The sequence below is a fragment of the Motacilla alba genome, chromosome 3, assembly GCF_015832195.1.
Source record: "Motacilla alba alba isolate MOTALB_02 chromosome 3, Motacilla_alba_V1.0_pri, whole genome shotgun sequence".
NCBI classification, from domain to species: Eukaryota; Metazoa; Chordata; class Aves; order Passeriformes; family Motacillidae; genus Motacilla; species Motacilla alba.
The window spans coordinates 15,545,496-15,615,535 of record NC_052018.1 but is presented as its reverse complement, the minus strand read 5'-3'; the positions used below and the strand labels follow the sequence as shown (position 1 = coordinate 15,615,535).

The following is a 70,040-nucleotide window of genomic DNA, read 5'->3' as shown; positions in this document are numbered from 1 at the left end:
ACAAGCTTTCTTAGGCATTGTGGGTTTTTGGAGAATGCACATTCCAAATTACAATCTGATTGTCAGCCTTCTCTGTCAAGTGACCCAGAAGAAGAATGATTTCAAATGGGGCCCTGAACAACAACAAGCCTTTGAACAAATTAAACAGGAGATAATTCATGCAGAAAATTAACTCTGCCCCAGCCCTTGGGCCAGTCCAGGCAGGACAAGATACAAAAAATGTTCTCTATGCTGCACAGCCAAAGGAAATGGCCCTACCTGGAACCTCTGGTAGAAGGCACAGGGGAGAATTGGGTCAGCCTCTAGGGCGTTGGAGTCAAGGGTACAAAGGATCTGAAGCCCACTGTATTCCAGCTGTGAAAGAGATATTGGCAGCTTACAAAGAGGTTCCAGCTGCTTTGGAAGTGATTGGTACTGAAGCGCAGCACTCCCTGGCATCCTGATTCCTGGTGCTGGGCTGGATGTGCAAAGGATGGGTTTCCTACACATCATGTAGCTGATGCTATGTGGAATAAGTGGCTCTTGGTGGTCACACTGGCTGCTCAAATAGGAAGCCTCAGTCATCGTGATTACTTTCAAGACTCCTGGATGCCACCTGAGGAGATGACATGTGCTGAAGAGACTCTATTGTATAATAAGTTACCCAAAAATGAGAAACAGTTTGCTGTGTTTGATTCCTGCTGTGTTGTAGGAAGCATTGAAGATGGAAGTGGCTGTATGGTGTATCCTACAAAAAATTACAGAAACTGCTGAAGGAGAAGGTGAATTGAGTTACTTTGCAGAGGTGAACATTGGCTTTAGACACTGCTGAACAAGAACAGCCAGTGCTTTATCTCTGTACTGATTCACGGGTGGTGGCAAATGCCCTGTGATGGTGGTTGCAGTGATGGAAGCAGAGCAGAGGTAAACCCATCTGGGCTGCTCCCTTGTGGCAAGATACTGCTGCCTGGGTGGAGACCCTGGTTGCAAAGGTACGTCACGTGGATGCTCATGTACCCAAGACTTGGGCCACCAAGGAACATCAAAACAACCAACAGGTGGATCAGGCTTCTAAGACTGAAGTGGCCCAGGTGGATTTGGATTGGCAAGATTCACTAGAGTGAATTATTTATTGCTTGGTGAGCCCATGACATCTGAGGCCATCAAGGAAGAAATGCAACATGTAGATCGTGTGATGATCAAGGGGTGGACTTGACCATGGACACTCTTGTAGGGCTATCCATAATTGTAAACATACACTTCAGTTAATCAAGACGAGCAGTTAAAGCCTCTTTAGTGTGGAGGACAATGGCTGAAATACAAATATGGGAACACCTGGCAGATGGACTCTATCAGACTCCCACAAACCCACCAAGGCAAGCACCAATTTCTTACCATGGTGGAAGCAACCACCAGATAACTGGGAACCTATTCCGTGCCCCATGCCACTGTCTGGAACACTGTCCTGGGCCTTGGAGAGCAAGTCTTACGGCAACATGGCATCCCAGAAAGAATTGAGCCAGACAGGGGAACTCATTTTCAACACAACCTCACAGACACCTGGGTTGCAGACCATGGCATTGTGTGGGTTTATCACATACCCTATCATGTGCCAGTCTCCAGGAAAATTGAATGATAGAACAGACTGACTGAGAGCAATGGGTGGTGGGACCTTCAAACAACGGGATACACATTTAGCAAAGGCTACATGGGCAGTCAGCACTAGAGGATCTGCCAGCTGGGCCAGCCGTGCTCAAGCAAAACTTCTACATAGTGTAGAAGGGATAAAATCCCTGTAGTGCACACAAAAAAGCTGCTGGAGAAAACAATTGGAGTTATTCCTGCATCAGGAAATGACAGCCCCATCCATGGGATTGCTTTTGCTCAAGGACCTGGGTGCAGTTGGTGGGTAATGTGGGAGGATAGGGAAGTCCAAAGTTTTGTTCCAGGGGATCTGGTTCTGTGTGAGATTTGGATGGTATGATGTTGATTGCCATGTAACACTCATGTCACCACTGCTGAGCTGGCTACATGCAACATCAGGGGTATTACAGTAGGAATCACCCAGATTAATGAAGGACAAACTTTGATGAATCTGGACAAACACAGCAGTGATGGAATGAGAATTAACTTCAGTAGGCAGCAATCCAACGTAACACACCATCTTTCCTGCCCTGAAGAGTTGCTGTAAATTGGAGCCCAAAGTGATGCATGAATGAGCTCAACAGATGTTTTAGAGGAATGGCCCACAGACTAAGAGAAGGATGCCTGTTTCAAAAGACAAGAAAAATAATGGTGATTAATTGGGATGTACTGAAAAGTGTGGTCATGATGTAAATGGCATAGAATAAGGGGTGGATATTGTCCTGTTTTCAGCTGGGATAGAGTTAATTTTCATCCTCATAGCTGGCACAGTACTGTGCTTGGGATTTAAGGTGAGAATAACGTTGATATCACACTGATGTTTTAGAGTAAGCACTGCTCAGCAGCAGTTAAACCAAGGACTTCTCATTGTCTCCTGCTCTGCCAGTGAGGATAAGCCTTGTGAGAGAGCATGGCTAGGACACTACTGACCAAACTGGCCAAAGGGATAGTCCATACCATAGAGCATTGTGTTCAGTGTATAAACTGGGGGGAGTTGGCCAAGAGGAGCCAGTCACTGCTTGGGATCAGGCCACGTGGGTGGTGAGCAGTTGTACTGTGCATCATTTGTTTCTCTTGAGCTTTATTTCTCTCTCTCTCTTTTTATCTGCATTCTTTCTATTTTTTTATTATTGTATTTTCCTGTATTTGCATTATTAACTTGTTCTCATCTCAACCCATAGGTTTTACCTTTTTCTGATTCTCCTTCCCATCCATCTGGGGGTGGAGGATGAGTGAGCTTCACGGGAGTTGGTTGCCATCTGGGATTAAACCACAGCAGCATACTTTATTCAGTTTGTCCTAAGAGACACATTCTGATACGCTGGGAGAGGGCATGTAATTTTATTTTTCAGAGTAAAAATAGGGGAAAACTGTGCTATGGAATTACACTGATCCACTGGTGTGGGTTTTTTTTGCAGTGCATGACCCCTCCACACAGCCCTGACTTCGTTGAGATGTCAGCAGCTACGCTCCTGTCCTCACAAGTGACTTACTCCAAACCAAGGACTGTCATGGCAAATACAGCTGCCTGCTCAGTCACGTCAGCGACCGGTGCCTCTCCCATAACCAAGCCATCTGTTCCCAGCGTGGGGCGACCGAGCAGCCAGAAGCCAGTGATCTCTGAATTCTCTGCTCCTCAGCCCTGCAGGGCCATGGCCACAAGTGTCATACGTCACACAGGTGATAGTTCTGCTTACCATCACATTCCTGCTGTGCAAGAGAAAACAAAGGTAACTTCGGGCTACAGCACTTCCAGAGACTGGTGTGGAGCGGATGACCGAAAACATTCCAGACTGCCACAGGACACGTGGGCTGCAGATGATTTAATCAACAAAACCTCTCCGGTACATCAGCCTTATGCACATGACTCCAGTGATATTGTGACCAATAAAGGGCAGCTACCAGTCCGGCCTGTTTCACCACAAACCCGCTTACCAAAGAATTGCGAAAATGACTTGCAAAAAAGAGCTACCCCAGTGACACCTGCCCCCGTCTCGAGTCCCCAGGTTCTCTGTCAAATGATCCCTTTAAATGGACAAAGCAGCATGATTAATGCCTATGTCAAGCCTTCAACTCCAGCCCTCTCGACTCCCATGAAACCTATTTTACCGCAGACAGCCCCGCTCTCCCAGCCTGTGCTCATGGGACCTTCTGTGCCTCAGGGGACTGTCATGTTGGTTCTTCCGCAGCCCGCTGTCACGCAGACGCCGCCGTGCCCGCCGGCCGTGGTGACTGTTGGCAGCACCAAGTTACTGCCCCTCGCCCCTGCTCCTGTGTTCATCGCTTCTGGTCAGACCTGTGCCCCCCAGATGGACTTCTCCAGACGGAGGAATTACGTGTGTGACTTCCCCGGATGCAAGAAAACCTATTTCAAAAGTTCCCACCTCAAAGCCCACCTTCGCACCCACACTGGTACGAGAGGGCTCTGGCTCCTGTTGGGGCGCTGAAATGCACGCTTTTTGCACCATGGAGAGGGGTGGGAAAGGGAAGGAGCAGGTGATGGGGATGCTTTTGCTCATCTCAGGGATGGAAGGAATGTTCATTCTCCATGGACAAGCAAAACAAGACATACTTTGTTCTGAGACCTCAGCTGACCCTGTAGCGTTAGTTGAATTTCACAGGCTTTAGTTGGAGGGAAGCTTTGCTGTCTGTGTGCATGTGTTTAGATCTAAGTGGAATCCTGCCATCTGGACTAGATTGAAATGAATTGTGCAAGTCCCTTGTTTTGGAGCATGGGGAGGTCTGGTGTAAGCAAAACACAGGACAGGTAGTTGGTCTTAATTGTTACGTGAGTAAAAGAAAAAAGAAACTCAGAAACTGCCTTTTTTTTGTTTCCTTGAGGGTTTTTGTGCCCCCAGAGTTTTGTGTAGGATAAATGGGAATGCATTGAGATTTTGGGCTGCTGTGTTAGGAAGCAGAGCTCCTTCAGGAATGTAACAGTTTATTCGGTTGCAGAAGGGGAATTTTAGAGGTAAATGAAAATTAATTGTAATTAATATGAAGTGATTTGCTCCATAAATTGAGTCAGTGGGAAAACAGTCTATATGTGTTTTACTTACCCTTTTTCCGCTTCCAGGATCTTGTTAAATTAAAACTAACTTTGAGTTCTCAGGGATTATTTTTGATGTTGAAGGATAGGCATAGGGAGATTGGTATAGAATAGTTCTGTCTATTTTTAGTTTTCCTTGACTTTTTCCCCTACCTGCTGTTATCCCATAGTCACTGGTTTATTGGATGTCAGCTTGCATGGCGGGATTTGCATTAGTTTGGCAGCTTAACTTTACAGTTCCTCTGGGGAAAGAGCTTAACCTCTATGTGAAGCTGATAATTCTTGTAAACCGTAGTTCAGAGGTAGAATGATGCTTCTGCTCCTGGCTTGAGAGGCTGCTGAATTAAAACAGTGCTCCAGGATAAACAGACTATCAGCAAGTGCCTCGCTTTGTGCACGTGGCTGCTGATCCATAGGGAGCCTGTGTGTGTCCCTGTATGGTGGTTAAGACATCAATGGCAGGTGGAACACACTGACCCCTCACTAGCCAGTTCCCATTTCAGGATGAGGAGGAAGAGTAAGTAGTTCAGCTTTCTTTTTCTGTCTTGTCTCTGCACACTGACTAGCTAGATCCTAGCACATGCAGAAGACACAGACTTTACTCTCAATACCTGAAGTGAGAACACTCCTGTGGGGCTTCCTTTCTGTGGGCCCCTTGTCTTCTGCTCCAAAGTGTCTCTGTAATCTTGGGCCACGTGGTTGATGTTTATCTGGAGCCCGGAGGGAGTTGCAGGCAGTGGTTGCAGCTGTGGTTGCTCAGGACAGGTGGGATGTTCAGCAGTGGCCCAGGATGAGCAGCAGCTAATGTGGGCAGCCTCGCTGACTGCTGCCATTCCTGGTCTCTGGGGGGCTGCCAGGTCAGGCTTTGCTCAGCAGTGCTCACTGGTGTGTGTTTGTGCAGGACTGGATCACTGGAGCAGCAGGACCCTGAGGCTCCATTCCAGGCTTCCTGTTTGCCCGCAGTATTTGTGGATGACATGCTGCAGCCAGAGAGATACCGATACATGGGGATGGGTTCAGGAGCTTGCTTCTTGTTCTGTCAGCAGATAAGGCAGCTTTATGAAGGCTCTATTTCTTTAAACTGGGATTTTGGACAACTGAAAAAACAGACTTGATTAAAGGATACTTAAAGAGAGAGATACAAGGAAATAAGTAGAAATGATAGTTACTATTTTTCTCCGGAACAGAACTTTAGCTTAACCTTAGGATGACTGCACAGATGAGTAGTTCTGTGGAGTTCACTGGTTTCTGCAAGGCAGATTTTAAGTTACTCCTTTGATAAGACTGCAACACAGCTTCTCAAAAGTAACAAACGCTTCCTTTATGTCCTGCAGGAGAAAAACCTTTCAGCTGCAACTGGGACGGCTGTGACAAGAAGTTTGCCCGCTCGGATGAACTGTCGCGGCACCGCAGGACGCACACGGGCGAGAAGAAGTTCTCGTGCCCGGTGTGCGAGCGCCGCTTCATGCGCAGCGATCACCTGACGAAGCACACCCGCCGCCACATGACCACCAAGAAGACCCCCAGCTGGCAGACAGAGGTTGGCAAACTCAGCAGAATCGCCACGGCAGAGAAACCCAAGAGCGGCAGCGCTCTGAGTATGCTCATCCCCGTGCCATCACCCGTCTGCCAGGGCTAGAGTGAAGAAGCTCCTTCTGCAGACTTTCTGAAGATCAGGAAGAGCTCCGATGGCAACAGCAGAATGGGCAATGGCTTTTGTTTTCCCCGTGTTTGTGTGTACTTTACTTTCCTGCGGTTTAGGTCCTCTGTTGATAGTGCTATGTGAGAAATCTATTGTATTTCCTCATTCCTTCCCTGTTGGTTTTTTTCAGTACTTGGGCAATTGCAATCACCAGCACTTCAGGAAAGTAGAACTCCTTGGAAATTATTTTGGCAATAGGTTAAAAAAAATTGTAATGCTTGCTGTTAATATTTTGATGGACAGTAAAACAGGGTGGTTTTTAATTTTTATAGTACTATTTTCTATACCAAATATATTTTGTATTTGTTCATTTTGGTCTTGTTATGCAGGCAAATTACTTACCTTAGTAGGGCTGTGCTGGATGAGACCCAGAGTTTTGGAAACTCCTTTTCAGTAAACCTAAACTATTGCATTCAGAGTGTTTTATAAACAACATTTGATAACATACTGGTTGGTTTTCACACTTGCAAATCCTGATCCTGCCATGGGCTAGTGCTCTTACACCCTCCTTATGCAGGTAGATTGAAGATCAAAGTGAGTCAGTAATTTTGAAAACAAACCAAACCAGAATGACCTTATTTGAGAAATACTAGTGCTGAAATCCTCAACATTTTAGGAAATCATACCCTTTGCAAGTCGAAGCCGATGTGGCTGTTGGTAGAACCATTCTTGAGTCCACATTCCACTGAAGCAAAGTTTGGAGGAGCTAGACTGCTCTGATGGAGGTAGAAGCACAAACACTGTTTGGAAATTTTGACACTAAAAATTATGCTTTATTTTTGGTCCTACTAAACCAACATATCAAAATAAACTGAGAAATGTGAAAATGGCAAGATAGCCCATGAAAAAATTAGTGGGTCTCTCTTTATACTTTTTTGAGTAGAGGAGAAATAAAAAATTAAAGGGTTTTTTTGTATTGTGGATGCTTGTGCACCTTATAGTTCAAGGCTTTCTTTTACCTGTATCAATGCACCAGAGGAAATACTAATTGTGTCTTGAGTTAAGAAATAGCCACTATGTCAACTTTATGATGCTCTTCATGTGGCCTTATACTTCTCCACAGTACTTTGTATAAAATCACCCTTTTCTATTAAACAATACACTCTCCCTGTTGAATGGATTTTCTTTTACACTAAGTGTAATGATAGTTAAGAAATGGAACCAATGGCTGCAGGAGTGCTGTGTTGTAATAGCACGGTGTGAGTAACAAAATGCCCGTGGCACAATCGGACCGCTCTGTTCCCGAGGTGCAGAAGGAGTGTGTGTGTACTGGAGCAGAGCTGACAGTACAGCAAAGCCCCAGGTGTTTTGCTGGGAGACAGCTTCCCCCCAGAATGAAATATTTCTGGAGTGCTTATTCCTTCTGGACTCTTCTCCCTTCGGCCACTCCTGCACTGAAGCTTAGTTGTGCACCGAGGAGGATTGTTCTTCCTATATGCATCAACTGTGGATAACTAGGAATGCACTCTCTCTTTTACTGCTTTGTTCTGAAATCCTGGTCTTGCTTCCCAGTATGGGCAAAGCGTGGATCTCATCTATGGAAGTGCTGACTTGCCATCCTCAACTGGCACTCCCCTGAAACTGGCAGAGACCTGTTTCAGTTAAAGCAGATTATGTCATTATTTTTTACACTAAAATCTGTAGTTATAATTAACAGTAGTAAGTTTTCAAACTGCACTAATTTGGAGTATTGTGCTAAGTGTACTGAAGTTGTTGTGCCTGACCTTGTAAAGGCCCACACCCCGTTCCCTGGCACGTGCTGTAATCCCCCTGACCCCGGCGCACGTGCCAGCGAGCGTGTGTGTGCACCTTGCTTTGGACTCTCCAAAGGGCTCAGCTGGAACCTCTTTGCCTGGTGAAGTGGATCCTTGTGGTGTTGCTGTTCTCTGTTGCTACCTAGTTTTCCAAGTTCGTGTGGTGGACAAAGATATTGCTGCTCTTACTTTTTTTTTTTTTTTTTTTCCTCAGAAATCCCTTAGAACAAGAAGTCTGGCTTTTGGATGCTGTTTTTGCATGCTTTTAACCAGGGGAAGCATGTCCTGTCTCAGTTTAGTAGCCAGTTTAGCACTTCATTTTTTTTTACAGACTGACTATTTATGGTGCTCACCTGAGAAAACAATTTGGAAACTCTTGTCATAATTATATAAATTGTCATGTTTTTTTGCATTACGGGGAGGGGGGGGAAACGGTGGACTTGGAGAATACAGACTTTTAAAAGTGTGTCATGTATGTGTGTCACCATGTGGAAAAGCAACTGCTGCCTCCTTGTTTGGGTGTAGCTGGCCTGCCATTGCTGGCAGCCCGCTCTGGGATGTGTGGATCGTTCTCTCGTGGCTGTGCGTGAATAGCTGTGCCGCCGTGTGGCTGTGGCTGCTCTGCCTGTTCCTTCCTGCTGTGTAAGGGTTATTTATGGATTAAGCATGACTGGCATAGCTGCTGTCTTTGCACTTTACTGCCTGAACTCTACTGTTCAGTCTTTTTATTTTGAGCCTATATTTTACGGAAATGGAACTGCATTTTTGTACGTGTTTTTAACTTTTATTAAATAAAATGTATGTAACGTGACTGGTTTTAAGTCATAAAAAAATAATGGATTTTCAGGTTTCATAGGCGTCCATTCCAGAACTATGTAAGTTCTTCAGGATTAGGTTGTGTGCCTAGGCCAGTGGAAGACTTAGGGGCTTGCTAATTCACTTCCCTGTAAAGGCAGGATTTTTTGGATCCTGTTGTAAATTGACCAGTGCTCACTCATTTCTGATTTTACACCACTCATCTCGTGTTTTTGGTAGAAGGTTCACACCCCCAGCAGGCCTTGGGGCTTCTCTCTGCTCTCTGGGAATAAGAGTTCCCAGCTCCACACCACTCCCAGCCCGGCCTCCAGTAGCTGGAAGGGAAGTGCTGGATGCTGCTCTGTAGGTGTCACACGCTGTGCATGGAGTGAGTGCTGGAAATAAGGCAGAGATGACAATTTAACTCAGAAGGTGGCTGGGCTAGCCTCAGTTCTTCCTGCTCGGGTGGGGACGTGGCTGTGGCAGGCTGACTGGTACTTTGCAGTCTCAGCTGGGACAGAGGTGTCCAGTGATGGTGACAGCAGCAGCAACTGCCTACATTCTTATGCTGTTTCCCTCTGACCAGTTCCTGAACTGCAGAAATGTTTATTTCCAGCAGAAGGGGAGAAGGTGTAATGATTCCAGCTTTTTGTCACAGCCTTTCTCTGCAAGGTGGCTCAGTTTGTGCAGCCCTCAGCTGCTCAGCCTCAGGGAGTGACCTGGGAGCAGTGACTCAAGGCTTTGTCCACAGAAGAGCACATTGTTCTTGCAAGTGAGAAGAAGGTGAAATGAGATCTCATGGATGGTTCTGCTTCCCCCTCAGGAAGCACTGGAAGGGAAAGCTTAGTTGCAGGTTTAATGCTGTGGCTGAACAACACAAACTTCAGCCCCTGGGCTCTGCAGTTTGTCACTGCTTTTGTCTCCCAGGGGAAGATGTCTTACCTGTCCCTACTGTTTTTCAAGGAAGATTTTTCTGAGCATCCAATTATATCTCTAAGAATACCTGTTTTGGGGTTTGTTTTTTTTCCCCCTGATTTTTATTTTATTTCCCTGGCTTTGTTTATGAGAAACATGGCAATTGATTTCAGTCTCTGCTCACCTTTCTGCTTTTCCCTAGACCCAAGATGTGGTCTGAGCTGTCCCATGCAGCCAGGAGGTGCACTCAGTCCACATCCTAATGGGGCTGGAGTCTGGAACAGCTTCATCCAGTGAGAGAAAACAGCCTGTATACAAGGAAGCCTTCCCAGCTACCCCTTTGCTGATACAAACATTGTTGGGGGCAACTCTTTCTATCTTGAAGCCATTCTAAATCCATGAAAAGGAATCATTTTCTGAAGGACAATGGATTTGTGCCCAAACATGTCTACTGGTTTAATGCTTCATCTTGCAGTCAGTGGCATTGCTTGTTACACACACCACCCTGTGTGGTTGTACAGCCAAGCCCTGGGCTGAGCAGCAGCTTGAGCTGTCTTGCAAACCAATGAGCACTGATCCTCTTGAAGTCTGGCCACTGGAAGAGTGAATCCACTGTGATGCTGCAGAGGTGGCAGAGGTGGCCCGTGCTGCGGGGTGCTTGCACGCTTGCTGTGCTCCTCCAGCTGAGGCCGCAGCTCTGGCTGATTTTCCCTTTCCAGCTGGGAAAGCTGTACCCAACATCCTTCATCTGTCATCTCATGAGCTGAGTCCTGCCCCAGAGCTGCCTGTGGCTTGAGTTCATCTGCAGGGATAAATCTTCAGACTGGAATGGAAGTTTAACCTGTGAGCCCATCTCTCTGTTTACCTTCCACTCACGTCTGGCAAGGCAGCTTGAGGCAGGCAGGCTCTGGCTGTGAGAAGGCAAATTGCTTCCATGTCTGCAGCAAGAGTAAATCATGACTCAAAACCCAGCAACCTGCAGGCTGAGGAAATGGTGAGCAGTCCAGAGGAAGCTGTAAAGCCTCAACCACATCTCAGTCCAGGCTGTCCTGGGATCCTCTGTCGAATGCAGCCTTCCTCTTCTTCTGCTTCAGACCTCAGGAGTAGAAGGAAATTGGTGACTTATGTGCTGATGTATGCAGAAGGCAACAGACACATCTTAAAACATGCAGAAAGCTTGAGGAAGCTGGAGCATACCCTTTCCTGGAGAGTTTGTCCCAGATGGGAAGAATACCTTAGGTTTAATTGTTTCTCTTGTAGCATCTCTTGAGTTCAGAGTGACTTCTCTGTTGGTTATCACTGCCCAGATAAATCCACTTCACCCTGTGCAAATAATTGCCATGTCCTGTGTCCAGAGTGAGGTGAAGGGGAATCCTGCTGTGGATGTGGTTTGTGCCAGGCAGCTGGAAAATGTGGTGGGCAGTTCCATGAGGTTTCTGTGGCACAGCTGCAGGCCCCTGTGCCTCCTTTGCTGGGGCAGAGGCTCTGTTTCAGCAAGGCTCTCTTGCTCCTTTTGGGCTGATGCAAAATGCAGCATGTAGCATTTGTCTTTATTGGATGACTAACGTAGTGATTTGGTTAAAAATAATAGCATTTTGCTGGTTTATTAATGGAGATTAATAGTGTCAGCTCAAAAGCCATTGTCAGCTACCCTGTCTTATGCTGCGGGTATTGAACAGGAGGGTACTTTCCAAAATGATGAGCAAGAGACTCTCCAGAGCCTGCTTAATCCCAGCAAACTGTTTTAGGGGCAGGAAGTACTGACAAGCTGAATAATTTCTTGTCCTTGTGATTTGATGGTGGCTATAGAGAAACACCATGAAAAGAAAACAAACTTTCCAATAATTCAGCTGGTTGGATATCAGCATTCACTCCCTGAGATGTGGCAGTGATCTCTATAGTGCAATTGTCCTTTTTTGGAAAAACCCATTAATTCAAGAAATTTCTCTTGAAATATGTCGTGGGTACAGCTGATGCTTCCATACTCTTGTTTACCTTCAAATGCTCTAGTGTCCTATTTTCTGTGAGCAAAGGATGGACCAAAAGCAGAGTTACACTGACACCAGGTAATTAAACTGTAGTTGTGGCTTCCTGGGCACCAGCCCCACTGCCACTGTCCCTTTTGGGTGTGGAGCTGGGCGCAGGTTTGACACAGAGGGAGGAGCACAGTCCCCATCAGTTCTTGGGCAGCCTGGGAACCTGGCTGGGTACCACCATCGTGTTCTGCGTGGTGTGAGAAGAGAGATGGCTGTGAGCTGTCTGGGCTGGCTGGCTCTGGGCTCTGAGCTCAGTGCTGAGCACACATCATTTTATGGCACAGAGAAAGCCTGCAAGACCATGCCACAGTTTGAGGTCCCTCCTCATGTCCCCAAAGTTCTTTCTTGCACCTTTTCCCTGGTGCAGTGACCGTCCCAGCTGCATCACTCCTTTCTGGGCCTTCCTTTCTTTCTGCAGCTCCTCCTTTTCTGTTGGTGATGCTGAAAAGGTTATCTGTGAAACCCACTGCACCCTTGTTCCAGTTACAGAAATGTGCTTGTCTCTTGGTTATTTTAGGAGCTCATTTTATAAAGCAGCTCAGTGCTTTGCTGTATTCAGTAGAGATTTTTTTTTTTTTTTGCAGCCTAACAGTATGTTCTGCTTAGGTGCTCTTTTTAATTAGTCGGTTTCTGTAATTGTGAATACTTAGGCTTTCCTGTAGGAGAGTCTGAAATGGGTTACGTAGAGCTGTTACCTGGCCCAGTCACCAAATGCAGCCCCAGAAAGAGCAGCTCTGTAAGGGCAGGCAGGGCACATGCAGAGTGACCCGGGGGAGGCAGAGCCCTGGTCCCTGCCTGCTCCTGTCACAGCACGGTCTGACAGCAGCGTGGCTTTCCTCTGTTTGCTGTGTCATTGGAGGCCATCCAAAAAGGCAGCAATCCACTGGCCCTGTGCTCACGAAGGGGGAGCTGTGACTGAGCTCAGTGAAATATCTCCCCACATGTGCCAGAGACTCTGGGGACCTTGACAGAGGGAAGGTCTTAGTTGAAAGAATGAAATCCAAGTTCAAAGTAAATCTAAACCACTACTGTGATTACAAAAGAATGTAGAGTACTGTGGTCCCCTGTGGTGCTGGGGTCACCGTGTTTTTTCTGCTCTCCACAGGCAGATTCTGTTCCTCCCAGTAGGTCTTTGAGAGCTGCTGAAAACTAACACAAGCTCTGGGAGATCTGGTGAGTGGGCTCTTGATAAACTGCAGAGAAACTGTATTCCTGCCACAGATCAGTGACATTAATAGGTCTAAAAATGACTGTTCCTGTGAAAGAACTGCTATTGTTCAAAACTGGATTTTTTCCAGGAGGGTTAGAGAGCCATTGCTCCAGAGGGCCCACCCACCTTCTCCCAACAATGCAGGGACATCTGCTCTCTACTCCAGCTATTTCTGGGCCACCAAGGTATCACAGAATCATAGAATAGCCTGGGTTGGAAGGGTCCTTAAAGTCTAGTCCCATCCCCCTGCCACGGGCAGGGACACCTTCCACTAGACCAGGTTGCTCAGAGCACTACCCACCCTGGCTTTGAACACTTCCAGGGATGGGGCACTCACAACCTGTTCCAGTGCCTCAACACCCCCACAGTGAACAATTTCTTCCTTATGTTCAACCCAAATCTAGCGTCTTCCAGTTTAAAGCCATCAACACGCCCCAGCTGGTGTGCTGGGAGCTGCTGCCTCCAAGCAAGCACAGCTTTGTGGGAGCTTGGCTCCCTTCCACTGCCCACCCCGGGCTGCCTGGGGGCTCCCCAGCTCCCAGGCAGAGCACAGTGTCCAGCCTTGCTGAAGACAGCTGCAGGGAAGAAACTGGGGTGTGAGTCTGTGTGCCAGGGGTGTGATCTAGTGCACCCCTCAAGGCATCCCACCTGCCATCCTCCAGGGATGCATCCTGCAGGAATCCCACCTGCCATCCTCCAGGGATGCATCCTGCAGGCATCCCACCTGCCATCCTCCAGGGATGCATCCTGCAGGAATCCCACCTGCCATCCTCCAGGGATGCATCCTGCAGGAATCCCACCTGCCATCCTCCAGGGATGCATCCTGCAGGAATCCCACTTGCCATCCTCCAGGGATGCATCCTGCAGGAATCTCACCTGCTGTCTTCCAGGGATATATCCAGCTTAGTCTCTGCTGGTACCAGAGCACGATTTTTCATGTAAGCCAGAGAGCCTTTTTCAGAACATTTGATGCCTTCACTGAGGGCTTCAGAGTATAGATGCATTTATTTGTGTTTCACAGGTCCCAGGAATCATAAAGTACTTAAAATACAGCATCTTAAGAGGTGTCCAGCAGTTTTTCCTTGCATTTACACGTAGTGAAAATTCCATCTGATGCCTTTTATGCTTCAGCAGAAGATAGAAATAAAGTATTTTTCTACCTCTGATAATAAGCAGATACTCATAATATGTTAACATGCAGATATAATAAAAGCAGAAACCCAAAATACCAGGCTTCCCTGTCTGGGAGCACTGAAAATACTATTTCCTTAGGAGAGAGAACTTTGTGGTTTACTTTGCAGTCAGCTAATGATAAAATGCAGTGATTTTTCTTGTAGAACAAGAAATATTAGGGAAGGGCCAGGAGTAGCAATTCTGAAAACTGATCCCAAACAGCTGCTCCACAAGAGCATGCAAGTACCTCTTGAGGAGGATGACTGAAATGGGGATGTGCCTCCTGCTTTCACTCCCATCACTGGGATGGATCCACACCCAGGTAGGACACCTATGCTGGGACACTGCCCGAAAGGGATCATACAAATCCTGTGGTCCCTGATGGCTCCCAGGAGCCTAATTTGCCAATGTGGTGGGATTTGAACTCTGGGATTACACTGCCTAGGCACTAGATGGTGGGCTCAATGCCCTTTTCCTCTTATCTCCCATACTGGGGACCAGATTGAAAGAGACAGTACCAAACTCAGACCTGGATCTGGGGCTTGCACAAGCGCAATTTGGCACATTTTAAGTGGCAGAAACATGAATTTCATTCAACGTCCCCTTAAGTTCTGGATCAGATGATATTGCTGCAATTACTAGGATCAAAACAAGATCTTCCTTCAAAGCACCACATTTCAACCCCTCTAGTATGACATTAATTCTAGTACATGTTCATTTAAAAATAGCATTTAGAAATGAGCTTCTAAATATTGATTCTTAAGATGAATTGGTCCCTCTTCCAGTGGCACCAATCAGAAATCAGCAGCCGGTGAGGATCTTCCTGCTCTCACTGGGAGCTGATCAGGTGAACTTTCTCCTCTGTGCTTTCCAAGCAGCCACTCATGCTCCAGTCCCCTCCAGCAGCCACCTCTCCCGTGCAGTTGTGGTGTCAGCAGCAGCTCTGCTCGGCTGGGCTGCCGGGATGGAGCTGACGTTCCCGTGGTGGGCTCAGCGGCAGTACTCCCGCTCGATGCTGGCCATCAGCTCCTCCTCCGAGTAATCATACAATATTGTGGACTGCCCCAATGGCTTCTTGCTGCTTTCTGGGTCCCTAACATGGAAGGGCATGAATTATTGGTGTTATGAGAGAGAATCAGGCTCTGAAGAGACAAGAAGATCCTTGCTTCATTTTTTTTGTGAATGGAAAGACTGAGCTGCATGTGGCTCGCTGAGACACAGATACTCTGTCACGTCTAGTTCCCATACCCCACTGGCACATTGCCTGCTGACATTTGCTATCACTTGGCACCAGCTCAGTCTATGAGTTCATTACAGTACAACCCTTACAGTGCTCCAGGATCAAGCTCCCAGAACTTTCGAGTTCGGCTCCAGGCGCAGCTGAAGGACAGTGTAATCTGTATGCTACTTTTAAGGTTTTATGCAAAAAGAGATTATTTTGTTCGTATTCATAAGGAATCTCAGTTTCAACAAAAATATGAATGCAGCTCCCTCCAACTGCTCTTAAGGCTTTTGTTTCCTCATCAGCACAGCCCTCCCATGAGTGGGAACTGATGTATGACTCAAAGGGAACTGGTATGGGGTTATCAGAGGTGGTTTTTGTGGGCTACAAGACAAATCTGCCCCTACCTGCATAAGGAAAAACAGTGACAAGTCTTCTGCAGGCTTTGACCACTGTACCTCATGCTACCAATTAAGCCTACTTGATCTTACCCTCCAGGACTCAAGAGAGGAGCCAGCAGCTGACAAGTGAGTGCTCCTCCTTGGCCTTGTAGAGATCTGGGAGGTGAGCAAGCCGGGCTGTCAGGCTTGGAACACACGGTTCCTTGGAATGGAGGTCATGGTGAGGTGCAGAGCTAAGTGGAGAATTGAGCTAGTAAATCCAAACTGTAAAGTGCTCTGCCACGCCATGTCAACCAAGACTTTGTGACCACACACTAGTGAAGAACAAGTAAACAAGAAATAAATGTTTTGGTTTTGTGTGTCAGTTAGTTTGTTGCCAAAGAGGAGAGACTTTCATATCCACTAGCATGGCTCCAGATCTGTCCCAGACTTGTTATCTGTTGAACTCCTCTAAGGAGGAAGTCCTCCAAGGATGAGATCTATCCCAACCATTGCTCTTGCAGCTGGGATGAATAAAATTCATCCACTAGCATCCTTTAATGAAAAAAACTGAGGACTGTTTACTAGACAAAATCACAGAAACTGCCCCAAAGCAGGTATAGAAATGTAGAATCAGAATTGAAGAAAAGAACCCTGAAATGCTTTCCTAAGGACACTTTCTCCTATAGAGGAGGTGCTTTCATACTGCTCTCCTTGGGCCAGGCAGCATCCTCAGGCTCCTGCCCAGCCCAGCTGCTCTGTCCAAGCTGTGTTTGCCATGCCCCCTGTGTGTCAGAAATAGCCTGGTGTTTTTCCTGGAGTCACCTGATGGCCAGCTGGTGACACTGGGTAGTGTAGGTCTTCTACAGTTACTTACACTGCACTGTGCCCTTGATGGCAAGTTCTACTAGCAGCAAGCAGGATTTAGCAACTGGACTCTTCTGCTTATTCCATTTATTCATTTTCCTGCTGAGGGCTGCAGGGTATCTGATTTCCACTGCACTAGGACCTGAGAGGAAAGCTACAGGTCCAAGAGCTTCAACCCTACAGCAGCATTTACAAAGCAATAATGGGGAAAGGAAATGCAGAAATCTGAGTTAAAACACACAATTTACTGATTTAAACTCTGCATTGTGACAATCCTCTAACTAATTTTATGTTATGTGATGAATAAGAGGCAGAGCTCCTGGCAGCTTGCGTGCAGGCCCACAGAAGAGCCATTGTTTCTCTTAGCAGTTACATAATTTCCCACTGTTAATTATTCTCCGTGCTTTGGTTTGCATGGAGAAAATCTCCAGGTAAAACTCGTTGAGACACAGATGTGCTTTTGAAAAAACAAAAGCAGACTCCACTTCCTATGCACACCCAAGAAATGAGAGGAAAAGGGAGGGCTGCATTTCTTTTAAGAGCAAAGGAAAAGCAAGCTGCTGTTTATACCATTTCTATATTTGCGGCAAAGTTCTGTATCATTTAATACAGGAAAATTGAAATAAAGTAAAAAATGAGAGCTTTAATCTGGATAAAAGGAGAAACTTCTGCACTCTGAGGACAGTAAGCAGAGGAACAGGCAGTGTGGTTGCGCAGGCTCCATCCTTGGAGGCTTTCAACACCTGAAGGGACAAAGCCTGGAGCATCCTGCTCTGACTTCACAGCTGATCCAGCTTGGAGCCAGAGCTAGGAGATTGGACTAGAGACCTCCTGAGGCCATCCCAACCTAAACCTCCATCTCAACGTTGGTGCAGCTATTTCTGCTGATCCTAGAATTCAGTGAGCAGCTGAGGCAGGGAAATCCCAAGCTCATGATGTGCACAGGACAAAAGCTGGTGGACCACAGGCCTGTTCCTGTGCTCCTCCAGCTGCTTCAGCAGCAGAGGAGGCACCTTGCTCCTCTTGTCACCTCGTGCCAGGGCTGCAGAGCCTGGCTTTAAACACACTGAGTCCACCTGAGGGCTGTTAGACCTTTCAGCCAGGAAAATAACAGGTCAGTACCTTGAGTGGAAAGATTTTCAAACCCTAGATGTTCTGGGGAAGGAGAGAAATCTGTGAAGGAGCCAAGCTGAGAGAGAAGGAGTCAGATAAAAAGCATACAAGAGGGGAATTTGCAGTGTGATAGGACAGCAAGGAAAAAGAGGGCTAGTGCAGCTCCATCAGGATTACTGGGCAGGCTGCTGGGCGCCTCACTACTAAAATGTTCTTAACAGCTTGGAGGGAGTGTAGAAAGCAGCAATAAAAGTGATTTAAGAGGCTGGAGCAAAGCAATTTAGGAAAGAGGAAAGCACGAAATGTGCTCCACTTCAGCTGCAGGCTTCTTGGCGTTTGGAGTTTCTTAAGGGAAGCAGGAGTTATGGGTGGGTTTTTTGTTAAGTGTAAAGACAATGAACTATGCAATGTGGAGAAGGAAATGCAAAGGACAAAATTAGGCCAACAGTGAGCAAAACTACCTTTGAGCAAGATCCCAGCCATGGGAATGGCTGTCAGTGCCACATCCCCGTGTCAGGCAGGTGCCTGGTGAGGGGGAGAGCTGCCTGCAGGCTTCTGTGACAATGGCCCTGATGGGTGACTCGGGTGACAAGCTACCCGGCACAAACCTGAGTTAAGTGGCTGAAAAGTAGGTTGGGGTGAATCTAGGCCAGTGTTTTTATCATTTTGCTGAGGATGGGCAAGTCCAGGGTTAATCATTAAAATGCCTTCTGCAAGGCCTAGCAGCTGAAAAATGGGTCAGAACAACGCCCTGGTAACTCTGCCAGTGACACGAGCCTTGGCAGCAATTATAAAATCATTCCCTGTGCCTGGGCTGTGTCATCCACCCGTGAACTACCAGACGCTGGAGAGCAGTTCCCAAAAGATTTTGGGGGAGGGAGGATGAGAGGTAACACAGCCCAAGCAGGAGCACATCCAAAGTATTTTCCAGGGGCTGGTTCACGTGCTCATGTGGTGTCACACAGGCACGTTCTAGGACAGGAGTGCACGCCCACCTCTGTCTCGCGTGACTGCGTATCTAGTTCTTCTTCTCCTTTCTTCACATTTGCTTCTCCTTTAATTGGCTTTATGGGAATTCCTTCAGTCAGCAACTCTATCAAGACAAGGCTGACTTTTGCTGTTTGTAAAGTGTTTACCTAGAATGATTCCAGCCACAGAAATGTGAAGGATGAGACACCTACACATGCACATTAACCTCTGTTTCTGTGGCTTGGTTTGATTTTAATTGATTTGATGTCTTCAAAAATGTGTTGGGTGCTGGGCCATTTCCAAAAAAATGTTTGCATAGTTCCTGCCAGCAGAAATTGCAATTCTGCTTATCTCAGGCAGTACAGGCACTTCACACATGAGCAGCGCTATGGGACTCTGCAGTGGGTATTAAGTAAATGTTATCAAAATGAAAATAATCTCCTGCTCTGTCATCCCAGATCAGAAAACATTTTCTGCTGTCTCAAACCTTCCCCTTGCACGTCAAAGAGGGTGGGAGAAGGAAAGCCTTGGCAGGGTGTGAGGGGCCAGGGGGTCCCTGGGGCCAGGGAGCTGCAAAAGGGCCTGGCAGGGCTGGCTGTGCACCCCAGGAGGAGAATGCTCAGCTGCCACCACAGCCCAAAGCCCACTGAGGATGCTGGGAAGCACAGGAGAGATCCAAGTCCCTGCAAGAGCACCTGTACAAGCCTTGCCAGGTGAGCTCCCTGCCAGCTGGGAGGGAGGGCAGGAGTAGGAGGGGGAGCAGCAGCAGTGCCTGGGCTCTGCTGACACATCCAGCAGCCCTGCTGGGCATTAGTAGGCAACACAGCCCATGACCAGGATCTGCAGATTAGTCTGCTCTCGAGTGCTGCAGGAGCAGAGGGGCTGGATGAGAATCAGAGCTCAACGCTGAAGAGAGTAGCTCTTTAATGGAAGGAGGTGTTATTTTAAGATGGTTTTTCAAGCCTGTTCATTTCACCTGTTTTTTTTAGCATGTGTTAAACTCTCCCCATTCCTGGTGCAGGCAGACTTGGAGGCTCACTCTGCTGGGCAGCTTTTGCTTGTGGAAAATTTCAGATTTTTTTTGTTTGGCACCTAGAGCAGCAGGTCCCCATCATTCCCCCGTCCCCGAGGGACATTCTTGTCTCTAACTGGTGTAGCATTGGAGCACCTGATGGGCTTTCTCTTTAGACTCCTGGGGAGCAAAGAGACATTATTCTCCTTTTCTACATGCTGCAAAGCCCACAGGTGAATCAGGGCCTGAGCTCCTTGTTGGAGCAATTCTCCACAGCTTTGCACTAACTACTCCAAGGTGCCTCTCTGATATGTGGACATCCTAAGTTCTGACTGTTCACGACCTCTATACTACACTTGAGTTGGAGCCTGAATCTTTTCAAGCAGCACCTGATTGTTTTCTCAATTTGCAAATAAGTAAAAGGGCAGAATATTTAGGGCTATTAACCCTTTCACACCATTTCCAGCTCTTTTGCACAGTGTGAGGAATGCAGAAATAGCATAAAGGCCTCTTGTTTCCATGTGCTTTTTCCCCCTGAAGATACCATGAAAGCAGGAGATACTCACTGCTGGTCAAGGTTGTTGTTCTCTGAGCCTGGTGGGCTTCTGGTTGACACAGCCTAGGATAGAAGACAAGACAATTACAACACTTCAAAGTCAAGGAAGGTGATTCTCCACCTCTACTCTGCTCATGTGCGACCCCACCTGCAGTGCTGTATCCAGCTCCGGCATTCTCAGCACAGGAAGGACATGGACCTGTTGGAATGAGTCCAGAGGGGGTCCATGAAAATGATCAGAGACATGGAGCACCTTTCCTCTGAGGACAGGCTGAGGTAGTTGGGGTTGATCAGCCTGGAGGAGGGAAGGCTCTGGGGACACCTTACTGCAACCTTTCAGAACTTAAAGGAGGTCTACGAGAAGCATGGAAAGGGGCTGTTTACAAGACTTTTGGTGACAGGACAAGGGACAATGGTTTCAAACTGAAAGGGCAGATTTAGATTAGATCATAGGAAGAAATTTTTACCGTGAGAGTTGTGAGGCACTGGAACAGGTTGCCCAGAAAAGCTGTGGCTGCCCCATCCCTGGCAGTGTGAAGGCCAGGCTGAATGGAGCTTTGAGCAATCTGGTCTAGTTGAAGATGCCCTTGCCCATGATAGGGGAGTTGAAACTAGTTAATCTTAAAGGCTCCCTTTCAACCCAAACCATTATTTCTTTCTATGAAACCAATCTGTGTCTACAGTGGGCAACATGTCCTGGTTTAAACCCCCTGGTTTGGTTTAAACCTCCAACAAGTTCTGTGGAGACAAAAGAGGTACAAGAGACTCTCCCAGCCCTGTTCTGCCGGTTCTGTTTCAGCACTCAGGACAGCTGGGTGGCTGCTGGCTACAGAACCAAAATCCCTGAACGCTGACCTGTTAAACCTCACAGTTTTCCATGAATGCCCACTGTGCCACCAGCTGCAGGTAACTGTACGAAAATACCTGCTAAGAGAGGAAGTCACAGCAACATCAACCCAATCTTCACCTGACAAAGATGTTTCCTGGAAAAATTATCCATCTAGGGTGAAACATCCATCTTCCCTATGCTGGAATCCCCAGGCTTTTAATAGGATAGCTGGGGAGCAACCAAAGTTGAACCTAAAGGTATTTAAAATGGGGGCAGGGATGGGACTGTTTGTCTCCTGTTGGACCAGTAATAAAATTAACCCTCTGATGCCAGGTACTACTGAGAATAATGTATCTTATAATCTTTTTCTACTTTTTCACTATATTCTCACAGGGGAAGGGAGTGGGACAGGGACATGGCTTTGCATCCTGGCTTGTCATTGTCTTTTCTGAGGTGCAGTCCTGAAGCTGGTGGGCCTCCTTCACATAAACTACCCTGAATCCCACAATATCACTAACAACTTAAACAGGTGGCACCAAACCAGGGCCTTCCAAAAAACAGAAATGAAAAGCTGTTCCATCAGTGTGGAAAAGAAGAAAATATTTTCTGAACAAGAAAAAAGGGACGTGTCTTGGTTTGAGAGACAGGTGTCTGCTAAGGAAGGCAGAAGCCTCCCTTGGAATGGAAAATGTAAACCCCTCCTCTCTGAATTACTATAATTTTAAAATTAAGGGGCTCTCAGGCAAAGATACGAGAACAGGAATAACAGTTCTTTACTAGTATGTGTGATAAAGCAGACAAACAAACACCGAGCAGACACAAGGCCGGCCCCAGCCGCCTCACCGCGGCGCTGTCCCCGCGGGCGCAGTTCCGGGCGCGGCCAGCAGGGGCGCTGCTGGCTGCCGGCGGGCGGGGCGGGTGCGGTGACTCCCCCGCGCTGCAGGGGGCGCTGTGGCGCGGCCCGGGCAGCAGCAGCAATGGCGGCTCCATGCCGACGGGAAGGGAGGCAGGAGAGGCCTCACAAACCCCTGGGGCGGCCGGTCCCGGTGCCCCAGCAGGACTCTGGGAAGCAGCAGGCTGGGCCAGCAGGATGTCTCAGCAGGCAGGGGGTGCGGGGCTACAGTGCAGCGGAAGCTCGGAGCAGTGCCGAAGAGACAGCAGGGGCAGGGCAGAGGCGGCCTGGCTCCCAGCAGGGCAGGGAGAGGCGAGCTCAGGATCCTGGGCACACGAGCAGATGGTGACAGTCCCTCTTTTAGTGAGGTGGGTGCTCATAAGGTCCCAGTGCAGTGGCTGCTCTCACGAGCAGAGGCTCACCCCACGGCAGAAGAGGCAGCTCTGGGCTGGGCTCTGGCGACAGCAGCGAGTTCCCTTACCCAGGCAGCAGCTCCAACCGTGCTCCTCTGAAGCTGAGACAGAGCCAGCACCTGCCCCAGCCTCGTCCTTTGCCTGCCCCATTCTCACAGTATCTCTGCCCTCAGAGAGAAACTCCCACGTCAGAGAAGTGCAGCCAGATGCCCTTCTCCCCTGAGCTTGGCCACTTTCTTTGTTTTTCTCAAGTACCCAGTTGTTAGTGTTTTGCAGCAACTTATGGGGAAGAAAAAAAAAAAAAAAACCTAAGTAAAAAGGAACAAAAGGAAAGAAACCTAATCGCCAACAGGAGGCAAAGGAACCAGGGAGAAGTGTGGAAAAGCTTGCGATGCAGAGCCATTGCCTGTTGCTCTGCTGTTTCTGCAGGTCTGGATGGGATCAAGTGATTCCTCAGCAGGATCATGTATACGCTCTTAGAATAGGTCAAACCTGTGCTGCCTCAAGGTCATCCATGGGACTGGTGCTGGGAAGTGTGGGAGCTATGGAGGGGCAATGCCCCACTATGGGCACTGCTGGTACAACAGCGATGGCTTCACACACAGCTTTGTGCCAATTAAAATCTTGGTATTGGTCAGGCTTGTGTGTGCCATCCACTGGGTAGCAATGTCCACCTGGGTGTCTGCAGGTATTGCATGACACTGATTTTAATGTGCAAGGCTATTTTTTCACTACACTCCTTCCTCAGCTGCTTCTCATGGGGGATGGACAGGAGGTGAGGTTTAAACACCGTGGTCTCAGACACTGCGAGGCAGACAGAGAGGTGCTTGGCTCAGTTCTTCCCTGACTCTTGCAAGGGCTTTGTGCTGTTGTGGTCAGCTGTGGCTCCCATGCTTCATTCAGCAGGTGAGGAGAGCTGCAGCAAGCACACCTCTCCTATGGCTCTGGTTGAACATCTCTTCCAGGTGAGCTCTTAGTAGCTTCTGTTTCAGGAGCCAGGAAAGGTATCTGTTATACACTGTATTTCACATCCTAGCTGCTTTTGTCAAAAAATGACAAAAGATGTTGCCAGGCTTTCATAAGTTTTAGTGTAATACCTGTCAAAAGGCATTCCGCATCCTTTCGGAAGAGTCCCTACTCTTTGGCAACACTTTGTTTTCTCTGGAAGAGGCTGAACTACTCTAGAAAGAGCTTCTGGGTCCAAGCGGAGACAAAGGTATGTGAGAAAGCCGACAGTGAGGTAAGACAGTTCTCTCCTGGTTATTTACGATTGTTTCTTGGCAATTTCCCACATGCAACAAGAGCAAGAAGCAGTGCCAGGAGAACAGCACGCTGAGCTCTGATGGCTGACTTCTCCTGGGATTGCATCCCACAATGCAGCTCCTCATCCATCATCCTCTGGACTACTGTTGCAGCCCAAGTTTCCTTCCACTGGGTGAAGAACATTACTCATCCTCAGCACTAAGGGAAATACAGTTCTTTAGGAGTGCTTTGATGATGTTTTTCCCACAGTAAGAACCCATCTTCCAATACTTCTGTGCAAAGGATGGGTTTGGATCATTCTAGGGAGGGGTTTGGATTTTACAGTAGGTTGTCTGTTTTTTCTTCCCTTGTGGCTGACTCCTCCATATTACGAGCTGTACGTGTTGTGTGGGTGGAAGACAGAATTAATTCGTCATCAGGATAGTGCAGCTCTGGTTAGCAAAATCTGCTTCTCTGTGCAAAACCTGCTCCCACCTTTTCCAAGGATCTGTCAGCAGCAATACTTATTTCCCAAGAGAATTTGGAACTGGCACATGTAGATGTCTACCAACATTTCATCCAGTGCACGAATCAAAAATGGTGTCAAGTGAAAACAAAAGGCACCTCCAGCCTCTGCCTTTTCCCTGCCACGAGAGTCTCCACGGTTTGGGAGCTGCTCCCAATCCCTGCAGGCAAAGGCCACCTGGCTCGGCGGTGCCCGGGTGACACCGTGTGCTGGGCAGCAGGCAGGGTGTGCAGCACCGGCTGCCGTGGGCTGTGAGACACAATAAAAACTGACCCCACCCAGCCGGCTGAGGATTGCTGTAATGGGTGTCTTGCAAGTTCAGCAGATAATTAGTATTAGCCCTTTATGTGGGTTAGGATGATGTGCATGTCAGGACACTTTAATATTATGGGTTCCTATCCTACAGCTAAGTAAGTAATTGCTGGCCTGGTTGGCCTGTGTCCTGGTAAGAGTTAAATGAAGTCAGCTTCTCCTTTCTGCAGCTTGCAGTCATCTTTTTATTACTCATCTAGACCGTGGCATGTCTCCTCGTTTTCCACCCCATTCTCAGCACAGGCATCCTGTGCTGACGTCTGCTGTGCCACAAAGCTCCACACCACCCCCTCCTCTGAGTTTAAAGGCTTGGATATTAAGCTCGCCCAGCATGTATCCACATTTAATTTAATGTCATGACATGTGGGGTGGAAGGGTTTGACAGTCATTGCTCACACAGTTCAGCCATCCTTTAGGGCAGCAGCTCCTGGGAGCAAGGCAGAGCTGCGAGTTGGAAGCAAGAGCTATTTCTCCCTGCTGCATGCATAAACCAGCACTCTTGGGGTGCAGCTTTCACTCCCCCCAGTCCAGTGCAAGTTCCTCATGGCCCTGCCAGTCCTTAACCCCCTACCTCCTCCGTTAGCTCCAGCAGCTGTGAATAAGCTGGGTGAGAACACCCTTTCCCGGAACCTTCCACAGGATGATCTGGAGCCGTGTACCTCTGGAGGCTCTAGAGCTGCTCCCAAGCTGCAGTGAAACCAGCCAGCTGCAGTACTGACTACTAACACTGTCTCCAACACTGAGAGGCCAAATTTAGGCTCTCTTTGAGATGGTTCCTGTGCTGGTGCCTAAGCAACACCCGGACATTATTTGAGAGACTAAAAGCTGGTCCTAACCAAAAATTACGCCAGCTCAGTGGGGGAGACCATCATGGTCCAGTGCCAGGCAGCTGCTATGGTACAGTTTACCAGTATGAATACAGACCTGAGATGCAGCAGAAATACAGACTCTGAGTACAGTTCAGGTGCAACTCATGTCCAAGGAGTGACTGAGCCACGTTAAATATCTACACGGAGCAGTGTGGTCTCTGCCAGTGCTGGTCCAACGGGTGTGATTTAATAGTGCAGCGTTTCTGAAAAATGTATGCCAGTGCCTCTTTCCCTGCCTCGGCTCCTCCCAAATCCCTCTTCACAAACACTCCATGAACTGGACCAGCAGATTAGTCTGAGCTGAAATGCCAACCCACTGCCATGGCAGGAGGGAGGGTATCAGCTGGAGAGCCCTGCAGGTGCAGTCTGCAGCAGAGCGCGGAGGGCTGAGCTGTACCGCAGCAGGGCAGCACCCTCCTGCAACGCCAGCACAGGACTTGGGCTGAGACAGGCAGCACTGCTGCAATCAGCCTCTCCGACCCACAGCCACTTACTGCTGGCTAAAAAGCGGCTTACCTAGGGTGCCAGTAGGTACCAAATGTGACAAGGCCCCAGCTGCACCCCAGGCAAAGCACTCCCAGGCAAAGCATTTCCAGCTTTGCTTTGGTCTGCAGCAACATCCTCTGGCCAGTGAAGGAATTGGGAGCAGGCAGTCGACAGGAAGTGGGCAGGGATGCAAGGAGTTCCCACGCGTCTCCTCGCCTGCCAACTAAAACAGCAGCTCCCAGCTATTCTGCACATGCCCTGGGTGTACTTTTTAGATCACAAATAGTTTCCAGGGCAAAAGCCACCCATGCTCTGCCAAGTGAAAGGGGGGAGTTGTGGAAAATACCTAGTCAGCAGTTTTCCAAGTCCAGGTGCAACACAGCTGTGCTGGGAGGGTGATGCTGGCTGAGGGGACAGCATAGCTCACTGTTTCTGGGCTCTGGTGAAGTTTCAGGTGCTTTGAACAAGACAAGAAATATAATGGGGTAGAGAGGGAGACCTTTAACTCAGCAACCACCAGATCTACAACTGGACATTAACTGCAGAATCTGAAATAATCTGACTTGGGGAAGTTCAGGGAGTCCCAGATATTCAGCTGGAGATGAAATTTTCTCAAGGTCTCCTGCTCCCTATGAAAGTGTGGCACAATGTCTTGATTCGACGGCATTTTTGACTATTAACACAACCAGGAAGAAAATGTTGAAATAAACTGCTAACAGCGTGGAATCAGAAAGATCAAATTTCTGTTTGAGGGAAGCACATTTTAACAAAAGTAGAAAAATAAACCTGAGATCCTGTAAGAAGCTAATGGGGCATGACATTTAATGTCCCTTCAGGACCCTTTTGTGTTTGCAGCTGGGGATCAGCCAGCCACGAGGTGACGCTGTGCCACATCAGTCTGCAGAAAAAACATCTGGCTGAAAAAATCAGGCAAAGCTTTGAACACTTGGGTGTTTTAAAATTATATTACAGTCCCTCTAGAACTTGGTGAATACACCCTATAGCTGTGTTACTCCTGTGCTGCAGCTGGGGTGATTTGCTTCATGGAACCGCATCCTGTCTCCAGTCAGGAGGAGAGATGGTGCCATGGAAAAAGCTGTTAAAACTGAAACCCTAACATGTCTGTATTATTCCTCCATTTCAGGAAACCAATGGGGAAATGCCTGAGGCCACGACCTCTGCCCTGGCTTCCACCAAGAGCTGCCACCCCTGCTCTGTGCTGCAGCAGCACCTGCAAAACCTCAACTACATTTTTTCTGTCTTGAGTAAAGAAACAAGGAATAGCACATACAACCATCTGGAATTGAGAGCAAAGCTGAAAATGGATGTTTGATGCTGACAAGAGGTGTTGGGGTCTGCTTTGAGGCATGTGAAGGTTTCCAGTCAGGATTTGGCTCCCAGCCTGCTGCTGTAATACGCTTTCACCCTTTTTCCTCCCAAGCACTATTTGAATATAATAAAGGTGGCTCAAGTCTTTAAAGGCAGCTGCATGCTCCACCAGCCCTTGTCACCCACCCTGACTGCCCATCAGTGCTGCCAGCTTGCTGCTGGATGGCAAACTGTGCCAGAGTTCAGCTATGAAACACAACACTGATGCACATCACACCCAGGAGAAACCCAGCTGTGACAGCAGAATGATGAGTCCTGTTAGTAATTCTGCTCTCTTCTGACTGGTGTCAAAGGTCTCTTCTACTCCCACTGGCCAGAATCTGCTCCTCCAGGGGCTATTTCTCATCAGACTTTCTTACTGTGATACCTCCTTGTTGCCTTTCCTCTTCTTGCCTCACCTTTCCCCCATTAACTCTGTTGAATTAACTCATCCTTTCTTCTCTGAAATTTCTTTGCTTATCCTCAAATTTGGACAATTGAACAGGGCAAAGCAAGCTAGTTCCTCCCACAAGACAGAAACTACAAATTACTTTAGAAGCTGGCAAGACTGAGAGAAATTGCCCTAAAATTACTAGCAATGAAGATGATATCCCGTTCCAGACACCTCCTCCCCTAGCCTCCTGGGAAGGGTGGGACTGCAGTTTGCACAACAACCTAAAAAACTAAATTGCACCCAGTAAACAACCAAAACCTGGTGCTGCAAATAGTTTCCTCCTTCCTTTTCACAGGCATGTGACTTTTTAGGCCTCAAGGAGTCAGAACAGTAAGCCCATAACTGCTGTCTCAGCCATCTCAGGTTCAGGAAAATAAAGTGCTACCAAGAAAAGCTTCAAGTTTGCCTTGAAACTACCCGAGACTTCTCTTAGATGTCTTTTGTATCTTTGAAAAATACTGGTAGCTCTTTGCTGTCTTTGTCTGGGTGCAACCAGAGCTGTGAGCTTCCTCCTAAAAAAGGGCAGCAGCAACAGCTGGGATGAGGAGACACGCAAGATGCTCAGCATCACTGCTGCCTCACTGCTGTGTGCCGCACACACTTGGCCTCACTGGATGACCAAAGCCCCACATGCCTGCTCCAGGCTGAGTTTTAAGGACCCTCATGGACATCTCTGTGCTGCAGAGCTTGACATCATTCCCACCCTGGGTCTGCACCACAACCTGGGGTGGCCGAGGTGATGCTACAGGTTCCTCACCACCATTTCTGCCAAAGAGGGAAGTCTGAAGCAGGGAGTGGGGCATAGTGACCCCCACACTACCCCAAGGGCCACATCTTAAACTCCTCATCCTCTAGAGTTTGCTCCTTGTCATCAGTTCACTGGTATCTACTGTCGTAGTGAAATGTCTCTACTGGCATTAGGGAAGAAAGATGAGGGCAGCTCCATTGCCTTTCTGATATGTTACTACCCAGCATATACATCACTTCAGAACAGGGCTAAGATACTGCATAGGAAAACTCACAGCTTATCAGAATTATTAAAGATACAGCCATGATATTCACATGTGGAAAAAGAAGGAAAATGAATACCAGCAGCCTCTATTCCCATAAGTCAAGATAAATGAGAGAAGTCAGGAGGATTACTCCTAAATGGGAGGCCCCCAGAGGAGAAAGTAGTGTTGGCGTAAGCACCATTCATTCTGCAAGAAGGTTTGGAGTTTAAAGAGCGAGGAAAAAAATATCAGTACAAGAGCTCTATTTTTTTTCCTTCAATTTCCAAACCTTACTTCGAGGTTTTTCTTTAAAACTTGTCTAAATAAAGGGATCTCATATAGCACCCTGCCAAGTTTCCTAATGGAAAATTTAGTTTGTATTAAAGTAATCCTTAACCCATGGATGTACAGTTCAGCGATGGAAATGATACCCTTCTAAAGAGCAAAACTGAGGCATGCAATGCAGACTGTTCCTGGGTCCTAAACATTTCTTTCAATTTTTGAATTTATTACTTTATTCTGACAACTTTTGTGTATCTGTGGAGAGCAGTGTTTATCTAACAAAAACCACACAGCTTCCAAAGCCAAGCTAAGATGAAAGATGTCGGTGATTTTTGACCTCATCACCAGTTGATATATACACCGCTGTTATTCTTGGATTGGAAAAAAAGGCAAAAGATAAATCTCAACTCCCTCGGAAGCAAATCCATTATTTGTTAAAGAGACTGTAATGTGCCGTCAAGAAGAGCCAGACTGCGGTTGCAGGGGATTGGCAAACATTAAAGGGCAGCTTTATGTTCACATTTTAAACCTTCTGTTTACAAGCCCGACCCAGGAAAAAGCATAAGCCGAATTTTAAAAAGACCTATTTTTACAAGTCGTGAAAAGAAACTTCCAGTAGCTCAGGGAGACCGAAAACCGGGATGGCCCCTCTCGGGACCGTGTTTCCCTTGCACCGGAGACTGAAAACGCAAAGAGAGCAGCAAAGAGAAAACGCAAAGAGAGCATCGAGCCTGCCTCGCAGCGAAGATCAAAAGAATTTAACGCCGCTGATGTTCGGAGGAAGCCACGGCCGCGGCGGGTGGCCCCGGCTGCGGCAGGGCTGCCCCGGGCGGCGGGGACACCCGGGCTGGGCTGGGCTGCGCTGGGCCACCCGGGGCCACCGCCGGGAGGGTCGGGGGTCCCGTTCGGGGCCGGCGGGCACTTACCGCCTGCTGGAGCGGGGCCCCGCCGCCGCCTCCCGCCGCCTCCGCGCTGCTCCCGCCGGGCCGGGGCTCGGCGCTGCCGCCGGCGGCCGGGGCTCGGCGGCCGGGGCCGGGCGGTGCCGCCGCCCCCTCGCCGTCGGCCGGCGCGGTCCCCGGCAGGTCCCGGCTCTGCCCCGCTCTGCCCGCGGGCCCCCGCCGCCGGCTGCTGCCGCTGCCCATGGCCGGACCCGGCGGGCAGCGCTCCGGGCCGCCGCCTCTCCCGGCCGGGGAGGGAGCGGCGCTCGGCGGTCCGGGAGCCTTTCGGGGGGAGAATCCCACCCCGGAGCGCCCCGGGGCCGGGCGAGGGAGCCGGCGGCGCAGGGGAGGGTGCGCGGCCGTCTCTGATCGAGGTTTTGGGCAGGCTGCCGCGCTCCCGTGTCCCTTCCAAAACTTTCCAGCCCAGCCCGTTAGCTCGGGCCTCCCAAGCACCAGATCATTACATACATCTCCCCGAGCTGCGGGGAGGACATTGTCGTCTCCGGGGACCATGCAGCAGGAGCGGCACTCCTGGGCTACTACACTTCAGCACAGCTCTCACAGACGGGTCTTGCAGACACCCGTGTGTTCTTGTGGAGAACAGCCCAGCCCGGCAGATGCCCCGCGGGGCGGCTTTGCGGCACTGAGTGCGGCTCCGGCCGTGTGCCCGGAGTTACAGGGAAGCCCCCGGGCAAAGGATGGGCCAGCCGGGCACGCCTTCTGCCGATGCCCACAGACAAAGTCACTCTGCTTCCCGACAGCCTGTCAAGCCTGTGGACCTGATCCCCCAGCCATCCTCGGCTGCTCCTTGCTTCCAGCAGTTCAATATTGGCCCACTGTTCGACCGTGGAAGATGGTAGATATTAAAGGCAAGGCTGTCGTTCCCTCCAGGGACGGAGGGCAGGGGAGTACAGTGGCTGCTTGGTGTCCAGCCCGTTCTTCCTCCCTTCCAAACCAGAGGCTGATAAAGGCAGGAGGCGAAGAGGTGTAATTCCCCTTGCTGCTCCTCGGCACTGTCTGCAATGATTGCATCTACCAGTCAGTCATTCTGCTTGCTCTTCCTAAACCACTGAGCTGAAGCCCAAGAGTTTGTAATGGAGGGGTTGGAGGAAGGAAGGCAACGAGAGGTCAGATCATTGCCAGAGAGGTAAGCTCATAGCAATGGGGACTTACAAGAAAGATGGGGACAGACTTTCTACCAGAGCATGTGTTGATAGGACAAGGAGTAAGGTTTTAAACTAAAAGAGGGCAGATGTAGACTAGATGTAAGGAAGAGATTTCTTTACAAAGAGGGTGGTGAAACACTGGCACAGGTTGCCCAGGGTAGATGCCCCATCCCTGGACACATTCAAGGTCAGAGCCATGGGGCTCTGAGAGACTGGCTGTACTGGAATGGCAGGAGGTTGAACTAGATGAACTTCCTAAGTCCCTTCCCACACAAACTGAGAAGGATGTTCTGTCAGAAGAGTAGATCATCTGGGAGCGTGGGCGTGTGGTGTCACATGCAGAGCCCTGGGTCCAGAGCCAGGCCAGTCACAAAGTTGTTTTGGATCTGATGCAGGTCATGGGGAAAAGAGAAATTATGAGGCCTGGTTGCTGAGGGGGAGATGGTGAAGCTGAATATGGGATTAAATAGCCCCAAACACAATGTCCCAAGGAAACAGCCTCTGCAAGCATCAGAGACAAAAATTCTCAACAAGTGAGCAAATTCTTCCTCCTCCTCCATCCCTGCTGGCTGTCTCTGAGGGAGTGGAGCCTCCTGGAAAGTTTCCTGGCTGCCCCCATGGAAACAGTTCATTCCAGGACAGTTCCCCAGATTCACTTGGAAGCAATGCTGGCTCCATAAACCAGCTGTCAAAACGAGCCAAACGCCTTGTGTTTTGAAGCAGATTATTGCTGGAGCCAGAAAAGTGTTTGAGCAGCAGTAAACTCAAATGCTGCTGTGGTTTAGTAGTGACACTGAAGGCCTCTGAGGCCATTCAGTGATATTTTCCTGCCCCTAAAGGACTGGTGAGAATTAAAGAGAAAATTTCCCAAAAGCTAAAAGCCTAATAAGCACATGACTCCTCAGAAAAATCAATTAAAATTGGCAAATTCCTCTTTATGACGGCCTGGTGCCTTTTACGACCATTTCCCAGCAGGGCTAGAGGATAGTATCTTGGCTGATCTTCAAGAGCAAGGGTGGAAGTGTGTAGTAGAAGTGCCAAATAGGGCATGTGGATCAATTTTGCATGGCCCCCTGCCAGACCAGCAAGGAGCCAGAATCTTTCACATCAAAAGCACAGTGTTAAGAGAGCTACAAGTGCTGGCTCCTGGCATCTCCCAAATCCCGTGGGAGTCCAAGAGCTCTTCTAGATAGTGATGCTGGAGATGGTAGATGACCTACCACATGGTAGATGGCCTCTTCTGACTCCTGTTGTGCTGGCACTCTCAGCCTCTGCTTTGGGAAAGAAAAGGATGTATGCTATGGGTGCCCACTGTTAGCACTCTTCAATCATGCCTTCTAATAAAAGATTTAATTATAGAGAGATAAATCCATACATGCATTACATACACTTTTATACTTGTATATATTTACACCCAAGTCTTTATAAACCATCACATTTATTTAAGGAATGTGGGATTATTTTAAGATTGCCATTATCCATTGAATCTACTAGCACTTATTAATACTGCTGTGGAATTTGAGTGGTCTTTTATGAGCAAAGGCCAAAGTGGAGTTGAGGCATGCAATTGCCTGGAAAAAATGTGACTTTCAGATCTTATTTTCAGATTTCTCAGTCCCCAAGTATGAGACTAAACCCTACTGTTTACTCATACCTGACTGTAACTCATCCTATCCCCCGACTACAGGCAGGAGTGTCACTCCTCTCTCCTGACAGTCTTCCATCTGTGAAGAGAAAGGGCATGTGAAAAATTGCAGCCAGTTCCAGTGGCATTTTTTGTTCCCTGCCTTCTCCCCAGTCCATGGTCACTGTGGGATGATCTCACAGACCCTATCCTACATCTCACTTTAACCTCAAAGGGAGACCCTCTAGTTCGGACTTGTTCTTTGTTAAAGCCAAGGAATTGTTGTTCTTCTGTGATGTAGAGCCTGAGCTTTTTGCTTCCTCAGGTCTTCAGTCTCTTGTCTTCAACTCCTGGAGCAACCAACCCTCTGGCCACAGGACAGATCTCCATGGCTGTAGCCAGTGCAAGCCCAGCCCAGCCCAGCCCAACCTGGCCCCTGCACTTAGCAGTGTTGGTGCCAGGCAGGCATGGAGAGGATGGAAGAACATACCCTGATCTTGTAACAATAAATATCACAGCACATGTGTTTAGATTTAGTTTTCTTTCCTAATACTTGCTGTGTTTTCAGCAAGGCTTCAACAGAGATAGATGCAGTCCCTTGTCATAACAGTTCTGGAAAACTGTGAGGGTTTTTTTGTGTTCACCTGTATAAACCACATAAAGGATTAAAATTCAAAGTTAAATACACGGTGTCAGAATGGATCTCTCCCTCTTGCTTGCTGAATGAGAGGGTGATTTCTCCCATGCTTCCCAGGCATCCTTCGCAGGGTATCCACTTCCCTGGAATGTAGCATGGGGAGATGCTGCCTCTTCCTGGCTGTCCTCCACTACGGAATAGATGCTGGCTGACCACTGCCAGGACCTGGACACTCCTGCCTTGCACCGTGAGGACACCATGGCACATTTGGAGAGAGCCTGGAGATCTTGGTACAGATTTTCACTGTGGATTTGTTAGAAGAAGACCAATGAATGTCCATCAGAAGGTTGTTTAAATTTCAAACTAGCTTAGACAGCTTTTGCCATGCTCTGAGAAGAAAACAGTAAGATTTAGTTTCTATGGAACAAGCAGGAATACCTTCATTTTCTCACTGCAAATTGCTGGATTGGTGTTACCCTTCAGTGAACAAGTTTATACATTAATCTGCCTTTCTAACATTAACTTGTGTGTAGCAAAAGGCAATGTGTACCTTGCTCAAAGCAGAGCCAGCATCCATCACTTGGCTTTCCAAATGTTTACCCAGATAACATTTTCACTTGGGTTTTTCTAAGTTCTGACCCAAAACCTTCTGAAAAATTTATTTCTAATGTTAACAGCTGTTCAAGTATTTGCTTTGATGCAGAGACCTTATATCTGGTGGGTCTGTACCATGTCCTGAGCTGATGTGCTGTGAAATTCAGTGTATGGAAAAAGCTGGACTTGAGAAAGAGCACAGAGCCAGTGTTGTCTGCCTGGGAACCCAAACAGGGAGTGGGAGGAGGAAATTTGCTTTGCCTCCATAAGTTCCCCAGAGAAGAATAACTGCAAGAGAAGGGTCCATTGAGATGCAGAGAAGAAAGGTCCAAGAGGCTGAATTGGAAGGCAAGGGTTAGGAGTTAATATTCCTAAACCTGTTTCATCTCTGCTCCCTCATGCTGCACATACCTTTTGTGGCTGAGATGAGCTGGAAAGGTGGGTGCTTTGCAGCAGGGGAGACCAAATCCCTTACTGAAGAGCCCTCCTTCAGCAGCTGTGGGCCAGGATGCAGCGGGGAAGCCACAGCTGGAGGAGGGAGAGAGGTTGCCCCGGTGTGATTAATGGAGCTGGGCTTTGGCCTAGGGCTGGAGTTTGACTCATCTAATTCACAAAAAACCTGCTGAGAACAGATGTTTAAATATAAAAGCATGTTTTTTAGGAGTGTCCTTTCAACACATCTTGGATTTTACTGCAACCTAAGCATTGCCAGTAAATACTTATTTTCTCCCTGCTTCCCACATTTCAAGGGATGGGTTCTGCTTTGTTCAAAAATACAAGAATAAAGACCCAGCCCAGCAAAGAGTTGTCTTTCTTGTCCCCCACCACGCTGTCTTCCTGCCATCTTTCCTTGGGAGCGCAGAGAGCATGGGCCATGGGAGTCCTTCCACCAGCAGCAGCTGCAGCTGACTCCTGCCCAAACATCTCCGCACACTGGAGAGGCAGCTGTGCCACAGCTGGAGTGTGACAGTGCATCCTGTGTGAGCAGCTTGCGTGCTCATAAGACAGCCCTTCCTTTTGAGTCCCTCTGTCAATCCCAAACTATGGCCAGATGAGGAAAAAGGCCAAAATCACTGTGACCTGCAGTGGAGGGGGGATCAGCTGCACAGCAGGTGAGACACAGCACAATGCAGATGAGCTGGTGTCCACCTGGTAGTGCTGTTTTCCCACCAGTGACTTAAAACTCAAGCTGCAAATTCCACTCAGTGGCCACAGGATGGATGCTGTTACCAAAGTGGGGATGACTCAAGCTGTCTGAGTGGTGTTCTCACATCATCAGTAGCATAAATGCTGCCCCTGACTCCACTCAGCCCCTCTGAGTTTGTCCCAGCTTGCTCATTTAAATTCTGACTTCCCCCGGCCTTTCCCACTGTGACTCCCAACCCCAGCATATCTCTTAACAGGGATGCCCTGTGGATTCCACACCCCTGCTCCATCCCCAGTGGGTTTCTCTCCTGCAGAGAGCCCTGCTGTGTGTCCTGCTGAGGCTCCTTCTCCTCTCTTTGTCCTGGTATTCACCGTGGGACTTTGTGGGTGGCCCTTAGAGATGGCTGCCTCTCATTCTGTTGGGTAAACACCAGTGTAAAGAAGCAGGAGAGCCCTGCAGAGATCCTGTGGGTGTGTGAAGCTAATCAGCAAGAGATGAACCTCCCCTTCCTGTAGAAACTTTGTTCTCGTTCCCGCTCTGTGAAGATTTTTTCTCATCCTCAGGGAGGACAGGGTTGAGGTTTCTGAAAGCTGTCTGACCTTGGACAGGCTCCATTCCCAGTGTTTGGCAGGCTACGGGATTTCAGCTACGGCACTGAATCCCAGACTGCAGTGGAGTTACAGCTGCTGCTGGGCTTGGACCTCAGCAGACCTGCACAAGCCTGGGGTGACACCAGGCAGGGTGTAGGGGAGCAGGCAGGTGACAGGCCTGGCTTTGCACAGCAGAAACTGCTTTGCTGCCTGGACAGCACCAGTTCTCCTGTGGCTTTTGCCCTGTCCCAGCCTGGAAGAAGGCAAGGGACTACAGGAGCACTTCCCCAGCTTCCTGCCCAGCATAGACGTGCTGCAGCCTCGTCATGCTTTGTCCAGGGAGCAAAAGGCAGCTGTGACATCTGGCATTGCTCTTGGTCCACTTTGCCAAGTTGAGCCTTGCAGATATCTGTGACCAGGGACACCTCTTCTCTGACGCCCACGCCTTTGCTTTCTGTTCCAGCCTGAGAGCCTGTAGCCCTGTAAGAGAGGCAGTGGGGGTCAAGGGCAAATGTAAACTCCTGTGACTTGAGACACTGTTAGGTTGGTTGACCTCCAGTTCTGCAGCTTTTATCATCACCAAACTGGGACTCCTGCTATTAACTAAAGAACCTGCTCTGTGGAGCCAGGGCCAAGCCCTGGTTAGCAGGGAAGCCGGATAGAGAGGGACCACCAAATACAGATGCAATCAAACTGGTTTAACTTGCACAGAGGAAGAAAACAGATGAGGTTAATGCCTTACTAGCAAATAACAAAACTCATCTGGTATTCAGACACATACCTGGCTTATGGGAGCTGTCAGGGGACAGCCCTGACAGCTGGGCTGGGCTGGTAGTTCCTCTGCCCTCAGCCACTTCAGACTTCTGCTACATCCATGCCTCACAGATGACCTGGGATAAAGACATGCATTTGGGTAATGTTGGGTTTTATGGCACAGGCCATGGAATAACTTCCTGATGGTTGTGCTGGGATTCTGCCTGGGGCCTCACTGGTATGCATGACCCATCCTGGTGCTAGCAAACCTGTGTCTCCTAGCCAGTCCTGGACACAAGGTGGGTTTGTTACAAAGATTTCTGAAGCTGGCCTGTGATAGAGAATATGCATCTCCTGGATGGAGTGGAAGCGGGACCAGAGCTGGGTGGCCTGAGGGAGAGGCAGGGCAGGACCTCCCAGGGGTTTTTATCTGCAAAGGGTGGAGTGAACAGGATGAGATCGCTTGTGAAGAGACCTTCCTTTCATCTACTCTGTCTTTAATGTGCAAAACTGTGTGCTTTTGTGCAAAACTGTGTCCTTTTACCTCAGAGGAAGCCTTAGCATTCTTCTAGTTGAAAGAATTTGTACAGTTTTTGATATTTCACATCTGAAGGGATTAATGGCAAGGAAGTTTTAAAAAGCATTTCCTTTATAAAAACGCTCACCTGTACAGACTGTAGCTAATGTACAATGTACTTTTCAGTGTGTAGTTAAAAATGTCAAGCTGTGCTTTTCCAGAAGGCAGGCCTAAGGTATGGAGCTCGGGGACTGGCATTGCTTTCATCTTTGTGCTGCTGGGAATTAAAAAGGGAAGGAGGAAACATAGGATTGTTCCCTTGAACTCCCCAGAAATATGGGTCACAGATCCAAGTGTTTGGGTTTTGTAAACTCAGTGACTGCATCTCTTCTGACATCTGCAAACACAGAGTAACTTCACTAGGAATGGAAATGGGCAAATTGGTACTGCTGGCAAGGAAGTTTTTTTGTTTTCCAGCTCATAGAGGAGCAGAGACTCCAGCAAACTGAATTTCCACATGGGAAAACAGAACCATTTGGGATGTCCTAGAGGTGTCACCCCTGGAAGGTCCCTAGTCCAACTCTTTGCTTAATGCAGGGGCAGCCAGATTGGGCTGCTCAGGGTCTCGTCCACTTTTAAGTATCTCCAAAGATGGAGACTCCACATCCTCTCTGGGAAGCTTTTTCCAGTGCCTCACCACATTCACAGCAAAAACTCATTTCCCTTGTTCCAGTGTGTGGCTCTTGTCCTGTTGCTGAGCTCCTCTGAGAAGAGTCGTGAATGTTGTGATTGAGTAGAGCACTGGCACCAGCACGTGACTGCAGTCAGAATCACAGGATATCCTGGGTTGGAAGGGATCACTGAGGACCACAAGTCCAACTCTGGGATTGCTTGGGCAATCACATTGCACATGGAGGGAGGGTGTATTTTTGCTAATGTGCACGCAGCCTGGCTGCACAGGGGAAAAACAGCACACAGCCCAGCTCCTCAGGAGTAGAAACAACTGAGCTCGGTGGTGGTGCTGCCTTTTTCACCTTTCCCAAAGAGGCCACTGAAATGCTCAGGTTCTTTGCTCAGGATTAGTTCCAATACTCGTTTGTGTGAGCAGATCCATCAGTTATTATTCTCTCAAAGTGTCCGTCCTTTCATTGGCCTCCACAGGCGCTGGGGAGGTCAGCTTTACACCCTTAATTCTCAGACTGGAGACTGGTGTGAAGAGAATGGAGCTGTAGAGAGGTGGCTAGGCTGTGTCAGGTGGGCCCTGCTCGTAGACAAGCCCTGTCCAGCCTCCTTTACATGCACAGATGGACCCTCTGAATCTCCTCTGGAGCTGCTGGAAAGTTGGAGGTAGGTATATATGTGAGTAAATTACAGACTTAGGGGATTTGTCACCTATGTGTGGCTGGAGATTGAAAACCCAAGCAGAACAGGGGAGATGGGGGGATTTTATGGGGGCAGACCCTGGGGAGCAGAGATGCTCTCCACAGAAAAACAATTTCAAACAAAATTACAGAATGTGTCACATGATGTACTCATTACCTTTATTCTCACATGTCAGTTTCTTCTGCCGTTACTCTGATTTTCTGCAGGCTGAACTGTTTATTACTGTGACCCCAGCCATGACCTTAAATAACCCTATATGCCCTTGATTTTAAATATCTGTGTACAATACCACCAGGACATCATCTCTGCAAAATCTTTCCTTTTCTTCTTCTAGGGCTCTTGTCCCTGTCTAGCCAGCTCCAGGGTGTCATGAAATGTCAGCAACACTTCAGCAGGGCTTGCAGTCAGATCTGTGCTTTCAAAACACAGGGTGAAATTCCCAGAAGAAGGAGGTCAAGTGCCTCAGGTATTTCTAGGTGTTAGCACTCAAATACCATCTGACAGTGATCAAATGGAAACATGGTTTGTCCGAGAGATATCAAACCATGTATCTGCTGAGGGCCTTTAGTGACCTTCATTAACAGACCATATGGAAGCTCATTGTCACATCTGCTCAGGTGCCTTGGGCCCAGGAGAGACCCGTGCCTCAGCCTGGGGTCAGTGACACATTGCAGCAAAGTCACAGCTCAGGTCACACAACAAACAGCACAGCTTTGCCACCACTGACCACTGGTGACCAGTTCTGAAAAATGTATTTGGTTTAGCCCAGAAGACACCAATGCATCTGCCTTTCCTCCATTCTTGTGTTCACACAGCCACCTGAACCAGGCTTGTTTTCAATGAAGGCAAAACATTTTTTAAATTTTGGGGGTTTTTTTCACAGTTGGGTAAATAGTGCTCCCTGCATCAGAGAATTAGTTAAAGCAAACTTTTTGCCTATTTCCTGCTTCTTCTGAGACATGTCAGGGCATCTGTAAGACACGAGTGTACTTATGTGGGAATAATAGGTTGCTTAATAGCAAGGATTTTTTTTTTTTTCTGAGTTTTGTGAAATGCCCCTTACACAAATAGGATATTAAAGTCCTGGAGACCCTGTTTTAGTATGCGACCCCAATTATAACAAAATGAAACTGTAAACACGTGGCTTCCCTGTGAAAGTGTGTAACCATCAGTTGATGAAACCTTCCAGCCCCTCTCGGGGTGGATGTGGTTACCTCCTCTCTGTAAGGGCAAAGCAGAGAGCACAGAGATGCTTTGCTGGCTGGCATAAACACTTCCCTCCTCAGAAGAAGAACTTAATGCTAAATCTCCTGCTAATTAAGGTCTTGCTTTTGAAGTAACTAATTTAATTAAAAGTTTTAGGTGGATTTTTTTTGTGGGTTTTTTTTTGGTTGGTTTTTCTTTTTCTTTTTCTTTTTCTTTTTCTTTTTCTTTTTCTTTTTCTTTTTCTTTTTCTTTTTCTTTTTCTTTTTCTTTTTCTTTTTCTTTTTCTTTTTCTTTCTTTTTTTTTTCTTTTTCTTTTCCATTTTCCTTTTACAACTGCAGTTACAAAAGCTGTGGAAGAGGCTGCCTTCACTTTCCTTTGTGGCCGTGTGCTGCACAACTGACTGAAGAGCCATCCCATTGTGCCTTTTGGTGGCCCAGAGTGGTGACTGTTAGTGAACGTCCCCGGTGTTGCTGCAGCGTCACTCACCGAGGTGCAGGTACAGGCACAGTAACTGTGTCTCCTCTAAATGTACACGGTTAATGGATTTCACTGCAAAGCTTCCAAAGGCTTTGTCTAACAGAGCAGCGCCAGTGTGGGTTTTGTGCTGTCATGAAATAGCTTTCCACAGAGCAAGGTAAGGGCTTATGAGTTGCTGGCCCTCAACAACCAAGTGGTCCCAGCCTGCTGGGATAATAAAGATGTGAGAAAAGTGGCAAGCCAGGCATGGCTGCTCTATTTCTAGCAAGACACTGCTCCAAGCAAGAGATGGAAAGGTGTGGATTTAATTGCAAGGTGCTAACACTAAGGCAGGCTGCAATTTTTTCCCCAGTCTGAGTGGTTTGTAGGATGTTGGAAATGAGTGTAGCCATTAGCATACTAACTGCTGCCATTGCATCTTCAGGATCTAGTTTGACACCTTGGTGTAATAAGGATGGAAATACTGTGTGCTATAAAACCTTGTGCTGATGGTGGCTCATTTCCCATGAGGCAGTGTAATGCCATGCTGCCTTTAGCTGAGTCAGTCCACAGCATCATAAAGAGCCTTTGCTCAACAGTTGGCAGTGATTCAGGAGCTGCTGGGTTGAATGCAGCAGATCTTTGGGGTCTCTTTTGAGGTGAGGGGTCCCCAAAGGATGCTTATCTGAGAGGTGTGAGCCTCAGCCTGTTGTGACAATAGGTTTAGTTGATTTTTGAAGATCTATTAAAATAGTTTGAAGGCTCTTGGGGTCTGTGGAAAACATACAGTGGGACCCATGACAATGGGTCTCTGCCTTGGAGTGAGAAGGTCAGATTTTATTCTTCATTCAGCTGTTAACTGGCTCTGTGACTGAATTTATCTTTCTTTTTTTCAGGTATGTGCTCCTTGTACCTAAACTCAGCACCCAGCAGAATGGGTCCTGCTGTGCCCACTGAAGACAGGGTTTAAGTTGTGCAGCTCCTGGCCCCTCAGTGGTCTGAGAAATGTCCACACCCCAACACTGATGTTTGGGGGATGCACCCACGTGCTAGACCACACCACAAAGTACAGGCAGAGCATGCCAAGCACCAGGCCCTCCTGTGCACTTGTGTCTGTCCCTCTGTGCCCGAGTGGTGATGCCTCCTGCACCCAGCTAAGAGGAACTTGCTCATCCCTGGGTCACTCTGTGGAGTGACTGGCATGGAGTGCCCTCCCCAAGCATGGCAGCTGGACACTGGGGCTAAGAGAAGCAGCCTCAGTCACTGTCCCTGCATGCTTTTTGCAGTGTTTCTAGCTCTCCATGGCAAGAGCAATCCAAACAGGCCATAATCTGAATGATCTGCCTCCTACTGAGATGGAGCAGTCCTGGACTGAAACCCGCAGGTGGTGCAGGGGAGCACCACCACATTCCTGCAGTGCTTGGAATGCCTCTGCAGCAGGATTGCCTGAAACCCTGTAATCCATTAATACTGACTGCTTTCATGTTGTACCAGGGCTACCCTGGTTTTATTAGCCAGAAGAGGCATGCAATGACTTTTAGAGTGTGCTGCTTTTGTATCCTTAAATTGCCATTTAAGACATAAGGGGAACAAAGAAAGTTGGACTCAATAACTTCTTATAAAGGAGAATTAAATTTATATCACCTGGTGAGACATGAGAAATTCTCAGTCCTTTGATTTTTTATTTAGTTTCTTAAGCTTTTTTTGGTAATATTGAGATTTCTATATGAATTTCTGATGTGGCTATTTCATAGACTTTATTTTAAATACTATTAATCATGCTGAACCAACATTTTAGTAATCTACATTATATTACAAACACAAGCTGGCATTGACAGGCATTTTACTGAATATTTCGATTGCTTTTCATCTAGTTTCATTTAAAAATGGGGAAAATGAAATGTCTGGTCTTTTAAAATGGTTGTATGATGGCTGTTAGTTTTGACTACTGAGTACAGGCATTCCTAAGCAAACTCTTTTGCAATCCCAATCCCAATTAATTTTCATCTTATCATAAGTGAGCCTTTTAACCCTTACATACCTGAGCCTGTTCATAAATGCATGTAGGATTGGGATTTGCTCATGGTCTGAGCTAAGGGGGATCACAAAGAAGGACTCTTCACAACACAGAGGGTAACTGTAGTAGCAGAGGTCTGATTTGAGAAGAAGGAAGATATAATTTCTTCTTCTCTTTCCTTTTTTTTTTTCCACCAATGTTTGTTTTATACTGTTTCCAGAAGAGCTTTCCATAAAGAAATTGAGTTTGAAAGAAAGCTTCTGTTAGCTCACCAGAGAAAGCTTGATCCCAGCTTCTGTGTAACATAGATTAGACTCAAAAGCAGACATTGGAAAGCATTTTAAGTAGAATAATAATCATCCTGAAAGGATTGTGAGTGAAAAACCCTCTACCATCCTCCTGGTGAATAAATCAGCCATTTCATACTTTAATAGAGACCAGGGAGCTTTTCTGGATTAGAAACATGGGGTTTTTTATAGCTCATTGCCTAGAGGCTAATGTGGCTTTAGGTCCAGGAAACCCAACAAAACCTCCCAACTTCACCATGTTTTTTCTTTTGCTAAACCCAGACTAAATGTATAACAATCCTAACTGGTTGTACAATGTTATAAACAACTGAACTGGTTAGAGCTAACAGTGAGAAGATGTCTGAAAAGATGCTCACAAAATGGCACTGAATTTGCAGTGTGGTGACAAATTTACAATTTGGTGACAGAAATCGCTGTTTTCTGCTACCTCAGTAGATGGTGATTTTTATAAGCACCTCTCAAACACGACCATCTGATGTGTCACCTTTTGGAGTCATGAGTAGACCCCAGGGTGCAGCCTGCAGTGCTTTTATCTCTGACACCACACAGTTCAAAACACAGATGCATGTGGAAATGTCCTACTGCTTCAGTCAATATCAGGCACTGAGGGAGGATGAGAACCTGACACTGACAGTGGTGCACGTCTGGCAAACCCACTGTTTACCACAGGACATGTCACTGATGGCACCCAGGATGTCCCTTGCCCAGCACTGTCCCTGACACAGCCTGGATTACATCCAGGAGCTCAAAAGAGGGGATGCAGAGGGCTGAACAGTTCAGCAGCATTTCCTTTTGCATGACTCTGTCCTTCTTACCAGGTCCTGGTCCCCTGGGAGTTAACAGCACTGCTGACTGCTTTTGAGGGGTGATTTGGCCATGGCACCCAGTTTTGAAGGCTGTTCCCCCCTGTGCTACTTGTGACCCCTGATGATGCTGTAGTTGCAGCCTGGGGAGCAGCAGGAGATGGAGGATGAGACTCAGTGTGTGAGGTCTCTCCTCAGCCTTGCCCACTGGAGAGCTGTGCCAGAGCCCCTGAGGGTCCGGCTGCTGCCTCTGGGCTGGGTGCAGAATTCCCAGCCCAGGGGCCTGCCATTGCCTGGCCCTTCAGGAGCTCAGAGGTTTGCAGCCTGCCTGCTGCTCCCAGCGTGGGTGCTGCTGTGTTGCACGCTCAGGCTGTGCCCAGCAGAGCATCACGGTGTGCCTGGGGCAGGGGATGCGCCTCTCCTGCCTCAGCAGCAACGGGCAGGGATGCTTTTAGCCCCTGCCCTGAATTTAGCTGGCCCAGAGTAGTTAATAGCTAAAGGGGTGCTGCTCTGCAGTGTTTTCTCACCTCTCGCCTCTCCACCTCTGTAAGTTAGCAGTTAGCACCTCTCACCTCCACTTGCCAAGCTGTAGATTGCAGGGGGACTGCACTTCACCTACTAAAGTCTAGGCTCACACCATGAAATTAGGATCAAAAGCTGACTCTGCAGGCTGAGTAAGAGCTGTGGAGGGAGGTGGTGATGTCTGCACCGTGCCCCCTTGAGGCCTGGACCATGCTCAAGGCAGGCAGCCAAATGCTTTTTTTTGGTTTGACAGCAGGGTGGTGGTTATTCTTTACATCATCAGGTACTTGTATAAATCCCCTGTTGCCGAATATGTCTGTTTTTGCTCTATTTCTGTTCAGCCTCATCAGAGCAGATAATAGCTGCTCACCTGTCTCCACAATCAATGGGAGCAGAGCCAGCTTAGCCCCACTGTGAGGTAATAAAATTCTGAGCTGTGGTTGCTCCTCCTGTGCTTGCCAGCCAAGCTGAATACAGCTCTCTTCTCTATTTAACAAAACTTTGCATGAGTTGTGGCTGCACTCAGTTGGACTGATTTGAAAAATGAAGCAGTTGCAGGTGGATGTTCCTCACAGTCCCTGACGTCTTCATTAGTGCCTCTATGTGAAACCAGTGAGCACATTAGGAAAAGGCGTTGGGAAAAGGCACATTTTCCTCCTGGCAACGCTGAGAGCTGGAAATCCTTGGCCAGAAGTTAAAGTGTATTTTCCCTACCATTAGCACTCCTGTGGGAGACAAGGGCCTGCTCTTGGCTCTCATCTGATGATCATTCCTCTTAGCATTTAAATGTCGCTGTGAATAATTTTTTGGTGGCTAACTAATTCCTGGTGATGTCAGGCACCTAGGAAAACAGTGATGACCTTAATTCCTTGTGCTTTCTTCCCATGGCACATCTCTGAGTTCTAAGGTTATTGCTATAGATTATTTACAGGTTATTGAGAGGTATTGTTTTGTAGAAGCAGTGTGATGGCAGCAGCCCGGTAGTGCCTGTTTCCAGGTGGTGTGCCTGAAGCCTGCTCAGCTTGGCTAGCAAGCTGCTTTTCTTCCAACTTTCTCTGGGTTTTAAGATTAATGGTGCATCAGCTGGGGAAAGAGGAGGCAGTGATTGGGAGAATGGAAACCTGAATGAAGTGGGGAGTGAATTTAACCCAGTGCTTATCTCCACCTCTGGTATTTCCTTTGCAAAGTGTTTTGATAACTGGCAGCACAAGATAGGGAGAGTGTGTTCTACTCAGGGCAGGGCAGCTGCTGCCAGGAGCTTGGGCCATTTTTATGTTATTTCTTAAAAAAAACCAAACAAACAAAAAAAAAGGCACCAGAGTGCATGGATTTCAGGAAGACCAGAAGGAAGAAGGAAATGAGCTCTGGTCTCCATTGCTCCTGTTCCCCACTTTGTGTGTGCTCAGTCTGCTAATCTGTGTGAAGTCTCATTCTCCTTCAGGCAGTGCCCAGAGAATGCCAAAAAGGATCATGGCTTTGTTGGACTGGCTTACAAAGTCCAAAACAGTGCAGGTCCTCTGCACCCTCTCTCCTCTCCTCTGTGCAGCCTTCCTGTTCCAGGCTCTGTGCCTGTGCAGCCAAGCATCCATGAGCTCTGAGATGACAGGCCAGCAGCTGTGTAGCAGTCTCATCCCTTTTCTGGACAGTGACCTGAGGAAACACTTCTTGTCCAGGTTATCATGGCCTGTGTTTTCACTGCATGGAGCTGGGGGCATCGGGGCTCATCCTAAGGGATGTGTAGCTGGGGTGTCAGGACTGTGGCCAGGGAAGGGATGTGTCGTGCATGGGGTACAGGTTCCTTTCCAAAGCTGCTTTTGAGCTGAGACAACTGGGCTCTGGATCTGGGGCTATTGTGGAAAATGAGAATAGAAGTGGCTGAGGAAAGCTGGTACTGAAAGCTCAGAAATGAGCTTCAGGGTCAAGGTGGGGAGGGAGCAGGATCCCAGCAGAAATAGGGTGCAAATTTCCTTGTCCTGAGCAATTCATGTGGCAGCACTGGAGAAAAGGGGATAGATGGGAACTTAAAGCTTACACGAAAAAATAACTAAGAGATGGGGACAGTCACAGGGAAGGCAACTCTTGTAGAAAATTTTATATGGATGTGCAGTTCTGCCAATGCAGTATAGGCAAAGAATGGTCATATAATGCCTTGCTGTCTCCATCTGTGATTGGTGTAGGATGGTTACAAAATAGAAGCTTTCCCAATTCCTGCTAGGAAGGAAACACCAGTAGTACTTCAGCTGCATAATCCCTCTTTTTCCCCAAGGGTCATGGTGTGGGAAAGGATGAGGGAGTGGATCTGTTAAATGGTTTTGAAAGGAAGGGAATATGGAAAATGCTATATCCTTTAAGGGAATTATTTGTGTCTTAGCTTCACTGAAAATGTTAGAGGTCACTAAAGCCCCAAGAGGGAGATGTGGCAATATGTGGTGGAGCAGGTACAGTGGGGCTCTGTTGGTAAGAGACCTGTTGTCTCCTGTTTTATAGAAGGTTTTTTTCCTGCTGGAGTTACATGAGACCAGAGTGTTTTGCTGCAACAAAATATTATTTATTTATTTATTTATTTATTTAGTGTTAAAACTTTATCTTGAAGATTCTTTTCCCCCCCTTTCTTCAGCTGGATGTGCCAACAGGCAATGCTGGGGAGAGGCTCCTGGTATGGCCTCGAGCTTGCTGTGCGATGAAAGCACACCTTGATGGATGCCAGAAAAAAGGACTAATAAAATAATATATCCTAATCCTTTTATGCTCAGCAAAACTTGATGGTAACTGCTGAGCAAAACATAATGTGCCTGAATAAAACTGTCATGTGAAATCCTGAAATCATGACTGGGAGTTGAGGAATCTGCTCAGGAAAGCAGTTCAATGCATAATTACCCCTGGTGAGAAATACCTCTCTGAAATCCATGTTCTGGTAACTGTTCAAAGCTGTTAGGATCTTCTGCCTTTTGTTCCCACTGGCTGATTACAGCCATGCTTGGTTGGGGTGGTTACCTGGCTGCTCCCCAGCTCGCTCTCACAGCAGTGAACATGACAGCCTGCTCCAGCATCTTGTTTCAGGGCAGGTTTGTAATCCTCTGGTGTGCCCTGAAGCTGTGTTCTGAACAGCTCCCACATTGTCAACACCCTTTTCACCCTCTGCTGTTGGGACTGGGCACAGGGAGTGGGTTTGGTTTGAGATAATGGCAGTGCATTTAGACATCCAGACAACTCATTGGATGTCTTGACCTGGTTGCCTAAATATGGATATTTGTGCCATTTGAGAGGCTCTGGAGGGCCTAGATGTGTGGCTGGAAGAAGTGGCACAGTGAGGTCAGGCAGGATGCTTTAGAATGTCTCAGGTACCCTTAGTGCCTGCACATCCCACCCACGAGTAGACACCTGCCTCTGGTGGCTGAATCTGGAGCTGAGCCCTGCTGGCACTGCCCCATGGATCCTGTCCCACACAGGGCAGGAGGGAAGCAGTCATGGCTCCAGCTGCAGCCCCTCTGCCAATGGAGCAGCTATGCATCATCACCCAGGAGCATCTCTCTGCAGGGCCAGTCCAGCAGCTCATAAATGTGACCTTCAGTTTTCTTCCCTAGTGCATGATCCTGCATTTAGCCTCATTAATACCAAGGACAGGTTACTTTTACACACATTCACTACCCACCACATCTACCACATAAAACTTTGCAGGCACCTCAGGACATTGAACTGGTAATGATGTGCCCCAACAGTGACTTTGCTAAAATCTATCAGGTTTTAATCCTCTCAGAGTCATAAAGCAGTGAATCAAATGTGCCCTTATAAAGCAAGGGATTTTTTAAATCAGCCTGACTGTACTGCCAAAAGGATAATGGATGACAATCTTTTTTTTTTTTTTTTGTCACCCATTACACCCCATTACACTCCCATACAGGACTCTGTCTCATTTAATATCAGACCTGCATCAATTTATCTACCTCTGGTTATCAATTTCAATGCAAGTCCAACATAAACCCACTCTGCTGTGTTTTCATGCTCCCCTAAGTGCTGTGAGCAACTGCCTCTCTAGTTTGTGCACAGGGAGTGACCAGTTAAATGGTCCCTTGCACCTTCTCCTGTCACCATGGGGTCACTGCTAGACCCCACAATGAAACTGCCATGGCAGCACAGGATAGGGCATGGAAGGAGCTGGCTTTTCCCAGTCCCTGCTTTGCAAAATTGTAATTGAATCCTGACAAATACTGAACATTTTCATGCTCTGCAGGGAAGTGTCTGGCAGATGCCACCAGAAAAATGTCCAATCATAAGTCTCCATGTTTCTCTGCCCTGCTGGATGAGTGCAAATGTCATGGCCATCTGGAGCTGAAGAGGGTTAAAATGTTGTACTGTCCCAAAGGTGAGAGGCAGCATCCTTTCTCAGTCTTTTCATAACAATCTTGACTAGGTGGCTTCTTAGGATAGGAATGCTGATGTACGTCAGGAAGTCTGGTAGTAGGAGGTATCCTCTCTGTTGAAGATAACCTGCATTTTCCAGGGGAAAAAAAAAATCTCTGCTGGAGAAGAAGAGGTCATTGGAAGAAGACAGAGCAGGGATGTGGAACACATAGAGTTCCATGCGGGTGAGTAAGGTTTGGGTGGTAACCAAACTGCCCCCTGCTGACCCCGTTGAGAAAAATGATTAAAATCCCACCTTTGTCTCCTCAGTCAATTTACTTTCATGGTTTGAGGATGGTTTTCTTTGGAACCATTTAGAAGTACAAGGGGGCTCCTGGCTTCCTTACTAAGATGGCAAGGTTGTCTTCTGGAGCAAGAGGGAAAGGGTGGCTCAGACCACTGTGTGTGTGTGGTAGCAATGAGGAGATGTCCCAGAAGTGCTGCTGTGCAACAGCCTTGCTCAACACAACCAACACAGGCCCGCCCAGAAATTAAGGACCCGAGGCTGCACTCTCCAACAGGCAGTTTTGGATGAGTAAATGCTGAGGAATGTAACCCTCAGGAAAGTTCACTGCTCTGTGGTGACTTACTGGCTGCTAGAGGGAGACTTGTAGTTGTCCGTGTGCGGCAAGAGGTCAGCCACAGTCTCCATGACCAGAGTGCAGGAGCTGGGACCAAAACAAAGACCAAAACACTGACTGCTTGAGGCAAGTCACTGCTGGGCCAGAGGCTGGAGCCATTGCCTTCTGCTATTGCAGGAAACAAGCAGGTGGTGCTCCCAGCCAGGAAAAGTGACAACCTTCTTGAGCACAGGTATGAATGCCATGTGGGCCCTGCTACTCCCGCTCCACAGTGTGCTCACAGGTCCTCAGGAAGGCTCCAGAATCAGTGCTGCTCTTGCATATTACTGACTGCTGAAGTGCAGCTGCTTGGAAAGCTTCATGTTTCCAGCTCTTGAAAGTCTTTCAGTGCTGGATCATTTACCTGGCACTTGTGGGACTGTATCTGCAGCACTGTGCTGAGTTTCATGAACAGCAAAGAAACACGTCCAATTATGCCATTAAAATGGCATATGTGGTCCTATACTACCTGCAGACTTTGTCCTGAGAGTTGTAAATGTTGAGTAAGGACCTTGAATAGGCAAGAACTACAGTTAAAAAAATTCAAGGCATTGGGGTTGTTAACCCTGTCAGGGCTTTGCTTTCCAACAGCCCATTATCTCCAAAGAGGCTGTCAGGTAAGCAGTGGCTAATGATGGTGCTGCAAATGAATGGGCTGCATTGGCAAATGTGATATCCAGCCAGAATCACGCTAATGAAAACTTGTTTTGTTCTGCTCTAGATTTCTCAGTAAAACAGCCTGTTGAAGTGCCTAGGCCCTACAGTTCAGTTTTTCCAGCTATAAATCCTGGAGTAAATGGAAGGTGACCACCTCTCAACAGGTAGACAGCTGTTGGGAGAAATTTTTCATTCAAATTTTTGAAGTTTTGGTCTGAGTCCTTATGGTTTAGATCGGTTCTGGAGGGATGTGGAGCATTCTCCTCAGTACAGCTGGGTAAGGAAATGCTGAGGCCTACTTCCAAATCTGCTGGAGAAAGTGGAGGCCATTGAGACCACTGCTGACCATCTCAGAGATGTTGGCTGGTGGCCTCTCCTGCTCACCTACCCTGTCTCAGCTTATTTTTACTTAGATTTCTTTGTGTTGCATGTGGAACTCAGACCAAAGAGTCTTGCAGGGGCCCTCGAGCATGGTGCTCTGTACAAATATCAACCCTATCAGACTGAGCAGTGGGTGAGGATTTCAGGATTTGGCATGGATGAACGTGGCTGGATGAGATCGCACAAACAAATCAGGAGAAAACCATCAGCAAACGCTGAGTCCTCAGCTAGTGATGAGTCAGTTCTCTCCACTGCCTTTCATCAGACCAGTTGCTGCAGTGGTGGGAGGCAGTCAGCAACCTGGAGTCACTGTCTTATCTGTTCTGTAGGCAATCTGTGTTAAAATGGAAGAAAAGCAATCCTGTGAGCAAGGAGAGCCCTGCCCTGAGCGCTACCAGCAAGTCGGTGAGCTCAGAGCCACAGCAACAGGAAGCAGACGTGCTGGGGACATGGCACCTGGGGGCTGTGCCTGGTGGGTCAGGGCTTTGCCTGGGCTGGCACTGAGGGTACCACAACAGCAGTGGCTGGGACAGGGGCTGAGCTCCACGTGCAGCTGATGAGAATGTCGGGGCCTGGGTGGAGCTGGGTGCTGGGACCCAGCGTGGGGGCCTGGGGGCCACCTAATGCAAACAGGGAGCTTACACAACACCCCACACCTGCCTCGCCCAGACACCCCAGGCTGCTCTTACTTCCACCTAAGCGTCTGAATTCCTGCAAACAAAGAAGGTGAGAAACTAATACAAGTCTGGGGCTGTTTGTTTTAAGTACACAGTACTGAGAACTAGTGGTCAGAAGCCATAAAGGCAGAGCATTCTTTCACACACCCAAAGAGAGGGCAGGAGCTACCTGACATCCTTGGTCACTATCCCTGTCATCCCTGATACTGAGCACTTCAGAGCAGGGCAGCAGCCTACTGCCTTCAACCCAGCTCTGCCATAGAAGCTGATGGGAAAATGCCGGTCCCAAAATGCAGCTGCATCATGGAGAAGGATGTACATGAAGGGAGGAACAAATGCAGTTGAGTTAAACGGCTGTAATAGAGAAATTCAGCATGGACACTCATTTCTAAATACCATTTTGTGGCAGCTCCAGCAGCAGAGCTGAAACACGCTTCCTCACAGACCCTCTCTGTGCTCTCCCTGCTGCTTTTTTTCTCCTTGCAGAGCCATTATGGTCAGGACAAGGCTTTGATGCCCTGCCATGGGCTTCTGAGAACAGGAGCTGGACTGCAGAGATAGCACAGCTGTGGCATTGTGACAGCCCTTGGCCCAGGGCTTGTGGTGGCTTTGAGGTCCTTTATTGGGGTGGGAGGGTAAATGAGCTTGGGTGGGATGGGGAGGGTGCTGCTCTAGCTCTCTGCCAACCCTCCCAGCAGCTGTAGAGGTGGCAGGAGATAACAGGGACGCTTGAAGCCTTTTGAGAGATGCCTGGTACTCCTGCCTCTAGGACCAACTTCCTGGAACGGAGCAGGAGTGTGTTTGTTTTGGCCCCCTACGAGGGGTTTTGTGGTGCTCACTCTCCTGGGATGGAGATGTATTTGTGACTTGGACACTGACCTGCTAAAATGAATAATCGATTTGAATTTACAGTGTCAGAGGTGGTGCTGGAGGGAAGTGCTTTTGTTTTTCTTCCCAATCCACAGCAGTAAATGTAACATAGTACCATTATACAGTTCTGCTGCGCTCCTGCTCTACCTGCCTCTTCTCCAGCCAAGCACAGCACAGTGCAGAGCCATGCAACTCTTTGTCCCTGGGAACATGCTCAGGTGACAGGCACCAGTCCAGGCCATTCTGCATCCCATGTGACTGAGGGGCCTCCAAATCTCATGGAGCTCCTGGTTTCATTAAAACTGCTTCAGGGAAAACATTTTAGCTGACAGGAGGAGATCCCTTGTGAAATTGGATGAGTAAAACAATGTTGCAACTTAAGTAATAAAAAATAAATGCTGACTTCTAGAAATTATGAATATTCACCACTTCATACCAGTGTTCTCCTTTTCTTGTACTATTTCTTTAAAACACGTGAAACTGGGTGGCACATGGATTTAATTTCTCCAGGAAGCAAATTTTTGCCTCCAAATGCAGGAATGTGGGATTTCTATCCAAATTCAGGCGTCAGTGTTGAAAGTGAAAATGAATGGGTAGATAGGAGGGACCAGAAAAGGGGAAAGCAAGGCGAAGTGCCATTTCCAGACCTGTACCCCAAACCCAGGTTACGTTCTCCTACCCAGACACGAGCTGTGGACTCTTCCACCGCAGCCGAATCTTTCCCGAGCAGGCTGAGGCGCAGGTCCCGCGCTCGGAGCTCCCTTTGCAGGAGCGGGGCGGGAGCGGCCGCGCTCTCCCGCCTTACCCGCGCGCTCTTGGCGCCAAAGCGGAGGGCGGGGCGCTTCCTCCCGCCGCCGCCGCCACAATGGGAGGCGGGGCCCGATCCGCGGCACCAGCCAATGGGAGCGCGGAGGCGGGCGGAGGCGGGCGTGGCGAGGGCTGTGAGTGGTCAGCCGCCGTTCTGGCGCCAACTTCGAAGCGGATATAAGGGCCGGCGCGGCACCGCTCCCGCTCCTGCCGCCCGTCCCGCCGCCGCCGCTCCTCCTGCCGCTGCCGCTGCTGCGCCTTCGCGCCTTCAGCCATGCTGTCCGCCCGCGCCCCGCTCGCCGCCCGCCGCGACCAGCCCCAGGTGTCGCCCAAGAAGAGCCAGTCTCCTATGAAGAGTCTGTCGCCCATGAAAGGATTGGCGCTGAGCAACAAGGAGAACACGGTGAGCGCCCGCCCGCCCTCACACCCCCCGCCCGGCAGCGCCGCATTGCGCTCACCCTGCCCCTTTCTCCCCGCAGCCCCCCACGCTCAGCAGCGCCCGTGTACTGGCCAGCAAGACGGCCCGCAAGATCTTCCAGGAGGGCGACGGCAATCCGGTGAGTGTAGAACGCCCGGGCACCGCGCCCGCCCTTGTCCTGTTCACCGGGGCCTCTTGCAGCCCCCGCTCCGCTCCTCTCCTCTCTCCCTATCGGTGTTCTCTCCCTTCTGCCCCCGTCCGAGCCCGCTGGTCCCGCCGGGCATTGCACGCCCGCCCCTCTCCCTCAGCGGGCGTCTCTCCACCCTCCCGGGCCCTTCTCCTTCAGCTCCTTCTCCTCGTCCAGCCCCTCTCCCTCGGAGGGGTCTTTCCGTCCTCCCAGCCCTTCTCCCTCGGGGGTCTCCCCCGAGCTGCCGCCCTCAGTGTCCCTCCAAAGCCCGGCCCCGCCCCGAGCCAGCCCGAGCCGTTCTCCCGCCATTCCAGGTGCCGCGGGGCGCGGAGGAGGAGGAGCCGCTGCTGCGGGAGAACCCCCGCCGCTTCGTCATCTTCCCCATCCAGTACCACGACATCTGGCAGATGTACAAGAAGGCCGAGGCCTCCTTCTGGACGGCCGAGGAGGTGAGGGGTGGGCGGCCACGGCCCCTCCTGCCGCTGCCCGCAGCCCGGGACGGGCCTTCCACCGGAGAATCCCTTCCTTATTTATCCTGTAATGTTTTAGGTGGACCTTTCCAAAGACCTCCAGCACTGGGAGTCCCTGAAGCCTGAGGAGAAGTACTTCATTTCTCATGTCCTCGCCTTCTTTGCTGCCAGTGATGGCATTGTCAACGAGAACTTGGTGAGTGTGTCCAAAGTCCCCACAGAAATATCAGTTTGGGTAGATAACAAGATAACTCACATGTTCAGCATGCTTGCTGTGGCTGATCCAGCTGGTTTGCTGGATCATGGAGTGCTGCATACAGGTTTTAGAACACATAGGGCTGTCCTGTGTTAATTATTGAATTGGGATTGGTTTTGTAATCTCAAAGTTTGCTCGCTCCCCATTATTGAATTGGGATTGGTTTTGTAATCTCAAAGTTTGCTCGCTCCCCATTGGGTACTGAGTGCTGCCCTACAGTAGCACTTGGCTGTTTCACAGCCCTTGTTCTGCTTCTACCCTCTGTGCTCTTCTTCCTAATGGGGGATGATTGAAACTAAAACATTGTCCAATTTCCCATGGGACCAAAGAATACCTTCTGACTTGAAAGTCTGAGGGGTTGCTGCTTTGTACATTGCTGTTAGCAATCCACATATCTGGAAATAATCAGAAGATTTTGTGGGCTGATCCATGACTGGTCCATACAGCATTAATGTATCTAACCTGCAAATCACAAACACTTTTGCAAATGCTTATTTATTTCCTCTAGGTGGAGCGGTTCAGTCAAGAAGTACAAATCACAGAAGCTCGTTGTTTCTATGGCTTCCAGATTGCCATGGAAAATATACATTCAGAAATGTACAGTCTTCTCATTGACACCTACATTAAGGATTCAAAGGAGAGGTTTGTACTGCTTGATGATGAAAAGTTCAGAACTCAGTAAATACTCAGAATTTAGCTAATGCATGTCAATTGTTCTCTGACTTTCATTCAGGCTATTTTAGTATGTAAATTAGGCTTATATAAAAAGCCACTGCTGTTTACGAGCAGTTTTACTTCACAATATCTTTTTTCATCTGAGGTGTAAGACCTTGCTTACCTTAAGAGTGAAACTGGAATCACTCAGAACTGAAATAAAGAAATTACACAGTGTAAAGGGTGGAGCAGTCAAAGGGAGTATATTAAGTTTTAAGTGAGTTTTATTGTTACTTAAAATGCTTGCTGTGTCGTACCTACATGAGAGGTCTGATGCCTTCATACTGTAAAGTGGATCCTGGTCAATCTCTAGTTTGGACTGCCTTGTTCAAGAACACTTGGTGAGACAGTTCTCCCTGTGACAGTGTAATGGCAGTTCAGGAGAAGCGGTGTTGATGTGATGGGTATGTGAAGGAAAAAGTAGTTGATTGGAACAAATAGAGTTACACTGGTGCCAGATAAGAGGGAGAAGGGCAATTACGAGGATGGAGGTGCAGAGCATCTTCAAGTGATCAATACTGTTTATGGCAGTGAATCCTTATTTTGCTGGTTGTGCTGATGTCTTATCCTAATGAGTTTTATCTTTCTCAGGGAATTTCTTTTCAATGCTATTGAAACGTTGCCATGTGTTAAAAAGAAGGCAGATTGGGCCATGTGCTGGATTGGGGACAAGAAAGCAACATATGGTGAGTACATTTATTGGAAACAGTGAAATTCCCCTCCTAAAGATAGAGGAACCACCAGATTTCACAATTAACAGGGATTATTGCTGTCAGAGAGTACATGCTTTCCTGCTCTCCAGTATAAGACACTGGTATAATTCTGAATGTGAAGAAAATAATTTTCATCTTCAAGTGAGCTACTGACAGGAGATCTTTGTAAAATTGCTTACATGATGAATAATAAGGTCATGTGGCAATCATGTCTGACTGTCTAATCAAACTGTAAATTGCTGCCACATGTCAGGGCATGTCATGGCCATCTGTAGCCAGTAGACATGTCTGGTTGGAGACTAGCTCTTCTGCCTTGGTGATTCCTTCAAAGGTGAGATGGTACAACTCATTATTTCATTAGTATTGAAACATTTTTCATGGCCGAAGATGAGCAGACACTGACTTAAATCAGCTGCCAAAATGACTGCTCCTTTTAGTGGGCCATCTGAGAAAGGATAGTACTGAGGGTTGACCCAGGGGGAAGGAGCCTTGGCTTCAGCAACTTGGGAGCTACTCTGATTAGTTCTCATGTTTGTTTTGTTTAATGATCAGAAGTCTCTAATAATTTCTAAGCACAGCCCATAATACACTTAGGCAGAAACAACTTCATTTGCTTTGCAGGATGCCAGTTTGCAACTGCTGTGTATCAATCCTGTTTTCTGCGTGGTATTACTGTCAATCTTCTCTCAACAGGAGAACGTGTAGTAGCCTTTGCAGCTGTGGAAGGAATCTTCTTTTCTGGCTCTTTTGCATCAATTTTTTGGCTGAAGAAAAGAGGATTAATGCCTGGACTCACTTTTTCTAATGAACTCATCAGTAGAGATGAGGTATGAGTCAAATTCTAGCAGTTAAGATGGTAATGTGCCACAGTGGTTCAAAGTAATGACACTCAGTTGGAGCCTATATTGTAAAACAGTATATTTAGAAACAGGCAGACTGTAAAGCTCACTAAAGTGTGTAGACATGTGTCATTGTGGATCTTGCAGAGGCATGTGAATGAATTTAGCATTTTACTTCCTCTAAAGTGATGGTGGAAGGGTTCTCACCAATGCTTGCAGCTGCTGTGCCTCACGCTGGCAGAACTTGCTTGTGATGCCTTCTGGTGAGGCAGAAATGGTCTCTAGGAAAGACAAGCGTGGCAAAGGTGATGCCACTTTGTGCTCTCTTAAATCAGTGTCCCTGGAATAACTTTCTGGAACTTTTTTTCCAGGGTTTGCACTGTGATTTTGCCTGCCTCATGTTCAAGCACTTGATACACAAACCATCAGAGGAGAGAGTAAAGGAAATCATCATGAATGCTGTTCTCATAGAACAGGTAAGTGTCTGCCTCTTGTTTAGGAGCTTCCTTGCAATCAAAGCTGGGGAGCTGTTGGGCATACAACTACCCTAGATGATAGAGAGTGGATGCCAGTTTCTGTACATAAAATGCTTGTTATCTGCAGGAATTCTTGACGGAAGCACTGCCTGTGAAGCTGATTGGCATGAACTGCACTTTAATGAAACAGTACATCGAGTTTGTGGCAGACCGGCTTATGCTGGAACTGGGATTTAACAAGGTGAGGCTCTAATAAACTGAATGTTTCATGGGGAAAAGATAATGTTAATTTCCTCCAGAAATCCAAATCCTAAATTGGCTACAGCAGTATTGTTTTAACTTGTAAAATGATTTAGCAGTCCTGATGCTGCATTCTGTTTGGAGACTCACAGAACAAAGAGCAAGAGGATGCTATGGAAAAAGCTGTCTTAGTAGTTGTGCTTCTTTAGCTCCTTTACTGTCGCTAAAAGAAGACAGGAACCGATAGAGTAGAGAAGGCTCGGGGCAGAGATTTTTTGTTCATTACCTAGTAAGGCTGCTGATGCTGCCATTAGGCTCCTTCCAACTGATCTCTAAAGCTCTTGCATACTGAAAATGTCAGCACCTGTGGTGACTACAGAATTGCCTGTGTGTTTCAGATATACAAAGCAGAGAATCCTTTTGACTTCATGGAAAACATCTCTCTGGAAGGCAAGACAAATTTCTTTGAGAAGCGAGTAGGTGAATATCAGAGGATGGGAGTCATGTCAAATCCCACAGACAACTCTTTCACCCTGGATGCGGAGTTCTAAGCGACCTGGAGCCATGTGCATTAATGTGCATCCTGCCCTGCCTACAGGGAAACACCCAGTGTGCTGAGCCACGCTGTGACTTGCTTGCTGTACTGCAATCCCACTCTTGTAAAGTGTGGTGATTACTGGTATACTTCAGAAGGCTGGTGCAGCTCCAGCAGTAAAACCCCTTGTAATTAGATTTTACCGATGGTATTAATGCATAGGATGCTCAGGTGTATCTTACAGCACATGCTATTCCACTCCATGAAAGATACAGGTACTTCTTTCTGCAAGGTGGGAGGTTGTGGGCATTGACCCTGGCTTCTGCTGTTCTCACCATAAACAGAGGAGCAGTTAAAAAATTCCAGTTGTAAATTTGTTGAATAGTCTAGAAAACTCTGGAGGCAACTACATGATGACCTCACTGCTTTTTTAGCAGGTTTTAAGTTTACCATTTTAACTATTTTAATAGTTTGTACATAAACCTGGCACTTTAATGTTTAAAATAAACAACTGTCTTGTAATATTCAGCAATAGTAAAATGCATGTCAAAATCTTTTGCAGCCTAACCCTTTTATGACTTGTGCTTCTTTCTGGGTATGTAATTTAAAAATGGTGCTGTGAATTAAACTATTCATCTTGAAATATATCAAAGAACAGGAAGAAACTTTGTATGAAAGGTGAAGAACTAAATGGGATATTCTGGGTAGTGAAAAATAAGATGTAGCTTACTGGTGGACTTGATTGCTTTTTCTTTAATACCTGGGAACAGTATTTCATGTAATAAAGAGCTGGTTGGACTCAATGTTGGCTTCAGTGTTCCAATGGGCAAGTTGTGTGCTGATTTCCTTTTGAATTGCAGCTTTTCTGAGGAAATGCAAGGTCTTCAGGAAATAGCTGCTTAGTCATGTGGTTGATAGATAACAAGTGAAATTGTTGTGCTTAGCTCTGACTTTCAGACTGCACTAAACAAATGATGCTTCAGGGTAAATTCAGCTAAGTCGGGCTGGTGCAGTATTCTGAGCTTTTCATGGTGCCAGTTAGGTCTTGGTTTTAATATTTAGCAGTAGTGAAAACAATGTATACACTACACCATGGTTATTCCACACTAAACGAAGTAGTAAAAAGGAGTATGTTTTATATAACTGATGTGAGTGGTCTGAAGGAATCCCTCTGGTCTCAGTTCCTGGAAATTATCTGCAGTGAGATGAAATGACAGTGGGATAGACTGAAGATGGGCTACTGCCTTGCTGTATGTACAGAAGGAGTTTATCCATTATTTAGTCTAATATTCAGCAAGGAATGTTCTGCAAGCCTTTCTTTCCTCTAGCTTAGTTAAAGTGAATAAGCTTTATAAAACTCAAAACCTTTTCCTTCAGAAGAAAGAAACTGGAGTTCGCTTCTTGCTGCTCAAATGCTCCCTCTTAAAGCACAGTATTTGTGGTGTTTCTTTGAGAGTGCTGCCTTGGTGTAAAATTAACTGGCTTGCTGGGCTTCGCTCTTGATTGCACTGAAGGCAATGGTGTGTGACTGCTCTTCCCCTGAGTCTGAAGCTAGCAGGATGCACAAGGCGATCCTAGGGAGAAAACCCCAATAAATGATTTAAAACCTCCTGAGTCTGGAATTCAAGATGGAGGACTGTTAACTGACAACTCAAATGGCATTGCAGCACTGGTGCTGCTGCCAGGTCAGTGACTGCAGTGGCCTGAGAATAATGTATTAGGAACTGCAATAGGGATGTGCTAAATTGGACAGCCAGACACATTATTTTGAAGCATTGAAATTTAATACTTGTTTTCTGCCTAAATACCAGCATTTCCTCCTCAGCAAATTGGGCTTTGTGCTTTTTTTTTTGGCTTCTCTCAGCAGTCAAAGCTTTGATCAAATTAAGTGATAAAAGTACCAGAAGTCAGAATGTTAAGGCTATATTGTTTAGAGCACAAAGGAGACAGTAATAAAATACCAAGATTAGTTTGGACCTGAGTGTGATTTAGCAGCATTCAATTTATATTCAAATCTGTTAATTTATATACTCAGATGATGTAGAGAAAGAGTAAAACCTCTGATCTATGAGTAGGGTCTACCTGTATTACAGCCATCTCTTCTCATTTGATTCTTGGTATGTGCCAAGGATCAATATGCAAACAATTAGGGCAGATTTAATCTGCTCTCTGCAATCCTGGGAAATAGGAAGTGCATCTGTTTTCAACATAATATAGGACTGCTAGGAATGGATATGATGGCCAAGTAATCAGTTATAATGGGTGGTAGGAAGAATGTCCCTTTTAGCCAAGCATTGCTCTTATGGGATAATAGATACTGTAGCTGGGCACCCATTAGAGATGGATTAGCTAAGAATTAGAAGTCATTCAACAGAACAAGGCTTGCTGTGGCTGCTGGTAATCTTATTCGTGCTGCTGATGTCTAAATGCCTTAGGTGTGGTATATGTACTTGCTGTAATGCAAGTCAGTTTTTCCTGTACAGTCTGGAGAGAAGCTGTGCATCTGATCCTACCTATTTTAATTCTCTGTTCTCACAAGGGTTGAAATGTCTTGCTGTTGTTTAGTTTGAACAGATTATGTCCAAGTCTTGATGAAACACTTGTTTACTGAAAACAGATTACTTTCCAATTTGACTGCCACACCAGTTGTTTGGACACTTGATCCTCTTAAGAATTGAGGAGATAAGTCTTTTATTTCTTTAAAAAAATAAACTAATACTCTCTCAAATAAATTTCAATGCAAATTGAAATGGCCCTTTGGAATATATTTTGAAATGGAGTTGGAAGAGCCAGGAGAGATTTGAAGTGATGAAGGTGCAGATGTTTTTATTCGTGAGTGAATCAGAGTGGCTGTCTGGTAGGCTGTCTGCAATTGCCACAGAAAAGTGGAAAGTGATTAGGCTAGTAGAGGAAAAAATACTGAGGGGTAAGTAAAACTGGATGTGTTTGAGGCTGCAGCAGCAATGCTCTAATGTCAGTGGTAAATTTATGCATAACTGATCCCTAGCTGTCCCCTGTGTTTCTTTATTGCTGTTAAAATTAATGGCTTTTAATAGCAGCAGATAAAATGGGAGAAGAGTGAGTAACCTCAAGCATAGTTTTTCCTGTTACATTTTTTATTGTAATTTGTTAAAAAAGCCAAACACAGGGGTTCAGGTAAGAAAGCTTCCACAACTCCTTAATTGACACATTTTCACTTCACATTACATGTCAAATGTTAAAATCTTGACAATGATTGACAGTGATAAGAAGCAACCTAATGTCAGCCTTGTCCTCAGGAAGTAACTGCAACATCAGAGTGTAACAAGTAGAAAATCCCCTGATTTCTCAAATTTCCTGGGGTGATTACAGGAATTTGTGCCCAGAAGACGTCAGAGAGCAATTGCAGCTGCTCGTGCCTGCAACAGGGCACAGTCAGCTTGTGAATCTGAAGGCACTTTAACAGTCTGGTGTGATCCCTGAAGGGGTAACCACTTCCTCCACCATTTCTCAATCAGAAACTTTGCCAGGCAGAAGCAGAGCGTGAATGCAGTTGTCTTATTCCAATCCTATTTTTCACAGTCTGCTTTTTTTATAGCTGTTGATTACCTCTTGGAGCTTTGGCTCCTCTTTTTTGTGCATAATGTACTATGAGAAGTAAATACTTTCATGAGGACAGGTTTAAGAGCTACAGGGTTAAGTCTCATGTCCTGTTTGCTGATGGACAGCTAGTTTTTTATTAGGAATTCATCCCTTGGGAGTGTTTCTGAGATCCTATGATCCACATAGACTATCTTGGTTTCTGGTAAAACAATCCTTACATTAAGAATGGTGAAAGATTAAGCTAATAGGAAAAATGTCTAATGTGTGTCAGACACTGGTTTTACATTTCAAGTTATGCCCAATGGATTTTTGAAATAATGATAATATTGATGCTTCCTGTGCCTGCAGAGAAATGAGGGGGAAATCCCTTTAGAGAATATCTCAGCCCCCAGTGATGAGATCTTACTGATCTCATTAATCAGCAGATAAATGGTAGTATTTGTAGTTTAGTATCTGCTCTTAGAGATAGGTGTGGGACCCTGGATTGGGTGAAGAAAGAATACCAGCTGTTAGTCTCTCTCCCTCCCTTTTTTTTTTTTTTAACTTCAAATATCTGGAGAAAAATGCGTTAGTGGAATGTTCTTGCAATTCTCCCAAATAACCAAATTACTCCTGCTTTTCTCCTGTTTATTTTGCAGTGTGTATTTTGTGCCACAAGTGATACCACTTTGTCCATACAGCACTTTGGAGCGTTTCCCTGATGCTGAACAAGTGTTGAGGTTTTTCTCTTGGCCTAAGGGTGAAGACTCCAGTGCTGGATGAACTCAAGTGCTTCTGAGATGCTGACTGGGGAAAAAAATATCCCAGACCAGTTTGTGCTACCTGTCACTGGTAAGTAATTTGCATTTTCTAATTACTGTAGGACTTAGCCGAAGGTAGGGGAGAGTTTGCAGTTCTTAGGTGTCCAAATCTTGAGTGTTGAGCTTGCAAAAAGCCTCCAAAATGTTGAGCTGTATTTCTGATTTTTTTGGGGGCCGGGGGTGCTGCTACTTCTGTTACAAAGTGCTGCTGATATAATCAGGCTTGGGTCATTCTTGTACCCCCTGGATTGGGCCTAGCAGAGAGTTGAGTTCAATTTTTTGCTAGATTTTCATTTTAACAAGGATCTGGTAAATGGATTGTCAGGTAGATAAGACTTAATGCCATCCAAACAAATTGTGGGGTAATGAAGCCTGTCATAGGAAGACTGAGGTATTTGGCCCCAGAGAAAGATGCCTGCAGGTATTTATTTGCAGATGGACTGATATTCAGGCAAATTAGTTCTTGCAATCTAAGTATATCCTGCATATATTCCTGGAGAAAGGGTACCTCTGGATCCCTGGCTCCAAAGGTGCAGCACCAGGGAAGGACAGTGCATTTCTGTTCATTCCACATTCCTGCTTCATGCTCATCTGAATCTTTGGCAGATGAGCATTTACACAGCACTTACACAGCATTTTATTTCACATTTTGATGGTGGTTTCTGATACCTTTAGCCACACTGACAGGTGTTTTTCCTGTTGTTCTCTTAGGTAGGCAGCTGCACACCTTGTTTGTCCTTTCAGTCAGAATCCAGCTCCAGGTGCTCCTGAAGGTGTTCCCCAGTGCTCTAACTCAGAGACATTTGTGAACTCGTGTAGATCCAGGGCAGGCAGGAGCAAACACCAGCCTTGTGTTGCCTGTTTTCCAGCATCCTTCTGCATCCTTCTGGGCTGCTCTGCTGCCAGGGACTGCAGTGAGTCTGCTTTCTCACTGGCGTTGGCCAAAGCTTCCCTGCTTCTCTCTGGAAGATGTTGCCTCATTAAAATGAAAATATTTTGTCAGCACTTATCTCCCAAATACTCAACCAGGAAAGCCGTGATATGATTCAAAATCAAGATGAAGCATTTGGCTTCAGCAGTGTTTTTTGTGGTGGCTCTAGCACTTCCTGTAATGATTTTGGTTTGATGTGATCCGGGAGTTTGCAGTGAGTATGTTTAAGTGCTTCAGAATGGATCTTTATCTTCCTAGCCCTGGATCTCTGCTCTGGGAGACATTGAAATGTATTCTTCTGATTCAGGACACAAACAGCAGTCATGAGTTGCCACATGCTTTACTTTAATCCTGATTCTATAAGTAGCAAAGATTATGGTGACAGTTGCATTTCCATATCTCTGTCTCTTCTTAGTATTTAATTGAATGATTTATCTCTTCTTGAATTTGTTTTCAAGGTGAACCTCAAAAAAGAAATAACAAAACTCTTGCACTTCCTTGCTTTAAAAGTTAACATTTAGCAGGTACCAGTGGCTTGGCAGGGAAACTGTGGAGCAATGAGCAGGTTTTGGGTGAAGGTAAGAAACAGGATTGGAGGAAGGCAGTATTTTAGAAAGGGACGTTTAAAGATAGGGAAACATTGGCTGGGGCGAGTGTTTAGTGTCTGTTCTGGCTGTAAATGTCTTCAATGTCACTTAAATGCAATGTCAGCTATAAGGAGGACTAAATGTAATTCACTCATAAAAGGAATTGAAATATTAAATGTATATTGGATTTGGTAATAACTTTAGGCAGAACACACTAGGTTTATTGGAGGGTTAGCAATAACTTTGCTGTTTCAATTACTGCTTGTGAAAATTGCATCTCATTCTATTGATAAAACTACTGCAGTTACTCTTGATGATACTATAAATATGTAGAGATATACAGACTTTGGAAAACTTATTCTGATCGGGGTTTACTGCAGTGTGTGGATTAAAACTGGCGAATGTTGGGCGACCTAACAGGATTATTTTAAATACACATTTTCATAAAATGGTTATCCCTTGTCAAATTGAAAAGCTATTTACTATGCTAAATAGGCTAATTTTATGGCAAGTTTTAAATTTTGCCACCTTTCCATTATTTAGCTGTGATGCTGCATTTGCTGCTAAATCCCTGGGATTGTATGTGAAGAGTTGGATGGCTGAGTTGCATTTAATTTAATTAAAGCAAAAATATTTCAAATAAAATATTAAATATTGCCGTGTAGATATTGAAGAAGCAGATGTGATTTTACCACTTATAGCCCCAAATAACACATGCAAAAAGCAGATTGTGAAACATTTAAAAATGCCTATACACTCAAGTGTAGCTCTGCATGTTCCCCAGAAGAGGGAATTTTGTGTGGCTTAGGGAAAATTGTTCCCCATGATGTAGTTTTGTTTGAAGAAGCCATTTGGGAAAGGGCTTTCCAAAACCTCATCTCACAGCTGGTCCCAGAGGTTGTGTTGAGGTGAGCAGCAGGGGCAGGTTGGCAGGGTGCTGCTGTGCCCCTTGGGGTGGCACATGTGGTTCTGGAGATCTCCGGGAAGTGTGTGTTCCCATGACCTGCCACCCCTCCTCGTGTCTGCTCACACCCCACTGCTCTGCTACCTCAAATGTTCTCTTTCCTCTGTCTCATTGTGGAGTAATTTGTGCCGTAACAGGTTCCCTGTCTCAAGCAGTACACGTGGCTGTCACCAGGGGGGCTCCTTGGTAAAGAAAGCAACAGCTGCTCCAGCAGTTCGGTGACACTGCCAAGCACTGGCTGTTTATGAAGTGCCAGGTGGCTGTCACACCTGGGGGAGAGCTGCCTGCAGGAGCTCTCCCTCCCTGTGTGAATGGGATGTGGGCACACTGGCTGCTTTACTGAGTGCAGGGCAAGAGGCTGCACGTGCAAATCCTGCTCTGCTCAGGATTTCGCAGCAGGCTGGTTCCTTCAATGGGGTGCAGGCTGCTGTGTTTTTGGGGGGAGCTGCCTGTTCTGCAGCATGGGTGCTTTTCTTATGACCTCACAGACATGGGACTAAGTGGCCTGGTGGCCAAGAAGGCCAAAGGCATCCTGGCCTGTACCAGGAACAGTGTGGTCAGCAGGAGCAGGGAGGTCATTGTTCCCCAGTACTTGGCACTGGTGAGGCCACACGTGAGTGCTGTGTCCCGTTCTGGCCCCTCCGTTTGGGAAGGATGTTGAGATTCTTGAGCACATCCAGAGGAGGGCAATGAGGCTGGTGAGGGGCTTGGAACACAAGCCCTGTGAGGAACGACTGAGGGAGCTGGGGGTGTTCAGCCTGCATAAAAGGAGACTCAGAGGTGACCTTATCACTCTCTACAACTTCCTGAAGGGTAGTTGTATTCAGGTGGGGGTTGGTCTTTTTCTCCAGGCAGTAACTGATAGAATGAGAGGGGACAGTCTCAAGCTGCAACAAAGGAAATATAGGTTGGATATTAGGAAAAAGTTTTTCATGCAAAGGGTGATAAAGTACTGGAATGGCCTGCCCAGGAAGGTGGTGGAGTCACCACCCCTGGATGTGTTTAAAAACAGACTGGATGTGGCACTCGGTGCCATGGTTTTGTTGAGGTGTCAGGGAACGGGTTGAACTCGATGATCTTGAAGGTCTCTTCCAACCTTGTGATTCTGTGATTCTGTAAATGGAAGTGCATTGTATGTGCTAATTCGCCATGCAACACGACAGCAGAGGATAGGAGTGGTTTTCTTGTAGATGTGTCATGTATTTTAGTGAATGACAGACCTCTGTTTGTGCTCTCTTTCCTTCACCTCTCTGAGACCCCTTTTTGGACTGTGCTGGGCTCTTTTTGGGGTGCTGGGGCCATAGCAAACAAGCAGTATAGCTCCTGTAGAGAAGGACTTCTTAGGGTGCCACCCCAAGTGCTCTCAGTGGGCAGACATCCTAATGTCTGTTAATCTTAACTTCTTCCCTCAGGAGTCAAGGTCATGGTTCTCCTTGAAGCCTTCAGCAGATAAAAGCAGTCCAAGCAGAAAGGTGGATTTAATGGGATGAGAAGAGAGCAGAGAGGGGCTTTTTGTTCTGTCCTATAGATCCTCTAATTGGGGTTGGTTCTGAGCGCAGGGTAGTGTCAGTCCAGGAATAATTATTTGGGTGCAATCATAAGCTGAATTGAGGTTGAGGGGTTAAAGGTGGATTTATTAGGCCTGAACCTCTGCTGCTGAGCAAAAGCATCAGGTGATACTTAAAGCAGATAGAAGGGGGAGTGCATCTGACTTGCAGCAAAAAAAAACGTGTATTGCTGTGCTGGTGGTTCATCTAAAATTCATTTTAAATGGGCTGTGCTGTAAACTGAGATGTTACATCTCCTGAACTGCACAAGTGCAGGGGCTCCCTGTGGGGTGGCTTTGAGGACTGAACCTGTGTTCATACTGCTCCCAGCCCAAAGGTGTTGGGATGTGGCTCTTGGCAGCGGATGGGGCTGGCTGCAGTGTGGTGCCCAACCTCAGCTCTTCCTGCTGCAGCCTCACCACCCCTGGGCACAGCAGCATCTGCTTCTGACTGTCACTTGTACCAGCCCCCATCCAGAAAAAGCTCTCCAACAGCAACTGCACTTCAGAGCTGCCACAAATGCCTGGTGTGAAAATTCACTTTTCCCTGGCTGAGATGAGCCCTGAAAGCCATTTGGGGATTAGTTGTGCCCTGCTTATCACATATTAAAAACATAGTAGGTTTATCTTGCCTCCTCTACATGCAAACAGGCAGAAGCCACCTAGAAGTGCCATGGTAACGGGCTGAAGCGATGCTGCCTGCAGTGCTGCAGGTCCTGAGCCTGCAGCTGCTCCAGGTATTCACTGAGCTCTGTTGACAAAGCGCTGGGGTTGTGAGACTTACTCTAAATATTTGCCAGAAAGTTTGCTTGGGGAAGGTGAATACTGTGATACAGGATAGCTAAAAATAGAGTTCTTGCTGAGAATTTTGGGGTGTTTGGTTTCATGGCGTGAGATGTGATTTTCAGGAGAGTTGTACATCTCTGTTCCCTCCTCCCTGTTCAATCACAGCAGCTTTGAAAATCAGGCCTTTTGTGCCTCCCAAAATCAAGTTCTTAAATAAAATAGAAGATGGAGTAATGAAAAAAATAGATCTTGAAGTCATACTAGTGAGGGTTTATTATGGGGGTTGTTAATGCCCCGTGTGTCATTTCAGAGTTCACCAAAGGGAGACTGGAAAGGAAGTCTCACAGTTGTGTAGGACTTGGGAATTAGCTGCACAGGCTTTTTGAGTTGTTTATGCCAAAGAGAGACAAAAACCTGAGGAGGAAGAAGTGGGCTAATGTGAGCCACAAATAACTTGATCCTGCCCTTGATGAGGTGAATGCTGCCATGCTGTATTGTCTGTGAGAGAAGGCTGGGAGGCTCTTGCAAACCCTACCCTAATTAACTGACTGCTGCCTTAATGCCTCCCAGGAGCCTGGGGTGATGCTCTGTTATGTGCTGTGGGAGCCCACTTGGTCCTGAGGCTTTGCAAATCATGTTCAAGACCTCCTGAGAGGTAAGTTAAAAACATGGCTTTTTTCAAAAAAAGCCATTCTTACTTTGGGAGCCTGTAGAGCTTTCTGGTAAGGAGGCTGCTTCTTGCTTTGTGATGGAGGTTCTGCTGAGGTAGAGAGGCTCAGAATTGTTTTCCTGTGGGCTGAATTGTCTGTTTACCATGAATATATTTTCCCCCTGAACCTGGGGATGAGGGTCCTGTTTTCATGTGGAAGGGTCAGGCTTTGAGATGAAAATGGGTGTAGTGCTCTTGAATTTTTCCTGCTGGGTCCCTAGCTCTGTGCTTTAAAGTAGAACTAATTTGCAGGAAGGTTCAAGCCTGTGTGTCAAATGAGCAAGACTTTCTTAACTAATGACCTTGCAAGATTGGCCTGGAATGGGTGGACTTCTGATTGACCCTTGACTAGTGATGATCTGTCTGACCTTCCTGGAAGCATGAAGGTGTGGGGAGTTACTGTGCCTCTTCCAAATGAGGGATGAATGGGTGTTTTACGGCTGTCTTTCAGGGAGTGGAGGCTGTAATAAAAGCCACTGTCCCTAAGCAGAATGTTGTAATTCTCTCTCTGTGTTACTATGGTGCTCCAGCAACTATGGATTGCCAGGTACTCTTTCAAAATAATGGTTTCTTTAATTATTTATACCTTAAGGGTCAAAGAAGGTTTTGTTTTGTGAGGTTACAGGAACAACTGGATGAGTCAGAAGAACAATTGACAGTGCCATAGAAGAACCTTGATATTTCTAACAGGAAGTTTGTAATTAGGCTGAATCACTGTGTCATTTGTGTTACCTAGCTCCATGTGTCCAAAAAATATCATTAGCCTTGTCTTGTGTTACAGGGCTGTGTCTCCCTTCACAGAGCTGAAGGTTGCTAAAGCTTGATTTTGTGGTGCTGCTGCCTTGAAATGGCATTTGAGGTGTGGAAGCACCAGGTCAGTGCTGAAGTACCATGGTATGTGTTGTTAGCTGGGGTTTCAGTGTGCACCCAGCCTCTCTGCATGATACTTTGGGTACAGATTCCTGAATGGGTGGATTGGTCTTTCTTGGAAGTCTGTAAGAGAACTCCCCCAAGTCCCTCTAGTATCTGAAAGACCTTTTCTCATAATCAGGCACTTGTGGCTAAGTCTTCACTTTTCAAGAGGCTTCCTGTACTGTCTGCAAGAAGAGTAATTTCCCACAAGGCAGCCGCATTTCCTTGGTGTTGATCTTAGTTAGGACAAGTATGACAAATAATGTTGCCCTTAAAACTTAATGAATAATTTTCCCAAACAGTTGTTAATTATGACATAAAGCCACTGCCCTCAGACTTCATTGAAATGATGCAGAACATGCAAATTTTTAAATATCACTGTCAAAGTTTATTCATCTTGGACAATGAGCTGCTGGGATGGAGCAGGCCTGTGGTAGCATGAAAAGGAAGTGCCACGTGTGAGATGTCCTGGCATTAGTTTCATTTAAGTCTCTGTGCTTATGACAAAGAAATTTGTATCTGGGCTGATATACCCAGTACCCCTTAGAGCTGATGAAGGGGAAAGGGCAGCTTATCTGGCCAGTGTCAGACAACAGCTTCCAGAGGGATGAAAGGTGCCTCCTTTCTTTTCATGAATGGCATCTTAGGGATTAACTCTTGTTTTGGCATTTACATCTGGTGCCACGAATTCCAGCTTTACACAGCTGGAATCACATCATCTCCCTGATGCATCTGAAGCTTGTGGGTTTTGTAAATGGGATCTCAGTGCTGCCCAGCTGCTGGTACCCTGTATCACACTGGGGTCAAGCCAGTCCTCTGGTTCCCTCTTTTGTACCTCACACAACCTTTTTCAGACCTTTGCTGAGCAGGCACTCTGTTTGCTGCTTAAATCCCAGGGATTATGTGATTGCTGAAGTGCTGGACCCGAGGAGGGCAGCTTACACTAATGCGAGCGGCGGGCAGGAGCCCGCAGCCCTGCAGCCAAATCCAGCCCTGCCCATCTGCCAGAGCTGCCCTCCGTGGGCTCACAGGTTATCACTGAGTTTTTAAAGGCTGCTGTTAGGTCGGGAGCTGCTGCATCCTGGTTTCAGCAAAGGCAGATAGAGAGGCCCAGAGAAGGCAGTCACGGGGCAGCTGTTTGGATGGGAACGAGAGCATCACAGTGTCTGCTGCAACCCACAGCCATGGGCCGGCTCCTGGCAGCGCCACACCTGTCAGGCTCACAAATGCCTGTCTCCTGAATTTGCCTCTTTTGCTGCTGATCTTGTCTGTTACACGTTTTGGTTTGTGTTTTTATTTCCTCTTTGTGTCATCTGTTTTTCCTCTGTCTCTCTTTGCACATGCTCCCTCCCACTTTGCCCTGATGCTGTGCTCGCTGGAGCATCAAGGCAGCCAGGATGAAGAATGCAAGCAGTGATGTTCATATTGGGTCTTTTTTCATTTGTTTGTTTGGTTTTTCCTTTTTGTTTTGTTTGATGCTCGTGTCTGTGGAATGGCTGAAAGGAGAAGAAAGGGATGTTGGAGCATCTCTGCCCAGGTGGGTGCAGGCAGCCCTGAGCTCACATGGAGTGGATGCTCAAGCTGTGTCTGCATCCATGCAGGCAAGTACCCTAGCTGTGCAGCAGCCCCTATAGGCACAGAGGCCTCCTATAGGAACCAGAGCTCTCTGAATAAAATCTTTATCCCGAGAGAACACATGAGAGATGCAGACTAAAATTCAGGTCATGCTTAATCTGTATCACAGATTAACTTGTTCCATGGATCCTCATAAGTGTCATGGATGTGAGGAGTATGTAATACAAATGAGATGAAAGTAGGTATTATGGATGGGCATAAGCAATATGGTTAGCTTATATGTTTGCTAATGTGTATAAACATTTATGTATTCTGATTGTTATTGACCCTTTATGTGAAGACTTTAAATAGACCCTTCATATAAACATTCCTGCAGTCTAACAGTGGCCTGCAGCCCCAGAATATGTGCCTTCTGTGCTTTCCTGTACTAACAGAGTTGTACTGTCTCATTCCCTGAAAAGACCTCAAATGGAGAATTCCCTCTGTTTGTTGGCTGCTAATGAATTTCACAGGTTCTTGTAGGGAAAACTCTGAAGCTTGTAGTATTTTTTTCCTTATGCTGAAAAGACCAGGGATGAGGACAAAGACTGCCTGTCAGATCACATCTGCTGCTCAGAGATGCACCCTCTTCCAAAACTGGACTTATTTTCTGTGGCAGCTCACTCCAGAGTTAGATCCAGGGCA

At 47.2% G+C, this 70,040-nt stretch overlaps 3 protein-coding genes across 4 annotated transcripts in view; 2 read left to right on the top strand and 1 right to left on the bottom strand.

Moving 5' to 3' along the window:
* KLF11 (Kruppel like factor 11) overlaps positions 1-8,939 on the top strand; it is a 14,697-nt gene extending 5,758 nt beyond the window's left edge. For both annotated transcript variants that reach the window (XM_038132372.1, XM_038132373.1), the window contains exons 3-4: positions 3,042-4,035; positions 6,007-8,939. In XM_038132372.1, the coding sequence (XP_037988300.1) occupies positions 3,042-4,035; positions 6,007-6,311 (1,299 nt within the window). In that variant the 3' untranslated portion in view covers positions 6,312-8,939. The remainder of the gene's footprint in view (positions 1-3,041; positions 4,036-6,006) is intronic.
* A 5,131-nt stretch (positions 8,940-14,070) lies between these two features.
* Positions 14,071-30,644, bottom strand: CYS1 (cystin 1). Its single transcript, XM_038132374.1, has 3 exons — positions 29,968-30,644; positions 20,387-20,439; positions 14,071-15,350 (listed from the first exon to the last, which is right to left on the bottom strand). Exons 1-3 carry the CDS (start codon positions 30,490-30,492, stop codon positions 15,248-15,250), a joined length of 681 nt encoding a protein of 226 aa, XP_037988302.1. The 5' UTR covers positions 30,493-30,644; the 3' UTR covers positions 14,071-15,247.
* A 21,746-nt stretch (positions 30,645-52,390) lies between these two features.
* RRM2 (ribonucleotide reductase regulatory subunit M2) lies at positions 52,391-57,766 on the top strand. Its single transcript, XM_038132309.1, has 10 exons — positions 52,391-52,519; positions 52,596-52,673; positions 53,036-53,170; positions 53,271-53,387; positions 53,956-54,089; positions 54,753-54,847; positions 55,568-55,701; positions 56,085-56,189; positions 56,317-56,430; positions 56,828-57,766. Exons 1-10 carry the CDS (start codon positions 52,391-52,393, stop codon positions 56,978-56,980), a joined length of 1,194 nt encoding a protein of 397 aa, XP_037988237.1. The 3' UTR covers positions 56,981-57,766.
* The last annotated feature ends 12,274 nt before the right edge of the window (positions 57,767-70,040 follow it).

Coding starts and splice junctions, on each gene's coding strand:
- CYS1 (XM_038132374.1), bottom strand. CDS start 30,492: ATGGTCCCCGGAGACGACAATGTCCTCCCCGCAGCTCGGGGAGATGTA. Junction 20,440..29,967: donor GGGCCCCGCTCCAGCAGGCG/GTAAGTGCCCGC, acceptor CTTCTATCCTAG/GCTGTGTCAACCAGAAGCCC. Junction 15,351..20,386: donor AACAACAACCTTGACCAGCA/GTGAGTATCTCC, acceptor CTTCCATGTTAG/GGACCCAGAAAGCAGCAAGA.
- RRM2 (XM_038132309.1), top strand. CDS start 52,391: ATGCTGTCCGCCCGCGCCCCGCTCGCCGCCCGCCGCGACCAGCCCCAG. Junction 54,090..54,752: donor ATTAAGGATTCAAAGGAGAG/GTTTGTACTGCT, acceptor TATCTTTCTCAG/GGAATTTCTTTTCAATGCTA. Junction 54,848..55,567: donor GGACAAGAAAGCAACATATG/GTGAGTACATTT, acceptor TTCTCTCAACAG/GAGAACGTGTAGTAGCCTTT.